General features: G+C 40.8%; 1 protein-coding gene across 1 annotated transcript; it reads left to right on the top strand.

Annotated features, from left to right (window-relative positions):
• The first annotated feature begins 761 nt into the window (after positions 1 to 761).
• LOC147260476 (protein crumbs homolog 2-like) lies at positions 762 to 36,973 on the top strand. Its single transcript, XM_086207081.1, has 13 exons — positions 762 to 974; positions 9,662 to 10,357; positions 12,764 to 12,959; positions 14,770 to 14,909; positions 15,585 to 15,770; positions 15,864 to 15,977; positions 20,352 to 21,305; positions 21,728 to 22,269; positions 23,598 to 23,763; positions 25,285 to 26,146; positions 28,212 to 28,328; positions 30,199 to 30,325; positions 31,360 to 36,973. Exons 1-13 carry the CDS (start codon positions 905 to 907, stop codon positions 31,579 to 31,581), a joined length of 4,392 nt encoding a protein of 1,463 aa, XP_086063207.1. The 5' UTR covers positions 762 to 904; the 3' UTR covers positions 31,582 to 36,973.
• Positions 36,974 to 60,948: the final 23,975 nt, after the last annotated feature.

The raw sequence follows: 60,948 nt of genomic DNA, 5'->3' as shown, positions 1-60,948 counted from the left end.
GGCAGTAAGCCATTGATCCAAGATGCACACTCATTATAGAAGTGGAAGAAGAGGGAGTCTGTATGGTCACTGTGCGTGTATACCCTAAGATATGCTGCTGTGCTTTTGCATCGTACGGAGCAGTCATTCAGATACCATCTCCAGATCTTTCTGCCAGTACCTTGGTCAGGAGCACTGACAGGAGCATTAATCTAAGAGTACAAACCACTAAGCCTCTATTTCCCTTTGGGCAGGACTCAAGGCTCAGGTCCTCAACTGCTGGACCACAACAAAGATCTTGTCCCCATAGTGAAGCAGCAAAATGTCCATATGCTGCATGTGAATAAAACCTACACAATAACACATAAAAAGACAGAAGTTGGAAGAAACAGTACTGCTAATACTCCGCTGAGCATATACATGTATTCAATGAAGCCAATTAGTTGAATGGAAATATAATGTCTTGGAGTTTAGTTTGTCCCATCCACACACACACACAAATACTATATATATATATATATATATATATATATATATATATATATATATATATATTTAGTTAGTTAGTAGTATAGTTAGTTAGTTAGTTATATACAGTTCCCAATAAAAATAGTTCATGTCTAAAGTCCAGTTCAGAAATCCATCTCATGTTTTCTTCCTACCACTCTCTGCTGGGGTGATTACTCTGCTTTACTCTAACCCTGTTTGGTCCCCAGAGAGACTCCTCACACATACACTCACACACATTCACACTCACACTTCAAAACACACGCTAGCACACACTCTGCACCAGAATCCTCGTGGTCAGGCATGGAGGAACTCTGAGCAGCCTGGAGAGCTGCAAGTATGATGGATGGATGGAGAACCTGAGGAGTAACGGTGTGCAAAGTTAAAGTGACTGAAAAGCTCAGCATCCTGAATTGTCATGGAGTTTGGAAGAGTTTGGTCCAGATATCAGAGGACGGTGTTAATCACCATGATGATGTTCAAACTAGGTAAGACTGCACATCACCTTTCAACAAGTGCAACTTTCTACTATAACCCTTATCTGGGTTATCTAGTTAATTATTGTAAATATGACTTCAGGCAGAAATCTCACAACTGCAACTTGCATCCACAGTTTCAACTGCTTGTCTCCACACAAGCTCGTTTAAGAGTGTGTATTCAGTCTCTCTATTGATACGTGTGATTCATGTCACCATAGGATCCTGTTTGTGATCAATGAAATATGATTTCCCTGTTTATGTGTAGGTGATGGTACTTCTCTTTGCTTGATAGAAGAGTTTTACAACTTATTCAACCTAGATAGTGGGCTAATTAAACATCCAAGTTGTTGGGTTTTCCTTCAGCAGACCTGGAGTGAGTGGGGCGTGTGTGGGGGGTGGGGTTCGGAGGGGTTACTTGTTGACCCCAGCACCATTTTAAAATCCTGTTGACCCATTTTTCCCGCGACCTTCATTTGTGCGAAGCTCGTTTAAACAGTAGAAGGCTGACAGCAGAGACTGGCTGGGTGGCATTGTTAAAGATCGCCATGGTAACGAGTTGAGCGTCCGGCTGCACTGCTACACAGCCTTTTTTTTCTTTTTTTGTCCCAGCTTTAAATGGGGGGGGGGGGGGGGGGGTGATGGTTATTAAGGAGCATGGCAAGGGACCTGGAACTCTGTGCACTCAAGGAATTAAAGAAAACACACCCCCGAAAACACAAACTGAACACAAAGATTTTGAGATGCAGGGGAAGCTTGCTGAGTAAAAATGTTCCATGAAACTTTTTTTTACAGAAATGCACATAAAAAACAAACCATAATTGTTCTAATTCACTAAAAGGGAACAACAGAAAGAAATGTTGAGCCGGGTAGGGATTGATTACAAAAAAAAAGATGCATGACAAAACAAGGAGGACAGAGGAAGGATGGATACAAAATACTTTGAAGACTCATCCTCCCTCTCTTCTCTGGATGTCTTTCTGCTGCCTCCTCCAGATGACTCACTGTGGACACAAGTGCATTTCAGCCTTTCAGAGTAAAACTGTGACTAATTTAGGGGGAATGTGCTCTCACACAAAGAGAACAAAACTGATATGTGAGTGATCGAAAGGATAAATATGTAAAAGATGAACTCACCACTTCTGTATTCTTCATTTTCAAAACAAGATTTTTAAAAATCAGACAATTACTCTTCCTATGTTGTATCCCGGAACAAATTAGTCTGAATACAAGAAAAGTTTAACAATAATAGTTTATTTTAAAACTGAAACTTTGCCAAAGGAAAGTTAGAATTAACGCACTTCACGAGTAATAGTACTGAAACCATCATGTTGGTGACATTTAAGGATTACCGAGTGGTGTTGGATTAGTAAGAACATAACATATACAGTATGTTATGGCCTTTGCAGTCAGAAAATCCATCTAATTTAGATGTGCCTCCAAAAACATATGTATTTTGAAATAGAAATCCGGATACAATTTCCTGAGATATTAGTAACAATAAATATGACAACCACAAAGCCCTAAATCATGGGTTTAGTGTGAGAAGGGCCTCCCCATGGGAGCTGTAGACAGTTCTGTCTACAAAACTAAGAACAAAGGCTCAGTGATTGGAGGTGAAAGACAGAATATTAGTTCCCTAAAGTTTAAGAAATACAGTAGTTTAGACAAAAAATTATAGCTTTTTCTTCTTTCCAATTGTCAGAAACAAATAAATAACTTAGGACAGACTATTTCCACCCTTACGTATTCTGACTTTATGTGAAACAGCAGTATTAGCCTAGCCCAGCTAAAATGTTGACAGTCCGTGGACCCAAATAACATAATTATGGTCCTTGGCATCAAAACTGAACTGTATGTAAGGAGGAGTAAGGGGGGGGGTGCTTTATTCCAAACATAGTCTGGGGGAGGCTTAGATTTTGAAAATCCTGGCCCTGTGTCACAGTGTTGAATCCTTGCAAAAAATTCTCAAAATTTAGACACAACTCTTATAGAAACAACATCAAAATCTGATAACTTGCTTTCCAACCCCCTAACATAACATCACTGGTAGAGATTGAAAAAAAATACATGCGTTGTTTCATGTGTTTGTCTCTTAGCTAAACACAAACATTACTTTAGGAACACCCCAGCAGCTTACACAGGAGACGTGTCTCAGCCTTAATTGTGACTGATTCAGAGAGGATTTGTGCATATTTTTGTGTAAAGCAAAGAAACCACCTGCTGTGGAGCCTTTGGAGCACAAAGCTGAACCCAGGCGGAGTTGCCAGCCTCCCCTGGTGATTCAATAAGATTCCTCTGAACACGTCTTGTGCGTTTGCTAGGGGCTTCCCTCATTCTCTGTGATTCATATGATTGTTTCCTGTGCCTCTGCAGCATGACTCTCTGTCAACTCTATTCTTTTGCAATGACTCGGCATCTGCAAAGAATGAAAGGATTACAGGTCTTCATAAAATAAGTGACAATACAAAAAACAAAACAACAAAAACTGTCATTAGTGTCGGTAAAAGTGGCTCACAAAGTTTCAGCTAAAAAATACTCCTTTTTTTCCGGATCACTGGGAAATTTTATGGCACTATTTTAAGTGGCAGATTGATCTACATTTGGTGTTGTGGTGATTTTATTGCCGGTGGGATGGTTGGATTACATCCCTGCTTCCCATCAGTTGGAGTAGTGGCACGTGTATGTAGAGCTGCTCCTCCTCTGAAGGGACAGCGTGGAGTCTCTGGAGAGTGTCAGCCTTTTGTTCTGACATCCTTCAACCTGCTAGTGTTATCAGTGGGCTAAGATGTTGGTACCAGTCAGTGCCAGGGATCAAGCCGTCTAGCCATAACCATGATCTATGGGGTGCTTGGCGATCCTGGGGGGATGGGCTATGTTTAGGAGGAACTGTTATCAGCTCTTTGGAATGTCTGAGGGGTTGATGAGGTTTAGATAGAGGGGTGAAGAGTGAAGAGACCCTCACTGTCTTTGTGAGCTCTCCTCAAAAAGATTACAGGTTTTGCGGGGCACAGATTTGGCCAGTCCTGAGAAAGTTCTGGAGACAAAAGAGATCATTAATGGAGAAAAGGTGTTGCTCACTGTAAAGGAATGAAAAGGGTAATCTTAGTGTAAGTGGTAGCCAGACAGGGGGAGGGCTAGTGAGGGGTAAAGACATGATTGAAGACGCAGGAAATAACACACTGAAGAAAGACATCACACCTCGAAATGAGATAGGGAGGAAGAAGCATGCAAAACCTAACACTTTTACCACAAGGCAGATAACAAACAAGGTGGCATCAGCTCACCTGTGAAACACAGCAGAGTGACACAATCCTTCACAGAAACGTGAGGTGCACACATTCACATTTCTCTACACTAGCATCCTTCTGTCACTTCTCTAAGATGCAACACGTTACACCTGAAGGCTCATACATTTTATTAATGTAAACAAATTCCACGAAAAATTGCTCAAGGTAATAAAAGCTAACATAATAACATAAGTTAATGTTGATTTTTATGTTATTGTTTTCTAAATTAGCTTGAAACATGATCTGACACTATTCTGATACTTCATATAAATCATTTGTCTGCTGAGAACAAATAATTTGTAAACACTCGTTGGATATGTTTCCAAAAGTATTCATTAACTGAATTTATGAAATAATATCTCTACTTTTTGAATTCCAGCTTTAATTCACGATCTACTAATTTACTTTAAAATTGTACATTAATAGTTTAACAAGCCGTTCCAAAGAGCTAAGTACCTCTTAACAAATTATATCTAACAAGCATTCACACGGGAACAGCGACCCAACACTACCTGCATGCACATTCAAACCGAAGAATCATCTATAACATCTCACACACCTCTAACACGTCAGCTCAGGATGTATCAGGTCTAGAAAGCATTGAGACAGTGTGAGGAGTAAGTTAAAGGAAGTAAAACTGTGGAACTGGGGGTGTTGAGGAGACAAGGGCAGGAAATGAGAAGTGAAGGTGTTACAGAGAAAATATGAATACTGTTAGAGGAGAGTTGTTGACGAGTCACTCAGAGAGGAAAACTTCTCCTGCCACAGTGCCTCCCAAAGAAACGCAATGATAAGCATGGTTTGTAGAAGCTTACTGAGAGACGATAGAGAAAAACATGTAAAAGCGCTGTAGTGGACAGACATTTTAAAACATGTAAACAATTTTAAATAGATCCTCTGGGGCACTCTGATATTGCCTACCTCAACTAAGGTTTTATGTTAGCAGATCAAGAACTGGTTCAGACCAGAGTGTCGTATCTTCTGTGTGTATACAATCTGTGATTGCTGAAGCAGAGAGGCATGGGCAGTTTTTCATTGGTTTCTATTTTGTATCATTTGTTCCTGTTTGTTTTTAAACTAAATATACTAAATATGGGTTCAAGATAACAGAACCTTGTGGAGGTCACCCATGGAAGTTTTCATTACCTCCGCATACATTGTTTGCAGTGGAGCTTCCCTGGTTTGTAGGAGGTATGTTGGTGACTGAGGGTGATGAGAGCTGGCAACAAATGAACATGTTTACTGAGGTTTTGCGCTCCTATTATTTCCGATCCGAGCAAAGCCAATAAATACCTATAATACAGTACTGCCATTGCAGGATCATTTGACCCAGGAGGCAATTCCGATTGCCATTGTGAAAAAAACAAGAGACAAGGTTTGCAGGATTTTTGGCCAGTTTTATTGGATGTAACATCAATACCCTAGTCAGTTCTATGCAAAAATTAGAATTCATTCTCTTTACACTATGGATATTCTTCTACTTGCAGCTATAAGAAAATGAATGCATTTTCAAGCTTGAATGTCACTGCTGCCCTTATCCGAACAGCCCCATGGCCCAAACTGTGTAAACTGTATGAAACTTTCATTGACAACACTGACAGCTGCTAGCTTGGCCTCGTAATAAGTTTACTTTTAACACCATCTGCTGTGACCTTAAGTCCAGTGGAAAGAGGGGCTTTTTACTCTTCATTACCAGAGTGGTGTCTAAGCACCTCTAAAGGTCAGTGTTGCAGGTAGCCCACCGCATACTAAGCTACAGCATAATGCAGCTAAAGCTGATGAGGGAGGGATGGTCTGCTTTGTTAACCAGCTGGTGAGCAGTTCACTTACAGTCTGGCATTTTCAAGCTGCTCATTCACAGCACTTCAAAGCCAACACATTATTTTTCCTTTTTCTTGAAAGAAACACCATTATACAGTATATGTGAGTTTAAACCCTAAAAATGTATGATTTTCCTGCTTCTTTAGTTTCCAAGTTATATATTCATATATTACAAGTATATAAATATACAAATTAGCATTCCATTCTACTCCACCATTAGTGTGTGTGTGTGTGTGTGTGTGTGCATGAATGGGTGAGTGAAGCAAAACTGTAAAGTTCCTCATGCCTTCAGGTAGAGAGGCACAATACCAAATAAAGTCCATTTACCATTTTCAATATTTCCTTTATCAATGATACATTTCAAAGATTGGTTACCCCAATTGCTGCCAAATGGCAGTGAATTCTTACATTAATTTATATGCAGAACTGAATTTACAAAATCACTGTTTTTCTTTGCTGCACGGTGGTGCAGTGGTCAGCACTGTCGCCTCACAGCAAGAAGGTTCTGGGTTCGAGTCCTGGCTCAGGCACTGGATCTTTCTGTGTGGAGTCTCCATGTTCTCCCTGTACCTGCGTGGGTTCTCTCTGGGTACTCCAGCTTCCTCCCACAGTCCAAAGACATGCAATTTGGGGACGAGGCTGATTGATACTCTAAATTGACCGTAGGTATGAATGTGAGTGTGAATGGTTGTCTGTCTCTATGTGTTGGCCCTGCGATGGACTGGCGACCTGTCCAGGGTGAACCCCGCCTCTCGCCCGTTGATGCTGGGATAGGCTCCAGCCCCCCCCCCCGCGACCTTTAATGTATAGGAATAAATAGAAGACAATGGATGGATGGATTGTTTTTCTTAAATACATAATACATACATAATTTATTTGCTGGTTGACCATGTATGCTGTGTCTCCCCGGATCCTGCCATCAGCGTCTCCGTGAAGTTAAGATAGATTTCCAAGTATGTTTGAAAGTGTGAAAGTAAGGCATAAGAGTGAGCAGTTAGATACTGCCCAGTACAACTGGTTTCCTGTATTTTTGTTCCACAGGAAGATACTCCAGTTTGTGGTTGTCAGACATTTTGGTGAATGAGTGCTTGTAAAACTCAAGTGGGCCTGCACAGCAGCTAGTTAGCATGCATCACTTGTATATTCGCCCATAGACCATATAAAAATCAGAGAGTAGCATCAGTGTTTCAGGTTGCAGCACCATGTTGGGCGGGCGACGTGTTTACTCCAGAAGTCACAGAAATCTCAGGTTCACATGGCACAAAATGAGTGTGAAATCCATGTCAACACTATATCTTCCATGTAAACACAAAAATTGACACAGGAACATGCATTTTCTAGTTGAGGCTAATGAGGGACCTTGAATTAAAGCGCACTCTTAGTGCGTTTCAGAAACAGAAGAAAGTTTGCGTTTGTTCTGAAGATCACTCTTTCTCTAATGAAAAGTGGTTCCCCCTCCTTCAAGTCAGCGGAGATAAGACGGAGAGAAAAAGGAGTCCACACAGTATCAGCAGTGCTCCATGCAGTCATATTTTGTTACATGTTTTCCCCTCTCAAGCAGCCTCAGTGCGAGGGTGTTTGTGTGTGTGTGTGTGTGTGTGTGTGTGTGTGCGTGTATTTCCTGTCTTACAAAAGCTAATATTTGTGTATCAGTCAGTTATTTAAGAACCCCTCCAGTCTTGGCCATATTTCAAGAAGTAGGCTTAGAAAACATAGCATGTTAACCCTATGATGAAGAAAGCTTTGAGTTTTTAGTTATAAAAAGAGACAAAACTTCAACAATGAAAAAAAAAAAAAAGCAGCAATAGGGTGATTATCTGACGCAAACCTGCTCAGTGTCAGATTTTCTTCCACAATCCCAATTTCTCTATTCTGCCTCCTTCTCACAATAAAAGACATGCAGTCGGTCCTTTAGAAGCGGAGATTATTTTTTTTTGACACATTGGATCAATGAATAAATCTCACTCATTTAAAATAATTTTTACAATAATAGAAACCCTTTGAGTAAAAGCAGGATCATGTTGCAGCTGCAGAATTAAGTTTGACAGCGTCTTTGTATTTTATGAAATAATTTTATAAACTAATTTTATAATTCTTGTTTTCACACATTTCAGTGATAATGTTTAAATTTGCCATTTGCTATGTGTTATTGTTGCTGAAATTAAGTCATTGATTGTAGCTGATTGAAATTCCAAATATAGTGTCCGAACATTTCACCTCTACTCTCCAACCCCGTCCTTTTTTACCATTTGAACTGATCCTTCAATACTCCCAGAATGTTTTGTACAATGAAAAAAACAGAACACAGCAAAAAACAAACAAAAAAAATTGCCTGTATTTTCATAAAACAAACAAACCATTTGATATTTGCATTTATCCATTTTTAGGGATTTATTCAGTCCCTTACAGTTACAGTGCACTGACTATATACTAAAGAAAATAAATAGTGCTTGACGTGGTGGACGTGCTCAACCAGCTTGACAGCCAACTTATCCATCTCCCTCCTCTGCCCAACTAAAGTGGTCCTACACTGGCCTGTTCCAGCACCACAGGCCCACTGAAGAACCACAACATCTATCAGTTTGCTGCATCGTCTGGTTACCATCCTGTGTCTTTCGCTTGTTTTTGGACTCAGATGTGCAGTTTTCTTTCTCCAGGTGCACAATAACATCCTCAAACATGTGGGGAATGAATACAAAAGATCAAATGCATTCAGTGCATACAAATATTGCTGGAAACTCTTGTTGATGGCAGGGAAAGAGTTAAATTCTAGGTGAAAGCCACCAACAACATTATCACCTGATAAGTTTAAGAGCATGAGAGCAAAGCAAACAGAGCATGAGAATATTTCACGTGCCGCTTGTCTCTCAGCAGCTGCTTGCTCCACGTATGTTAAACCAAGTACTCAAACTGCAGTTTGGGGTACAAACTTGTCACCTCTCGTTACAATGTAGTGTCTGTGTGTGTTTGTGGGCATGCCTGGTATACATAGCCTGGACTGCTGTCCCGTCTCATCTTACTCTCGTGATGACATAATATCAGAGCAGCGGGATTCCCAATCAAAACCCAGACTTGTACATCTCAGTGATGATGTAAGTGTGCTCAGGAATGTGAGGCATGTGAGTGAATGCAACCACATGGGATCGGGTAGGAAGCAATGAGAAATGAATGCATCTCCAAAATAATGCCAGGTCTGCACAGGCCTATGTGTCTGGAAGTTGAAAAAAACATCGCTCTCAGTCAAATTTTGATGGCTTCAAAGATTCTGCATGAAATCTTCTTGGTGTAGAAGTTGACTGTCATTCTTAAGATTCAGTTTAGAGATGGCTAATTAAACTTTTTGTGTTTCTAGCTAAATGGGGGTTAGTGATGTCGAAAAAAATCTTACAGTAAGGGCATTAATTCATTTCAAGTGACGGCCACACTCACCGCAGACAATTTCACATTCTAGAATCTGGAGAAGCAATTTAATTATTGACATGGTTTGACTGCAATATTTAAAAGGAAATACAGATGAATACATAGAGATATACATACTAAAGTAATATATATTTAATCTTTAATACCAATATTCCCTTTCATTTTCAGGCCTTCTGTGCACAGCGGCAGCAGACAAGTGTCTCTCATCTCCCTGCAGTAATGGTGCCACATGTCTTGACCACCTGGGTGATTATGTGTGTCTGTGCCCCAAAGGACCAGTTTGGTACATGGGCAAAAACTGCGATGAGCTGTATGATGCTTGTATTCTGGCCCCTTGTCCCAACTGTACTGGTACACTTGGGACTGACAAGTTCACCTGCCACTGCCCAGATGGCTTCACAGGTTTCAACTGCACCCAGGATCTAGATGAGTGTCAGAGCAACCCTTGCAAAGGTATCCGGTCCTACTGTGCTGATGGAGTCAACAGTTATTCTTGCCACTGTCCCCATGGATTAGGAGGAGAAGATTGCCAGGATAATGTGACTATTTGCTCAGAAGACACATGCCAGAATGGTGGCCCCTGTCTGGACATCCCTGACATTGGATATCAGTGCCAATGTGCTGCTGGGTTCCAGGGCACCAACTGTGAGGAGAACATCGATGAATGCCAGTCGGAGCCCTGTCAGAACGGAGCCATCTGTAAAGACGGGGTCAATACTTACCAATGTTTCTGTGTGCCTGGATTTCAAGGCTATCACTGTGACTTGGATATAAATGAATGTGCTTCCCGCCCTTGTCAAAACAACGGTACATGTCAGGATGAGGTCGATCATTATAGGTGTGATTGCTCTCCAGGCTTTGAAGGTAAGACAATAAGGATCACGATTATTATTTTCTTTAATGTGCACAGAACTGGAGATGATACTCTGGAGAAATCATGTGTCAATCAGAGGAGTCTCTGCATATATATTGAGGCCATACTTTATATATAAAGTCAAACATCAAATGTGGAACAGGATCCAAATGCAGAGGCAAAGAAGATTTAAAGATTTAAAAAAAAAAATAGCTGGGAAACTAATCAAAACTACACAAGGAACTTGCTGCATAGAGAAGCTGATAGGGTGGCCAGAAGACATAGACACTTAAATAAATTGCTAATCAAACAGAAGAAACAGGTGGGAGAACACATGGTCAGGGAAGGAGCTGATTGGTCAAGAAAAGACTAGGAGCAGGGCTGTGATTAACAACTACAAGACACAGGTGGTTCATGTAAAAAAGGCGGGAAACTGACAGGAAGTATGAAGCACACAAAGACACAGGAGGTAAAGCTTTCAAAGTAAAACAGTACCTTACCAGAATGAACCAAAACACAAGGACAAACAAAAACTAGAAACACATTAAGAAAAACAACTATGTATAACTAATTGTCAACAACTAAATAATTACATAATTCTGATGGGACTGACATCAAAATAAATGATTCCTATTAAGTGGATAAGCAAACCAAACCAAACCAAAACAAAACAAATCCCCAAAACAAAGTAAAAAAGGGAAATAAAATAAAAATAAAAATTGTTATGATGCAAAAATGGAGCATATTGTGTCCAGTCCAGGCTGGCAGTTAATTCAGACTCTGCTCACATCGTGGCAAAAATCATTAAAAAAAAAGAAAAAGATAAAGACCTGAAGCAATACAGTTGTAAAGTATTACACAAAAGATATCACAATTAAAAAAAACAACAACTAAGTTTAATATTTGAACCTTTGAATTCTTTTTTGAAACATATTTCAAACTCTCGGGCTGCACAGTAGTGCAGTGGTTCGCACTGTCGCCTCACAGCAAGAAGGTTCTGGGTTCGAGTCCTGGCTCAGGCACAGGATCTTTCTGTGTGGAGTTTGCATGTTCTCCCTGTGTCTGCGTGGGTTCTCTCTGGTACTCTGGTTTCCTCCCACCATCCAAAAACATGTAATTGGGGACTAGACTGATTGGATTCTCTAAATTGACCGTAGGTATGAATGTGAGTGTGAATGGTTGTTCGTCTCTGTATGTTGGCCCTGTGATGGACTGGTGACCTGTCCAGGGTGAACCCTGCCTCTCGCCCGTTGACGCTGGGATAGGCTCCAGCCCCCCCCGTGACCCTTAATGTGTAGGAATAAGCGGAAGACAATGGATGGATGGATGGATTTCAAACTCTCATCATGTCCTATCTTGTCTCAGAGTCAACTTGAAATCCATCGGGAGGGTCTGAATGGGATTGTTCACCCAAAATGAAAATTCCCCCATTATCTACTCACCCTCATGCTGGTGGAATGTTGGGCATATTTTTTTTTCCACAAACCACTGCTGGAGTTTCACAGGAAAAGAAAAAGCATTGTAGTCATGTCCCAATCAGTTGATGTGAACCGTGACAAACTTTTGAACATGCAAAGAAATACATAAAACCATAAAATTCCTCCATTCTGCTGGTCCCCAGTATTCCAAGTGGGCTGAAGCTTCAACACACCTAGTTGTTTTGAAAACATCACAGTTTTTTGTCTCCCTCTTCACTTTAGCCTGGAGCTCCCAGCCATGATGCCATGCTTTTAATGAGGCTAAAAACATGGCATCAGCGATGTTTTCCAACAACATGGCGTGTTGGAGCTTAGGCAGACTTGTGTGGACCAGCGGCATGCAGGAATTTGACGGTTTTATTATGTATTGTTTGTACGTCCTAATGTGAGGAGGATTACTGCAGCACTTTTTCCTGTTAAACTCCAGCAGTCTTTTATGGTGTAAAAAACTTCATCCGACATTCCATTGGCACGACTAAGAGTGTATGATGACAGAATTTTCAATATTGGGTAAACTATACCTTTTAACCCCAAAAAAGGGCAAATTTCTGACTTATTCACGTTTTCAGTTTTGCTGTAAGGCCCTCTAGAGGATGAATGCGGTCTCTGATGATGTTTTAGGTTATTTACGATAATGCATGACACCAGTTTTTTACAGTTCGTGTTCTTTTGTGACTTTACACTAGAGCAATTTTGTGAGAATTGAGAAACTGACCAGAAAAAAAATAGTCAAATCTTCTGACCTACAAGTTTAGATAAATACATTTATATCATATTTCATTAATTATATTAAAAGAGTTAGTGAAGCTGTGTGTGGTGATGTTCTGCTGTCTGTCTGCATCTGAGCTCTTGGCAGCTCCTTGTGTTGAACCTGTATGTGTGCTAAACTAATGAGGTATCCTGCCAGTCTCATGCCTTGGTTAACTGCCATCCCTGCAGGGATTAACTGTGAGATGGAGATCGATGAGTGTGAGGGGCATCCCTGCCAGAACGGTGCCACTTGCCAAGATCATGTGGCCATGTACACTTGTGAGTGCATGGATGGTTTCATAGGCCAGGACTGCGAGGTCAACATCGATGAATGTGCCAGCATGCCATGTGTGAATGAGGGCAGATGTATAGACAGGATCAATGGGTAAGATTACACACACACGCACACACACACACAATTTTTCTGTCTTCTCGAAGAGAACAATGACCAACCTTCTCATTTGGTGTATTACCCAATATTTTCCATTTATGTTCATGGAGTCAATTTTCAATTGTCAAAGGAGAATCATGTTAGTTTTGTAAATTATGGTCTCATTTAGACAGTGGCAGGCCACGCATTTCACGTCTAGGCCTTCAGTGACGTCCTACTTAGTCCTACCTAAATTAACACACCTCACAATACCATCAATATGACACCACGCCTCGAGAATCCATACAGAATCACCCTTACACATCACATCACCTTAATATAGGCTAGTCGAGTGACACTCAATTTCCGGATTATTTAAAATCAACAAGTTTGCATTCACAACTCAGAGTAGGAAACTAAGATCACAGAAATACTATCAAAAATAAAAGGCGATTTTAAGAAATTAGTCAACAAAGTTTTAATACGTCAACCAAAAATAGGCTATGTGAGCTTAAACAAGTTTTTCCAATAAATTCCTGTGCATTGTCACCATTTCATACAAGACACCAGTGAGACGATAAAGACACAAACTATTCATTGAAAATAAAAGTAAACAGATTATTTTGTTAACTGTTGAATAATAATGCTGCTAAATGTGTTCGTATTCTAAAGGTGACAACTGGAAACGGATGTATGTGGTGCGCTGATAAAGCAGCCTCTGTTCTGTTCCAGTCAAGACTGAGTGTGTATATTCTCCATTATAAAACTTAATTTCATCCAGTATTCCAATCCTTCATAATGTCAACGCTAACATATTTGCATTTGTTTTTGAGAAAATGCAGCAGCAAAACAATTGAACATCTTGGCGCAAGTGTGACTGAAGCTGCGCCGATGCGCCACATTACTTACATTATAAATTGCAGATGATCTGGATTTTTTTTTTTCTATTTTATTAAGTGCCGTTGATTTCATACTAAAAAAAAAAAAGACAAAACACATGGGGCACTTTGGGGCACTGGTGCTTTATGATTGTGAAGCTGTAATGAATTAAGATTGTTTATAAATGTTTCATGGTAATAGAAGTTATAGTCATAGTTGGATTTGCCTTTCAATTGTAATATGAGTAAAATGAAATCTAAAAATATGGCTTTGAGACAGAGTGGCTGTCATGTAACTGACGTGCGAAATCCTGGCCTCTTCTTAAGAGTGTCCTTGTGAAAGATACTAAACCCCCACTTTCCTCAATTTGGAACCACTGTAGTCTAACATAATGAAGTTGGTTCTACTGAATGTGCCAGCTGGTTAGGGTTTAATATAATTAGCTTTCAGCTGCATTCCTGAGCGTATGACTGATAAGATGTTGATTGTACTGTACAACGCATGTTCATGAGAGTTGGTAAATGGGCATTTTTGGGCAGTTTTACTGTTGTTTTGTTTCTGTAGCTGTTAGTTGCCAGTTGCTGTTCGCTCCAAGCTAAATGTATGTGACTGGTTCTGTCTACATTTTGGAGCAACAAAAAATGATACATGAGAGAAAAAAATTTCAAGAGATCTTTTTTGTGAGCACTTTAAAGGCAAATGTGAAGAACCTGCAAGTGAACTATCACTTTAAATTTTTTTTTATTTCTTAATTTTTTTTTACATGAGCCCTCCAATAATTTAATTAGTGAAAAAAAGCAACTTTAATTCTTCTAATTTTGAGCTGGAGTATCTAAACTTGGACTGAAGTTCTGGGGTTGTGTACTTTGTCCACCACTGCTCCGAGAAGCTCTTTTCTGCTTATCTTTACTTAAGAGATTTTCACACAAATTCTGCTCTTTTCCAGCTTTGAGTGCAACTGTGAGGGGACGGGTTTTGTAGGCGACCACTGTGAAGAAGATATTCCTGAATGTGCTTCTGGCCCCTGTCAACATGGAGCCACATGCTTGGAGGGGATCAACCAGTACATATGTCTCTGCTGGCCAGGTAGACAATAACAATGTGTATCAATTCGAAAAACATCAAATGTTTTCAACTGCAACATGCAAAGATTATCATCATGTTTTGTACATGTTACACTCGGCATCAGGGTATGTACAATTCTTAAAATATAAATTGTAACTGTCATGAGCTCTATTTACTATTTAACTAAACAAATGGGAAACACTGTGTGGTAAAGCATTTAAAGGAAACAAAGTAAACCTTAAAGGTCGTCCAGAACCTGCAGGTTCCCACACATAAATCACGTTAACAAAAGAATTCATTATAAGAGGGCAAGAAAGGGCAAAAGAGCAGGGCTGTGAGCTGCACCATTTGCCATCCAGTGTACAGCTTTGCAGCACTATTTGTGTCTTTAATAAGGACTTTGATGAATTGTAAATAAAAAAAAAAGGATGATTGTCATTGTGATATAAAGAACACATGTAAACATCTATGCCTTTAAATGTTATCAGAATTTAGCCAATGCAAATAGCTTCAACTTTCTTCAATCTGGCTCTGTTTTGTGTGTGTGTGTGTGTGTGTGTGTGTGTGTGTGTGTGTGTGTGTGTGTGTGTGTAAGAAACAATAAATGATGACACAGATTCATTATTTAAAAAAATAAAAAACCAAAAGCATCTGTAAGCTCTATGTAAGCATCTGTGTGCATCTGTGTGGTGGCAGGGTACAAGGGAGAGAACTGCCAGGTGGATGAAGATGAATGTGAGCAGCATCCCTGTGAGAATGGCGGTGAATGTTTCCAGCGCTCTCATCCCCTGAACTATGGGGTTCTGCCTGAACTCAGCACAGCAAATTTCAGCTATGAACAAGCAGCTGGCTTCATCTGCCACTGTCTGCCAGGATTCACAGGTGAATTGTCAAAAACCGTACATCTCCTTGCTACACTGTCTCATCAACTAAGTGATGAGAATATTGAACCTCCCTAACTTTTTTCTCTTGTAGGAGCCAATTGCTCTGTCAATGTGGATGAATGTGAGTCTGCTCCGTGCCAGCATGGAGGAAGTTGCAAGGATTTGGTCAACACTTATCAATGTTGGTGCCCAGATGGCTTCACAGGTAGAAAATGCTTTTATCTTCTCCTTTCTTCTTGTCTTCCAGCAAAACATTTGAACTATGTCGCTCTTTCTCCACCAATACTCCCCAGGACTGTGCCTTATTCATATGACGATAGGGGCTCTATTTTTTTGTCAGTGCCAGAGTGAGAGAAAAGGCTCAGTGGAGGATGTGGTGAGGCCTGTTCAGCAAGACTGTGTATCTTGCCACCTGCCTGTTTGTAAGCAGGGCAAAAGTCAGCCCACTTGTGTATGTGTTATTAGGTGCTATTATACTCTCTCACATTAAAAATAGAGTTAAGGGTGTTGAAGATGCAGTGGTGCAGATTGAACAGTAGTGAATAATATTTGAAACAAGTGATGAATGTGAAGCACATTGTAACAGATGATGCCCATCAGCGCTCAGCCCAACTACGGCAATGGATTCTTGTCCACAGTTGGTCCATAGCTGACACATGGCCTCACTGTTAGTTGGATAGACTCTGCAGTGCAGTTGATGCAAATGGTTTCATTTTTCTAATCGTAACATTGCGCACGATGGAGTGTGACCCTTGAGTATATGCAAACAACGTTGTCAGAAAGTTGATGCCGCCATTTTCCAGGTGCGTAACAAAAATTGATCTTAATGTATGTAAAAGTGAAACAGATCCAAACTCATCCAAACCACTGTACAAAGATAACCTTCATGCGAAGTCTCCAACGACCACTCGCCCAACACAAAGGGGTTAATCTTCCTCCTGTGGCTCATGCCTCATGGCCAGCCAAGGTATTAATACCTCATTAGAGGAGATTTGCTACAGCATCACTCAAATCAGGAGGAGTTGCACCAAAAGCTGACCTTGAAAGACCAAATCTGGACTGCAAGTGCGATTCAAGCCAAAAGCGCTGATCAACCAAAATAAGAAGCTAATTTGCTAACAGCATGGTCAAACATTGTGGAGGACAACAGTGGCTGGGAGGGCATATGGTTTTAGAGGAACACAGCAGAAAAAAAAGCCAATAAAAGGTGCCATATGTCCCCTGACCATCTTAGGTATTAAACAAAGGGTCTGGTCAACTAAGAATTGTCCACGGGGAGGGGAGATTATATTAAAGCTGCTTAGGAGCCTATTTAAAATCTAATAAAACACAAAAGGATGATACAATACATTGTGAACAAAGTAGGGTCCTTTACCCAATTTAACTGCATTGTTACCTCTGGCATGCTGCACTTTAAACACGCCTGTACTGTACTTTGCAACAGGAGATAATTTTGTTGAGCACAGCTCCATATGGCAAACAGCAGTTGCAAGCAGTTGATCTCCCATGTGTGCTAAGTGGTTGCAACTTTGGCTGGCTGTTAACCAGTATGGATGAAGCGCTGCACTCCTTGGCCTTCCCTGTGTCTGTGGTAAATGGTCAGAAAGCAGTTGGTGCAAGATACTTGAGATTACACATATCCTTAGTTAGAGTTATGTAGCTATACATCATTGAAAAATCTATACAAATGACACAAATCACAGCATGTTGGTTCATTACTGATCTCAACAACTGTGTACCTTTAATGTCAAGTGCAGCCAACAAGTCCTCAGACCCGGCCATTGTGGTGTGCCTCCAAAGATGTTAGAAATCAAAATAGTAATGTTCTGTGCCTTTATTAAAGTTTAATTGGTGAAAAGGGCTCTTTTGTTAATGTAAGGGGAAAATCAATCATGATGGCGGTTGAAACCATGCCTTCAGTTTCCAGTGGAAACCATGCTTACAGACTTGTTCCTTATATATTCAGTGGTAGAAAAAGTACACAACCACTGTATTTAGGTCAACGTATTTATACTGCTGGTCACATATTTCCCATGATTAAAAATAAATGAAAAGCAAATAAATAAATGAAATAAATAAATAAATAAATAAATTAAATAAATGAATGAAAGTTGCTTATTTAAAATTTTATATAAATTGATGTATTGAAGTTCTTGCTTTTCAAAATAATACAAAAAAAAGTTTCTCTTTAATATAAATGTATTGTGTATATTTTCTTAATGGGGTGGCACGGTGGTGCAGTGGTTAGCACTGTCGCCTCACAGCAAGAAGGTTCTGGGTTCGAGCCCTGGCTTTCTTTCTGTGTGGAGTCTGCATGTTCTCCCTGTGCCGGCGTGGGTTCTCTCCGGGTTCTCCAGCTTCCTCCCACAGTCCAAAGACATGCAATTGGGGACGAGGCTGATTGATACTCTAAATTGACCGTAGGTATGAATGTGAGTGTGAATGGTTGTCTGTCTCTATGTGTTGGCCCTGCGATGGACTGGCGACCTGTCCAGGGTGAACCCCGCCTCTCGCCTGAATGTTGCTGGGATAGGCTCCAGCCCCCCGTGACCCTTAACAGGATAAGCAGTAGAAAATGGATGGATATTTTCCCAGTGCAATTGCAGAATTGAAGCTCAATGTATTTTCTAATGTTAAAAGGGTAACAATGTCATTTTTTTCATTTCTGCATTTTCCAACAGTGACTTAAAATAAATCTATGGGTGCTGGGTCTTTGTGATTATCTGCCGTTGCCATAACCCTGCCAGTGTGCTTTAAAAATCTTTCTCGCTTGTTTGTTTTTTCCAAATGGATATAACTTGAAAAATACACTTAGTATAGATCTGAAGTAAAATTACTTTACCCACCACTGTGTATGCCATTGTAATCTGACATGTTAAACTGCTGTTTTTACAGTAACAACACCCATGAGAGGGCATCTGTCATTGAAATGTAAATTTAAGTTAATCTTGAATTCCCAGGCCAACACATCCTCTTTCTGGGAAGAGAAATTTTGTTAGTCGTCGGTGGTGATGTTTTGCTGATACATTTGCAATTTCTTCCTGAATTTTTATTCTCTAGAGTTGTTTTTGAATTAATTCAACAAAGTAAGAATGATGAAATATGAATTCTAAGAATATTTGACTTTAAAGTGTGACTTATGATATGTCTGAGATTATTCCCAATAAAGTTGTGATATGGAAAGTCAAGCTGAATTAGAATGTCAAGGTTCAGAGACGTCGAGATTTTGTTTTTGCAAATTCAGAACCCAAAAGATCGTATTCAAAATGTTGTTTTTTGTAACTTTCTAATCAATTTCAGAAATCAGACGAAGTCATTTTCTATTCCTATCCCCAAACATTGCACAGGGTGATGAAATCCAAGACTCATAATTAAATCTGAAAAAAAAATGTTGGTAAGTATCAGCATTTGTCAGTTAAGCCATGGCTCAGGCCAAGTCATCAGAGACTGGGCCTGCCACTTCCCATAGTTTAACACCTGCCACTAGTGGGCGTCCACAGACTAGCACAGAGGATCACCGAGTGGACTGCAGCACTGCATTCCTCTTGTCAAACACTGACAGGAGCCAGCTGGAGGCTTACCACTCTGGTAGGGCTGGGCTGCAGATAGAAGAGGAGCACAGGGTGTGTGTGCGGGAGGGAGGGACGGATGGAGGAGGGAGGAAAAGAAAAGGTGGGCAGGGCTGCCTTGTAATCACTCCTGTCTGACTGCCTGGTACAGAGTGGAGGAGTGTTGAGATTCCTGCATTGCAAGCTAAACCAAGAGAGAGAACGAGAGGACGTGGTTGGTTCACTTGTGTCACCCAGCAGTGTGTGAGGAGTGTGTTGGATGTAGTGGATCATGGGAGGAAGGCATTTGGTGCTGCTACTGTTGCTGCTCTGCAACTGCAGTAGGCCCTGGCGGCAAACAGGTACAGTATGGTACATCACTTGATAAGGCAACAGAAGTTGTGGGCTTCTGCATGAGGAGGGAGTCTTGGCACAGAGTCCAAACAGCTCGGGTTCCTCAGGTGTCTAGTGGGTTAATAGACCTTGTGACTACAAGTTGACTACTGCTGCTCAGGTTTTATTTTGCTTGATGAGAAGACTCTTTACCAAATCCTGGAAGACAACTAATTTTGGTGCAATGTGTGCGTGTGTTTGTGTGTGTGTGCGCGTGTGTTTGTGTGTCACAAGTGAATCAGACCAACATTACTGAAATTTTTAAATGTTTATCTGAAACAATCAGGATGACTGACAGTGCTGGAAATCTAATTCACCTAACTGAGCAATTACTGCTCCTTTCCTCCTATCATTTCCACATCTGTAAATGACAGTTATGGAGAGATTTGTGCCGTACCTCGACTACGTCCTGTAAATCTGTATGCTTGCATGCTGATCTAATTAAGTAATTGAGTTTGACTTCCCAGGCTCCCGGTGCAGCTCCCTGTTGCTTGAAGATTAACCAGATTTATGTGATTAAATCAATATGTTATCAGTGACTTATATCCAGTGGGATATAGTGGGATATCATGAGAGGAGGTGGGGAAATTGGATCAGTGTTGTAAAGCAGAACTAAAATGAAGGGTTTCTCCATGCAGGTGTGCACTGTGAAGTGGATATCAACGAGTGTGAGAGCAATCCCTGCCAGAACGGCGCCACGTGCAAAGATGGTGCCAACTCCTATATATGTCAGTGTCCCAAGCCAGAGCATGGCCAGGAGCCCTGGGGTGGGCCCAACTGTGACATCCTCCTGGTTGGCTGCCAACAGCACCAATGTCAACATGAAGCAGCATGTGTTCCTGTCTTGACTGCAAAAGATGAGCACAGCTACACCTGCCTGTGTCTGCCAGGCTGGACTGGAGAACGCTGCAACACCTCCACCACCTTTTCCTTCAACTCGGAAGGCTATGCCCATGTGCAGCTGCCTGTTTCCAAAAACCGGTCCAGGCGAGAGACTGATGACCCTGACCACAGTCTCCACATGCAGCTGAGATTCAGGAGCACTCTGCCCAACATGTTGCTGTACTTCCGTGGCACAAAGGAGCGATACATCTCCCTGGAGTTGGTCAGAGGTTCACTCCTGGCCCAGTTGAATTTAGGGAAGGTGCTGAAGGCCATATACCGTGGCCCTGTCAATAATGGGGATTGGTACCAGGTCATTCTGATCATGGATGGGAGACTGGTTCTGGTTGTCAAGGGAACAGGCTGTGAAGAAGGGTGTCAGGTGAAGAATGAGGGACAGAATCATTTAATCTTCCTCCAGCCTGACTATTTTCAACACCTGTATGTAGGCGGGGCTCCACAGGAGTATTTGGCCCGTACGACCAGTGGGACTGGGTTCATCGGCTGCATGGAAGACTTTCAAGTAGACCATAAGCTGCTGCTGCCTCAAGACCTCATCAGAGAGGAGAACAAGGGTTTGGAACTTGGATGTAGCAAAAAAGACTGGTGTCAAGATGACCCATGCAAGCAGCGTGGGCTTTGTGTTGACATGTGGGTTAAATCCTCATGTCAGTGTCACCGACCCTACTATGGAGTTACCTGCGACAAAGGTAAGGAAACATGGTGAATGTCAAATAGATTTTCATGAGTTCCTACTTGATTCCTGATCATGACTTTTCAGTATGTCAAACATGGCTGGAATGCAGGCCCGTAGAACTGTAATTAGATTCTGTTTTAACAATAAATACATCCTAATGTTGGTAAATACACCATCAAAATGATGACTTTAAACTGGAAAAGGGACAAAATATGGTGCTTTTATAGGATTGGCAATGGAAAGTTTTAGCACTGAAGAGACCAAAAGAAAAGTTTGACTTTGACTTGATTTTTGTTCTCTAAGATACCTTCTTCTCGTGCTACATTGATAAAGTGGACTTGACGTTAGTAGTCAAGCTCACCCGAGACAAATATTTCCCTCAGGTTATTCTGGGGTAAGATACTGACATAGCTGTGCTTCCCACTTCCCTTGTAGAATACCTGTCTTGGACCTTCAGTCATGAGAACACCACCAGCTACATGGCCTTTAACATCTCAGAAACCCATGGAGACAACTTTACCATCTCCTTTATGATGCGCTCCCTCAAGAAAAATGGTCTGCTCCTCCAGCTCTGTCGAGAAGAAAATCCATATCTGACAATCTACCTGAAGGAAGCTGCAGTTGCTATCTACAGCCCTCACACCACACTCCGGTCTGAGGCCAAATTTGTCACTGATGGCAACAATAATTTGGTGACTATAGAGGTAAACTACGGCCATGTGGTGTTCCCCATAGCAGGGAACCTCCGTGCCCTTGGGAATATGAGTGTAGAGGCAGGAGATGTGGCATATATTGGTGGGCTCCCTGTTGGAAAGAACATGAATGTTTGGGGTGGAAATTTCAAGGGCTGCCTTCAAGACATTCGAGTGGACAACAAGCAACTCTCCATTGTGGATCATACAGAGGGGATGGAGTTTTACCAGGCCAGTGTGGCGGAGAACGTGCTTTTAGGATGCCATAGTGATGACGCATGCAAGGTATTGTAAACAGCTGCTACATCTCCTAAATATTAACACCTTAACCACAGTGTTGACTTTTTCAAGTACAATTTATTAACTGAAAATGTGAATATTTTTCCTCTATACATTGGTATTGAACTATGAGTGTTTAAATGCACTCAACCTAGAAAACTACAACTTGCCATTCAAGGAACCACGATAAAATGATAATTCAGACCAAAAAGAAAAAAAATTCTTTGTTATTTTGGTCGAAGTATGGTCTACAGGGATGGCACCAAAGAACGGATCATGGTTTTACCCAAAGTCAGACATGAAATGATGAGTTTTCATTAGCCAAAGCATTAGTAATGCATTGCTTGGACTGAGGAAGACAATCAATCCAAGAGTGGTTGAGAATTTCATTTTGAACTCAAGTACCAGACAATTGTCTGCAATTCTGAACCCTTTTGGCCTTTTCTGAACTCTGTCCATCATTCACAGCACTCATAGCCCCTCAACAGTTTAAATATAGGCTAACGATTTTGACTGAGTATTCATGTTGAGGAGCTGGACAATACTCATCTCCTGATTAAATACTTGGGTTCAATTTAATTTATATTGAGATTAAAGTATTGCAACTTTACATTCTGATCATTGAATATTCTGAATTTTTGCAATTTCTTTCTCAAATTGAACAGGGTAACAGGAAATAAGAGTCAACCACCAAGGAAAAAGTCAGATCTCAGTCCCCTTGCTCTCATTTGAAAACACTTTTTCACACTGCAATACAGTTCCTGAATCTTTCTGTCCCTAAAGCACTGTTATTGGTGGTTTTCAACATGTAATATTGGTGGTTTCCTACTTTAAGAAGTGCTAAATGAACTGAGGGATGCCCTCTTAAAGAGAAGTGCGCCTGGTGCAGCAGTGCTAGCAATTCCATAGAAAACACTGAAAAGCTGTGTGCAATTGATGAAAGAAAAAAAATGTGAAATTGGGGATTTGAATCTGGAGCTAAACTTTGTGGTCAGTTCTCTGAATGCTCTTCCATGAGAGTGGCTCCCAAAAAAGCTGCATGTCATGGTAACGTTGTTAAAGCTAATTTGTAATCATGAAAACTGAAAATCTCAATGTTTTTCCTAACTGTGAACACTGAACTGATGCTAATTGGCTTAGAATCTTGCTGTGCGGCCTGATGGTCGGCCTGCACCGATTGCCTCAACCTTATTGACATTGATCTGGTTGTGAATCCCTTTGATCTGTAAATTACCTCTTAATCCTCTCTGCAGCTTTTACCTGTGCAGTCGCCTTGGGTTAGAGATTGTACAAGTGATTGTCCAATCCATCCATCTGTGTTTGTCTGTGCACAGGATGAGCCCTGTTTCAATGGTGGACAGTGTCAGGTCACCTGGAATGACTTCAAGTGTGACTGTCCCATTAACTACTCAGGCCGGCTCTGTGAGACTCGTTTGTGGTGTGTCGACAACCCGTGCTTTGATGGTGTGCACTGTGTCGAGCTACAAGATGGCTATGAGTGTGAGTAATCCTCTGGTAATGATATTATTCTCTTTAATTGCAGCAAGTTTGTGTTTACTGTTTAGGTTACGAATAAGACCCATGAAGTTTCAGAGGGTCAAGTTGACACTAAATGAACAGGACAATATGCCAACCTTAGATCCTCGGACATCAAAGCACAAACTCCTTAGTATGAGAGGGAAGGAACTCTATGACCTCAGCAGTCCTACTCCAAGAGGTGCTGAGAGGAACCTATAAAGTATAAGTCACATACAAGAGAAGATAACATAAATGTGGAAAAAAAAATTCTAAAACACCTCAGAAACATTTAGAATCCTCAGGTGTCTTATTGCATTGATGAATTACAATTGAAACTCCAGTTATTTTATGTTAAATCACTAATTTGCTTTAGTGAGATTTGAACTTTGACAAAAAGGGAAACTGGTCAGGAGTAACAAAATAATCACAAGGATCAGTGCAGTCATACTGGAAGTCATGGTGAATTTGTTTATATCCAAAACATTTGGAAAAGCCCATAATTGTATTTTATTTACCTGTTTACGTGTATTCATTGTTCCTTTATTGATGAGAAGACAATAAATTGTCCAGAGACATTTATTTTCTTAAAGAATAGTCCGTTAAAACAATTCTTCCTTCTGAAGTCTGACTGTATCAAGCACAAATGAGGAACAGAGATAATCTTTCAATCCTGATTGATTTTTTTTATTTTTTTTTTTATTTGAAACCTTACCATCTACACCAACTGATGCAGGCAGACTTTGTTTTTCATTTGTGTAGTAGTAATCCCCAACACATGTAAACACACTTTGACATCAGCTCACTGCATGCTTCTTAAGTCAATCAATAGCTTTACATGACTTTGGACAAAGGCAAATTATTGTGTTGGATCATAAGTTATTATCATGAGTTAAAATCCATGTAAATAACATTAGTAAGACTGAAACTCTACTTGTTACAGATGGACTAACATACTTTCTTCCAGCATGTATGATGATTAAATTGGCTCCTAATCAGCCCAATGCTCTTTACGTGTCTGTAGGATCCTCTGGGAGGTTACTCTGGAAGGTGAACGGTGAACAGATAGAGGCATATCTCAGAGGGCAAAATTACAGAAAAAAAAACAATGCATTTCTTGACAGATAATTGTCTCAGCTTAAGGAACTGAAGGTGGCCGACCGAAAGGAAAGCTGCTTGCTGGTGATTAAGTTGTTTTAATATGTGATGAAAAAAGATGTACTAAACGAAATTGTGATCGCAACCAGCTGTAAGGAGGCATACTGCCAGCTACATTTCCATAGACAGACATTCTAAAGTGAATAAATCGATTCTTCCATGTTCATAAATACTGGGACTATTAGAGTAGCAATAACAAATGACCAATCCAGCTATACTTGTAACTGCAGTTGTGTATGAATCAATGCCAGAACATTCACAAATCCCAAATTAAGATTTTCCTCCAGGTGTAACTTTCATCATGTAAACTTAAAAAAAACCCACTCACATGACCTTCTCTACCCATAGGTTTAACTGAAGCCACTTTTCAGGACAATGCCCTCCAGTATGCTGCCAACAGCTCCCTGCTGAGCCCTGTAACCAGCATCACAATGGACATGCGAACAAGGGACGAGAACGGGATCTTGTTGAGTGCTGCCAACAGAGCTGAAGTTTTCTGCCTTGGTCTACTTAACTCTACCCTTTTGGTCAAACTCGATAGTGGGGTGAGTGCAGATCTGCTGGCTTTCACAAGTGACAAGACCATTGCTGACGGGGCTTGGCACCATATCCAGCTGACCATGGTGGATCCTGAAGAGTCAGTGTCCCGGTGGCGTCTCACTGTGGATGGGCAAAGAGTGGGTGGTAGCTTTGGCGTTGGTGGCACCCTGAATTTCCTCAATGATTCCAAAATCACACTGGCTGAGAAATTCACTGGATGTTTAGGGGACGTGAGAGTTGGTGGAGTCTACCTGCCACTTGTGACCGTACCAGATGCACCTCAGACAAGTCGCTTCTCCAGACTGAGAGGACATGAGCCAATCATAGGATGCCAAGGTGCCCCGATTTGTGATTCTCAGCCATGCCTCAACCAGGGTGTATGCCAGGACCAGTTTTATGAGTTTAACTGCAGTTGCAGTCCAGGATGGGAGGGGGAACTGTGTGAGATGGAGATAAATGAATGCTCTTCAACCCCCTGTGTCTATGGCACATGTACAGACCTTCTGGCAGACTACCAGTGTGACTGTGAGCCTGGATACATAGGGAAAGACTGTCAGGATGAGGTGGACAACTGTTTAGAGTTCAGCTGTGTGAATGGAGGAATCTGCGTGGAGTCGATGGGAACTCACACATGTTCATGTCCCCAAGGATATGTTGGAAAACGCTGCCAGTGAGTAAACAATTTAAGCTTTTCTATGTCAAGACAGCAAACGTGACTATAAATTCCTTCTGCAGTTATTGATTGATCATTTAGATACTGTCCAAAATTATTCTAATGCAGGTGACCTTTGCCTCCAAAATTGTATGTCCATTTCTACAGAGATTTGTGTGGCTGTCTGCCAGCATCAGATACTGGCTGGATCATCAACAAATTTTAGTTTGTTTGTTTACATGAAGGACCATGTATGAGATACGTTTGTTTCAGAGGGAAGATGCTTTTTTCCATCTTCATTATCTGGTATATGATACTAATAAGTCAAGTCAAGTCAATTTTATTTGCATTTATAAAATCACAACAAAAGTTATCTCATTACACTTTACAAGTACAGCAGGTCTAGTTCCTCTCTCCTTCAATGAATTTACACCCAACAATTCTCCATGAGCAAGCACATCCTGCAGCAGCGGCGACGAAAACCTTCCTTTTAACAGGCAGGAACGTCGAGCAGATCCAGACTCAATGGGGACGGCCTTCTGCTTTGACCGGTTGGGGCTAAAGAGAGCAGGAGAGCGGGGCAGAGACAAAGACAGATAATGGAGGAAGACAGATATGCAGAAGGAAAGAGAGGGATAGAGATAAAGAGAGAGAGAAAGTGAAGAGAATGATGGACTGATGGGGATGTGAGAAGGTGGTGCTACAGGTGGCTGCTTGAGCCTCTTCAGGTCTGTAGCCTCCTCCAGCAGCACCCAGGATCTGGGATGTGGGGAGACTGAATGCTCCAGAGAAGAAGATGAGTCAGTAACACATACAGTATGAGTATGATTTATATATATGACACAGATAGGACGACAGAGAGGAAAGAGAGAAGCCCAGTGCACCATGGGACATCCCCTGGCAGTCTCAGCCTATAGCAGCATATCTAAGGGCTAGCCGAAGCAGCCCTAACTATAAGCGTTATCAAAAAGGAAGGTCTTAAGTCTGCTCTTAAAAATAGAGAGGGTAATAAACAAGATTAAACTGCTTTCCTCTGCATGTGACAATGCTAGCCTCCAGGTATGCACAGTAAAATAACTACATATGACTGTAAAAAAGAACAAATAAATACAGATGGCATGTTCGTTAAAGTTTTTTTTTTTGCAGAAATTTGTTCTTAAATCCTGTGAGAAGGTTTTTTTTAGCCCTCAATTTAGTCTTTAGGATTAAAAAGTGCTGTAAGCATAAGACATTTGTGGACATTTTATGAATGAGGTCCAGAGTGTATAGAATTAATTGCAATTCATATCTCATTGTATCAGAGGGAACATAGGGCAGAGGGTTAGAGCAAAGAGCTGTGGGTTATTCTTTTCTATAACATGTTAAAAGTGATAAATCCATGTGTATTCATGAACCTGTAGTTCAAATGATGAATGATTGTGATGATATTTTTTGTACTGTATGTGCAGAGTTTGACATTAGAAAGCTCTTTTCACAGTCACTGATGAAAGTGTGCATCTCTGTACGTATTGGTTGGAAATCAGATTTTAAGAGGCTACAAGTATGATTCATGATATCACAAATAGTTTGGAATCTGATCCTGGTCCAGAATTTTACGCATAATTTTGATGTGGAAACTTGAAGCATCAATGTTTGCACTCTGGAGTGCAAACAGATGTTTCGAGTGAAGAAGGAGACGTCTTGTCTCATTCCTAACACGTAAGTAAAACTGAACTAAATGATAGAATGCCAGGGCAGCCTATGATTTATCAGTTGACCTCTGAAGAGGGAGTTCATCATTTGATGACACACAGTGTAATCATAATTTACAAACCCCACTCTCCTGCTTTATTTTACCCCCCAGCCGGTCATAGCAGATTCCCATTAAGCTGCTCAACATTCCTGCCTGTCAAAGGAAGGTTGGGTGTAAATTCATTGAAGGAGTGTGGTACTGGACCTGCTCTACTTGTTAAGTGTCACAAGATCAGTTTTGTTGTGATTTGGCGCTACACAAATAAAATTGACTTGACTTAACTTGACTAACCCCTCAGTGGCAGTGTAGGTCCATACAGTGTAATACAAACTATATTCCTTTGTCCAATAGGTGGCGCTTCCCTCCAGCTGAATGTGATAAAAACACACCTTGTCTTAATGGAGGTGTTTGTATAGGAGATGACACTGGAGGTAACTGCACCTGCAAACCGGGATACACTGGTGCCAGGTGAGAATTTCCTCATTCACAACTGCTTAACAAGAGAATGTGAACCTCTAGTCTACGCTTTTGGTCTCTTATGAATCTTGGGAAATGCATTCAAAATTCTTAAAGCTGGGGATACACTGCACAATCTGTTCCAGTTTGCAGCAATCATCACTGGTTGCGTACAGTTGGTGTGGCAGGTTGGCACAGGATTCTGTATTTGTATGAGAGGTACATACTCAAATCTGCAAGTGTGTGAGGACAACAGACTCCTCTAGATTTGAGACTTGTGCAGTGTTTCCCCAGTGTTAGTGTGTTCTATCTGGGAAGATTGTATGGATTTGGAGAGCTAAGTATCCTCCCAAAAGGCATTTTGCAATAGACTGAGGCATGGGCAGATGTGTCTCTTCACCACTGGGCCGGCGCCAACGTAGCCACCAAATGTGCAGGGGTTGGTCAGACCAAACAACTGTGAGCTGTAAGAAGGGGTAGATGTAAATTTTAAGGTCATTAATACACATTTATGTGACGGCTATCATTTACTTGTTTTCAGTGCATATTGTTACATTATTCAAACTTAAATGCTTATGCAGACATGACTACTTGGGGGACCGCTCTCTGTTCTTCCAGGACTGCGGTGGGGGTATGGACCCCCCCGTCCCCCCTTCAACATCTGCCTATGAACTGAAGCAAACTCATAACTACAAAATATTTGTAATCTTCAAATTCTAATACTGCTGCTGTTGTATCATCAAGCATATTTATGTTGTTAAAACTTCTAAATTGGTACATTACTCTGATAAGATCAGCCTTAGCCTCAGTCTGAATGCATTCATTTTCCCCAAGCTAATCAGTTTTGCTGAACGCAAAGCAAAGGGCTGAAATTTATGTTCTATTTACTTATGTATTGTAATTGTTCTGAATTAAAACTAATACTAAAGCAATATTTCCATCAATACCTTGGCTTTTATGTTACCTTTAGCTCCTTGAACTCTTAGAACATTAAAACTAAACCAGGCAGGTTTATTGTTTACATCATATTTAATTTTATTTCAGATATATTAAAATTATATGCTGTGATGGTGATGTCATCCAGCACAATGACCTTACAGAGTCGTCCTGTCTTCTGGAGTTTGTGCTCCCAGGTACTGATGGGCGAAGCAGTTTTGTTCAGTCTCCAGAGTCACTAGATTCAGTTCATTAAAAAGAGTTGCTCAAAAGATTTGTTTACCAAGGTGCCACACCTAAGCTTTTTGACTGATCTACAGTTCAGCTGATTCTGACAGTTGAAGCTGCTGGCTATCACTCAGGGCTTGCATTGACTGTACAGTACATTTGGTGACTGAATAAGTGTACGTGCACCATTCCCTGACTCTGAAAGGATCTGAAACACAATCTCACTTGGGACTAGTAAAGTGCCTGCACCTCAAGCAGACATTGCTTAGTCCCCTCTCTTATCTCTACATTCACCTCTCATTATGGGGCAGCCAATATTTTAGTGTGGAAAGTTTGTTGAAATAACTGGGAACTTGAAGGTATGAGTTTGTGTTTATATGGCTTTGTAAAGTAAGTATAACAACATAAAGTCCAGGCTACATAGCCTGTTAGCTTGGGGTATACACAGGGATACACTCACTCAGAGAATGATTCAATTCATGCGTTCACTGGCAACGAATCACGTCCAGCTGCAGCAATCTTTGCATGCTGCCACTGAGAGAGCTCAGCTAAAGTGTTTCAGTAACTAATCCATACATTCACCTATCAATAAGAACAACTTTCCAGGAACGGAAACAAACATGCCTGAACGTGTCAGGTCAGGGTCAGGAAAGTGTTTGTTTGTGAGCTATTGCACTGTCAGTTAGTGTTGTGTTAAAGCCTTGCTGATGTCTTTCAGGTGCGAGACAGAAATAGACGAGTGTGAATCGAGCCCTTGTCTCAACGGTGCCACCTGCCTGGATAGACTCAACCACTTCCAGTGTTTGTGTATGCCGGGTTTCAGCGGCCTACTGTGTGAGAGCGATGTAAGTGGGGCCATCTTTATATTAACTTACAGCCTTAACATAAATAAGTTCATAGTCACAGTAAGCAATAATTGAATTGAGACAAAAGTATTTTGATCTCAGTCACATTGCTTAAGTGTGTTTTAGACATGTTTGCTCCTTAATTACACTAAATTTCACCAGATTTTTCAGTTCTTTTGCAACACATAGAGCAGATAAACATCTTCACATACAATGCAGCTCTACATCCAGCTTATTATAAGTACAGTTTCCTGCATTATTAGAAAGAAAACTCTCAAAGGTGAAAGAGAAAGACAATTGAATGTAGAACCTGGGGAAACAATGTGGGTGGGCATCTTCAGTCAATAATCAGACTTTGCTCTGTAGCATGCAAACATGAATGTTATACTCTACAAGAAACTCATGGAAATACCTTAATTGTCTTATTTAGAATGAAGTCAGTGGTCAAATTATTGCTTTACATGTAAACAGCTGCTGTTGGTAAACTTTAATGGCAGTATTGGGTAGATTTTTTCAAATGAAAAATAAACTTGGTTTATGGTGTGTTCAGTCCAAACGGAAAGAACATTGTTATCTTCAGACTGTGTTTTTTATTCATTTTACTGGGGATGAGTACCACAAACACCCAAGTGGTCAACCAACGAATATTCCTCCTTCTTGACAAAGAAGAAGAGCACCAGAGGCGAATTCAATATTATTGAAATGAAACGTTTGCATTACACAGCCTGCTGGATATGTTTTTGTTTTCAAAATTTTCACCCGAGTGTGACACTTTTCAACTCGAGTTACTATGCAATTAACACAAATTCCATGTCAACTGTAGCACCCAGCACTAATTGGCAATTTTTTTTGCCTCTGCATTTGTTCTGAACAAAACAAAACTCCTAGCAAGATATTGAATAAAGAAAGAAAGCATTGTTACAGATACATCAGTATAATTAAAGAACTACAACTTATATAGCTTTTCCAAAGGTTGTCCGATCAGAAGATATGGTCATATATTACACACTTTTCTTCTCTCCTGCCTTTTTCAGAAAAAGGAACAAAAGGAGCGAGTTCCATGGCTGGTAGTGACCATTCCCTTGACCACCCTGTGTGTGTTACTAGCAATCCTGGTGGTGTTTTTCCTCATCATGACAGCCCGAAAAAAGCGTCAGTCGGAGGGCACATACAGCCCCAGCTCACAGGAGGTGGCCGGGGCCAGGCTGGAGATGGGCAGTGTCCTCAAAGTGCCCCCTGAGGAGAGGCTGATCTGAGGTCCACAGCCCTTTCTCGCAGCCATACATACAAAGGATGTGTCTAAATAAAGGGTGGAGAGAACATATGCTCTATGGTGTCATGCTGGGGGGCCTCCTGCCCTACAGGGAAGTGATGGATGGCTAGATGGATAAATCAGTGACTGATCCTCCACCTTGGAACACGACTGATGTTGAAGCCTTGGAGATGAACAGATTGAGATCAGAGGATGGGAGAGGAGAATGTGTTCATGGATGTGGTCATTCTGAGAGGAGTGCAAATGCAGGAGACTAAAATTATGTTTTGGATCATTTATGAATTTGGAAAAAATTCTGGGTAGTGATGGATGAATTCATGCAGGTGATGATGAGGAATTCATCGTTTATGAACATGTATTTATTTGGGAAAGCAAAATCTTGTTTGCAATCAAAACATTTCTCTATGGGTGCTCCTCAACTGTCTCAGATGAGTGTGATGGAGGAAAGAGGAGCGTGTAAAAGGGAATACAATGTATTGGAGATAAATAGTCACATTTCAAATTTTACTTGAAAATGATTTAATATCAAGAGTCCTTTGATCACCACCATAACTCAAATATCATATACTGGAGACAGTACCTTTAAAGGGTCACATTTTATGTACCGCTGATGATGTCTACCTGCTTAAATCAGCTTGTGCTGAAAGGCAACTAATTTACAACCGACAGCATTAGTTAAAATTTGGGTTATGCTTTTTTAAAGACACTGTCAATCTCATGGGACTCCCTAAAAACTGGGTGGGGGTTGGGTGGGAGCCCTCTGTACCCTATGTGCTATTGTTGGCATGTAATGGTTACTTTGGATAAGCAAAACATAGTCTTTGTCTCAACCCCAATGTTAGACCTTACTTCTTCTGTAGTTATCTTTCAACTTGTGATTTTCCTTTTGTGATCAACTGGAGATTCAGCTGCAGCTAGACTTCAAATACATTTGATAAATTGGGAAATATGAATCAATAATGATATATATTGAAACATATTGACATTTATATGGACAAATTTTGTTTGGCTAATTTTTGTTACTCTGATATCAGTGTTTTTATCCAATAATGCCCAGCTAAAACACACTTGCAATTCCCATGTCCATAGTTGCAATACCAAACATATAAATGATGGGAAAACATGAATATTCCTGGCCCTATTTAAGTGATCTATAAGCACAAGCTGGTACTCGGTCAAGCGCGAGCATCATTGCTAGTTTAAGCCAGCCCACATGATGTTTTCATGCCAATTGCCTTCACCTTTTAACTAACAAACACACTTGTGCAGCATCACCGACAGATGCTTAAATATGACAATGAGGCATGATCTAGTGCAACCATCTTAGAGCACAGTAAAACTTTTGCACGATAGACCAAGAAGAATCTGGTATTTGGTCAGTAGCGTTACGTGTGAAGTGCTATTTAAAGGGCGCATCATTTAGATGAGCAGATGCACGCCCATGGAAACATTGGCCACCACCTCCTCCCAGGCCTGATTCACCTCTGATGACGTCAGGGGATGTCTACTGCACCCTTGTAAATAAACTTAAGATGCGTGTGCGCGACTTCATCTAGCGCATGAGGAGGTCCATTTCTTTAAAGAGAAGCGCTCACTTCTCCCCATCTGAAATGTCTGTGCCACTGAAATAGCAACATGCCAAGACCTGGCGCCACCTGGGCTTTAAAGGGAATGACACGAGGCGCTGCGGTTGGTCTGATTGACGTCAAACCCAAAATACTGACTGCCTCTTTGGGCCATGGTTTGAACACTGTTTAAGTTTTGTCTAAATAGCAAAATGAGTCTGAAAACGCCCTGAACACATGGTGATATATAGCACCATCTGCAAACCTCCTGGTACCATAGATCGCTCTGTGTGCCCTCCTGTTTTGCATGAATCAAAACTAATGCATGAAACTGAAATGATTGTATTTTTTGATTAATCCAGGCAGGTAGGGGCAGTTACAGGGGTGTGCACTACGGTTCTGCAAAACCAGTTTTTGGGGTGTCCCCCTTTGTTTGAAGTGTCTGGGAAAGAGTGTGTAATAACTTGCCTTATGGGACTGGTAGGATGATTTTGGGACTAGATTGGACAACTTGCTTCAGTTTCTTAACTTGAATCTTTATCCAGCATGTGTCCCACCTCTATGGTCATTGAACACCGAATCACTTTAGTCATTTACCTCGTTCAGTTTAGCTGATGCGAATGCTGGTCCGTTTGCCCCCTTGGTGCAGTTCAATCGACCAGGTGTAAACAAAGTTATTATACTGGTGTCTCCACCAAACTGATCAAAAAATCAAAATTAAAGTGAGATTGAATTGAAGCAGTGGTGTAGCTACGCTATGGTACAATTGTGATGTCTGACGTCTGTCCTGCCATCTACCAGTCCACTCATTTTTCAAGTTTGAGCCTAAATGGCGCTTTACTCCCAGACACATCTGCCAAATAAATTTTGTTTCTTCCTCTTTTGGGTTTAATGGCAATTGGCAAACGACCTTATAAGTGCATTACCAGCTAATAGTTTGTAGTGACACTAACCATACAAGAGGGGGAAACAATTTATTTCATGAGCTGATTGAGACCAGAGCAAATTAACCCCTTAGGACCTGGGTGGATCTTCTCTGAGGTCCATCAGTGATATTGATGGTGCTTGACTTTAACTACTGCCACAGTGTCTTTTGTTTTTACAACACAAGTCAATGTTCCTCCTTTTTATTGTTGTTGTTTAAAAAAATAATAAGTTGCAACATTATTCAAGGAGGCCGCACGGTGGTGCAGTGGTTCGCACTGTCGCCTCACAGCAAGAAGGTTCCAGGTTCCCGGCTTGGACACTGGATCTTTCTGCGTGGAGTCTCCATGTTCTCCCTGTGCCTGCGTGGGTTCTCTCTGGTACTCCAGCTTCTTCCCACAGTCCAAAGGCATGCAATTGGGGACGAGGCTAATTGATACTCTAAATTGACCACATGTATGACTGCGAGTGTGAATGGTTGTTTGTCTATATGTGTTGGCCCTGTGATGGACTGGCGACCTGTCCAGTGTGAACCCCGCCTCTCGCCTGTAGCTGCTGGGATAGGCTCCAGCCGCCCCCCCCCCCCAACCCTTAAAAAGAACAAGCAGAAGAAAATGGATGGATGAATGGATGAATGGATTATTCAAGGAAGTTTGTGCTCTTATACTACCATGACCATCTGAAGCATTTTTCCATCATGTGTTTTTGCAGTTTTTCATTCAAACACAGAATTCCAGCTTCTTTCACAGAGGTGTTTCTTTCTAACCAAACTGATGCAATGTTTGGTTTTGAAAAAAATGTGCAAATTGGTCATGCAAAGGAGCATAAGTCAAGAACCTCTTAACTTAGTGTGCTGATGGACATCACTTCAGCCACAAACTCTTATGTTGCTATGTCCTGACTCAGCAGGTGCACTGTGTGATTTATCCTTTGTGTTTATAATGTGAAGTCCCTAAAATACTTTGTCACTGAATTCATTTTTTGGAGCATATTCCAGGGAAAAATATGGTGAATCTAAGATGATTGCATCAGTTTTTGTAAATGTTGATAAGTTTATTCCATTGTCAGAGAAACTTAACATCATTTATATCTCAACTAAGAGTGAAAATGTTTGAAAACACAGGACTGTAAAGACACAAATGGATTGTATTACCATTTTAAATTGTAAATACTGTTCAGTTTGGCTTATTCTAATCATAATGCAAGGTCTTCATTCTGTTTCATTTCATAAGTTCAGCTTTTTTTTTAATTACACATGTAAGACTGTAGAAGTCAACCTTTGTGTTTTAAATTATCTCCCAGAGCTCTTCATTTCATCTATTTTCAGTCTGAAAAACTTTAGACTATGGACAGTATATTTGCTAAAGCAAGTCAACAAGCCGTAGCGCGCTATATGGAGTAAAAAGGCTTCTGCATTCTCTACAACCATCTATAAGGTTTCTCAAGCAAATTGTCCACCTATTTGTGAGAGACAAAACCATGCAGGAGCATTCTCTGTATATTATTTGAAATTATGCATAAACAAAGTGGAAAAAAATGCACAAAAGCTTGTAAATTTCCCCTAGTTTCTTGTATCTAGACACAGACATAGACACAGTTACATTATCTCATCTCACTCCCGAGACAGCAAAGGAGCACTTTACCTTAAACATATTTATCTATTTCAAAAAAGCATTTTCCACACCTCATTCATACAGCACTCTAAGAGACATAGTTACGTCAAACTTCAACTTTTCTCTGATAGCAAGCTTTGGGAAAAGGTTTTAAAAAAAAAAAAAATTTTTTTAGATCAGATAGTCCCACATCAAAACTCCAAGGAATTAATTTGAGCTAGGAGACCTTAGCCCGTTATCTTTGATGCTACTGCACTCACACGTGCTCAGGGACTTGTTGCCTTTCATTGCTTACCAGTGACTTTATTAGACCACTAAACCAGGATACACAGCACTGACAGGATTTTTGCAGGTTGTAAGGTGACTACTAACAATGAATGTTGTATCAAATGTCATTGTAGAGGTGACAGTTAGAACTTTGATGGTGATGGTTATACCGATAACTCAGATTTAGAAGATTGCTCATTTCATCTCTCACGTTGGGGATTGTAATGTGGTTGTGCATCTTCAGTATTACTGGTAGTGAGGATTCCATATTCTTTGATATGCCACAGTCTCCCATCATTGGATGCTCTTGTGCATAAGGATTGGTACTCTTGCTGCCTGCCTGAAAGCCAGTATGGTTCCCTTTAAAATGTTAGCAGGCAATTTACAGGTATGTGCATGATGACATGCAAGTATGTGCCTTCATGTTCTCCAGCATCCTTTGGTTGTTTTTGTCTTGTGTCTTACTCAGTAGACCAATTCAAGCCTTTATAGATGACCAGGCAAAGGAAGTTCCCTCATGTTAACAATGTACATGGACACAGCTCTGCTCATTTTCAAATATTCTTGAACTTATGTTTCACAGGCAATCACTTTTATACAATAATATGATTTATATATATATATATATACAGAAAAGGAGCCCAACGATGTATGTACAAAATGGTAGTGATATCACACTGGAGTTGTTTGTACCTAAAAGCTGTACTATGTACAGCACATTGTAGATCAGTTCATGAGGAGTTCTGTTCCCAAGTATTATATGTTTACTATGAGAATATACAGTGTAATATATATTGTACATTTGGGAATATATTGTCATGTGAGAGTTTCATAGTTACATTAACACTGGAAATTTTCCTATTATTTAGACTTACTAGCATTAGGAATGCTATACGATTTGTTATTATTCTGCACTTCTATTTCTTTTCTCCCAATGTGAATATCTCATTTTGAGTAGAACTCTTAAAGATGGACCCTCTGTATCATTGTAATCGTATGTGTGTATATATATATATATATATATATATATACACACACACACACACACACACACACACACACACACACACACACACACATATATATATATATATATATATATATTTTTTTTTTAGGTATGGTATGAAATGTGTCATACAATGCTCAAGGAATAATAAAACATCAGGATGGCATGTCTTTCTATTTTATACACTTACCTATATTTAATTTGGGCCTGAGCCTGAAGGTACTTCAGGCGAAGACCCTATGATGTTTGCTCATTTTTTTCTATTTCCTATAAATTGAGGAATTCAAATAGAAAAATCAGGATGGAATATATTTGTTTGATGAAACCATATTATTTTGAGTTTATGATGGCAGTTTATGCCACCTTAAGCATTTGGATAAAGCTTTAGGATAAAACCTGTACTAATTAGAAATCATAGGAATAACAATTTTTGAAATCGCTCCAGGGCTGCACGGTGGTGCAGTGGTTCGCACTGTGGCCTCACAGCAAGGGGGTTCCGGGTTTCGAGTCCCGGCTCGGGCGCGGGATCTTTCTGTGTGGAGTCTGCATGTTCTCCCTGTTCCTGTGTGGGTTCTCTCCGGTACTCCAGCTTCCTCCCACAGTCCAAAGACATGCAATTTGGGGACTAGGCTGATTGATACTCTAAATTGACCGTAGGTGTGACTGTCAGTGTGAATGGTTGTTCGTCTCTGTATGTTGGCCCTGCGATGGACTGGCGACCTGTCCAGGATGAACCCCGCCTCTCGCCCGTTGATGCTGGGATAGGCTCCAGCCCCCCCACGACCCTTACTAGTAAGGAATAAACGGAAGATGACGATGGATGGAAATCGCTCCAGTATGCAGCAAGGGAAAAGTTGCTTGTAGCCTCAGAACACTCTTTAATGTAATCCTGTAGTAAAAGTGCTATTTTTTCACACTGTCATTCTCAGATGGTTATTATAACTGTCTGACAACTTAATGAATGTCTGCAGCAGATCTCTCCCTTCTTGGAAAAGGCTTGGAAAATTGCTCTCTTCTATGATGAACAGTAGTCATCCTGGTCGAAATGGTCTCCGCAGACCCAAGGGTGAGGTATGAGCATCCATTTCCAGAACAACTAGCCAAAACTTCCATGTGTCCGTATCAAAATAAAGTAGTCTATGAAAGCTGCATTCAGTGTTGCACAACATTTTTGTTGCCACAACTCTGATATGCACACACACACAAACCAGATGTTTTATTTAATTCGAAATGCATTCAGTAACCCAACACAATCATGTGATTTCCTGCAACATCTCATCTTTTGCAAGGAGTGAGACTTCTGCCTGAGTGATAGTTGGACACAGACTACAACAAAAATGGCTAGTACCAGCTAAAGGTAGAGAGACATGTTCATTTCCCTCACAATGCTGTGAGACAATTATAGTATTCTGAGTCTGTCATTGTGAAAAAAATGAAATTTTAGAGGGTCTTATCTGACAGTAGCTAGTTACCCATTATGCAGGGTGGCACAGTGGTGCAGTGGAGAGCACTGTCGCCTCACAGCAAGAAGGTTGGGATCTTTCTGTGTGGAGTCTGCATGTTCTCCCTGTGCCTGCGTGGGTTCTCTCTGGGTAGTCCAAAGACATGAAGAGGGGACGAGGCTGATTGGATACTCTAATTGACAGTAGGGTGAATGGACTGGTGACCCATTTAGTGTGTATGCCACCTCTCGCCCAAAGTCAGCTAGGATAGGCTCCAGCCCCCCCCCCCCCCACACACACACACACACACACACACACAGCCCTTAGCTGATAAGCGGTATAGAAAATGGATGGATGGATGGATGGATGGCTCGTTACCCATTGGATTATGTTAAAGCATTCTCTGGTGATGCAGGCAGTACAGGCATTATTTGTACTTGTGTTTGAAAGGGAGAAGAACATGATCAAATACAAATTGTATCCGTCAGCTGAGAAGAACTTCAAATTTGAAGAATCACCTGCAAACTAAGCAAGGCTCTGCAACGCTGGCGACAAAGTATATGAATAATGCCGCCAGCGTTGCAGCTCCGTAAGAAGCAACTTTTGTAGCTTTAGAGGAATTAAAACACATCATAAGCAAGTTATTTTTCTCAGTAGGTGATGCAAGACATTTTGCAGGTGTCACAAAGGTGTGACTAGACTGCCTCATAAAAATATGTTTTTTCCCTTCTTCTGTGAAAAATATTTGAATTGTAATTTGTAATAAGTGACACATTTTGTAATGAAATTCCCTCAAAATACATTGACTTGGTAGATGTCAAAGAAATCTTAATAGGTCCATCCCAGTCAATCAAGCCCATCTCTGTAGAAGAAAAGAAATTTCCAAATTCGTGAGTAAACATTGTAATCATTAGAAATGTTTACCATGGACATTAGATTATTTCTATACATGCACAATTTGGGTCCAGAAGAATTTTAAGATTTGAGGGTGGCATGGCTCAGAGGTACAGTGGCCATCTAGCAACCTGCAACAGACTGGTGACCCGTCCAAAGTGTGCCCCGCCTCCCACACAATGTCAACTGGGATAGGCTCCAGCCCCCCCCCCCCCCCCAACCCTACACAGATAAGTGGTAAAGAAAATGGATGGATGGATGGATGGATGGATGGAAACCATTACTGTAGAATTACCCATGGAAACGGTTGAACATACAATTATACAAGATACTAAACCCCTAATTGCTCCTGATGGTCCTGCTGTGGACTGGCGACCCATCCAGGCTGTACCCCGCCTCTCACCTAATGTCAACCAGGATAGGCTCCAGCCCCCCCCCCATGACCCTTAATGGATAAGTGGTATAGAAATTAGATGGATGGATGGATGGTCTCTTTGGGAAACACAGGGACCACATTTAGGTATGTGTATTTCCATGCAGAAAAAAAAGACAGTTACGCTTTTGTAGCAGAAATACATTTGTGGACCAAATTATCTTCATGCTGAACGTGCAACATCAATTATGATTTATGAAAACCTCTCTTTTAACACAGAAAAACATTCACAGCCTATTAAAAATGACTCACCAAAGCAAAAGAAGCAATGAAACAGGAAATGCAACATGTGTGAATGATGGCCAATTAAAAATAATAAGAATATGATGGATATGAGGATGGAAGAGGTGAAAGACCGAAAGACGGTTTTGCAGAACAAATCCATTCATGTTGAAATATGTTGCGTCAGAAATCCAAATAGTCATATAGACTGATTAAATCTACTGCTCTATAACACTGATAACATTTATATCTGCAATAAAATAAAGGGGTGGGGGAGGTGGGATGGGTAGGTCCCCCACACCCCCTTCCCTCACCCCCTTCTTTGAAACTAATGGTGCTTTCCTTTGTGTCTCTGAGTAACACCAACCCCTGGTGGATGGTGGGTGGCATGGTCACTGCTTCTCCTCTTAATGATGGAAACTGAAAAAAAGAAAGGCAACCTCCTCCTCCTCCTCCTCCTCCTCCTCCTCCCTGATTCTACAGTGTGGGGGTGGAGGAGCCAGGAATGCTGGCATGCAACCCTGAGATCTTCTTGTCACTCCAAACTGTGTTAGAGGAGGACACAGAAGAAAAATAATCACATTATCATCCGTTCAAATGGTTCTTCTTTCACTTAAATGTATCCGATTTGGATAACACTTTACACGTGGGTACATTAGCAAGTTAATGTGGTGATAAGCGGTAACACGCAGCTCAAACCACGTCCCTGAATGATTGGTGGGAACTGGAGTAGGTTGTTTTAACAAGGGTGTGTGATGACTGACCATTGACAGTCTCGCTGAACATGAATAACAAATATATTGAAGTGAACTTGTTTTTCCGTAATATCTCTATAAGTACTTATTTCTCTGGAGGAGGCTCCACCACCACGTTATTTTACTGTTGCCTCATGATGGGGGAAGAGTTAGGATTTCTGAATCCAATAGCGATGCTCAGTTTTGAGCCCAATTGATGGGATTTGACAAAGTCTAGCTCCATCCCTTTTTGCCCCATTAGTGATATATTACCAGTGTTATAAAGTATGTCTGTATTAGACTTTATATGAATCAGTTTAATATATAAAAATCAGTTCTTTTTTTTAAGACCTGCATGAACCAGGGGGAGGAGGCTCCACCACCACGTAGAAAAGCCCCTCAATCTAATACCTGCCATCAGTCAGGCTTTCCCAAATGGCCAAACCAGTGGAAACCCTAAAATCCAACTGTCTTTTTTAGCAGGAAATTGTGCTCAGGAGAGTTATGATGATGCTTTAGGGCGTTCTATTGTTTCCATTGGAAGTAGAGAGGGTGTGATTTCTGGACCCAATCGAAATATTAGTAAGGTAGCGGAGCCCCCCTCACCTGGATATGTTGTAGTCGGATAAATATATTAGCAATGTGTTAAATATCATGCAGAAATTTCCTCCACATGATTTACAATATGGATGAGACAAGTGCCACAACTGTCCAGTCAGCATGTAATAATTACAGCCGAATAATACGTACATAATTTTTGGTCAAGTTTAAGTTACTGACAAACCTACAATGCACAAGATGAATCTTTACGGAAAATGTTTTGGTCCTGTTGAAAAACACTTTTGTCATTAATGTAGCTCATAAGTAACTGAAGATTTGTGTCATTTTATGTCACCATTGACTGTTGAAATAAAATGACAAATCTTTGCTTCATTAATGACAGAAATCTGGAGTAGTCAACAATCAAAGGTATCAATAATTACAATCATTTATGAAAAAACATCATCTGAAAATTTAATAATCATAAAAAATGTAGCTCATGTTCCTGACACTGGTACTCTTTCAATGGCACTGTTCATTGTCAGCAGCTAGTTTCCAGGTTTTGGCGCTTTTAGTACTTTCACTGTCTTGTGACTAAACTAACTTGCTACATATATTCACCTCCAGTCAAGCAGAGTAATTAGCAGACACACCCATCCATTCTGCCACAGATTTAATGACCTCCTTCCTTCAGTTAGAGACATTTTTAAACCCATTTCAGACCTTGAAAATCAAAATCAAAATCTATGACATTCTAAGACTTCAAGGATCCGCGGGGAACCTAAGTACCAGTAATGATTCATTGTCAGATCAGCTGTCAATAGGCTGTCACCACACCAACATGTCTCGAACACACTCTGTGAGATACAGAATATTGACATTGTGCTCTACAAATAAACGTCATTATATTCTCTCCTTCCCTGGCCCTCAGTGTACTTCAGCGACCCGTGTGCACCTCCTCCTCCCATCTGCCCCTCGCTCTTCCTGACTGGATGGCTGGCTGGCTGGCAAGTGACAGGACTGACAGACGAGGCCTGTTCCTGGGTTAGTATCATGTCGGTGGGGAGCGAAGCCTCCCGGCGGCGTCAGCCATCATGGTGCCAGCTCCAGGTCTAATGAGGGAGAGTGCCGCCTCGGCATTCACTCCCCCGTGTCAGGAATCGGCCGACAAATCAGCAGTGCATCACGGGCCCACCACAAATGATATGTTGACAAATGCAGATATTTCACTTTTAATTGACACTAAGAGACAGAGATGATCCGGCTGCCAGGGCTTCTGAGGAGACAAGGACGAGACAAGATGGGAGAGAGATAAGGAGGGGGGCTGGGTGGTAAAACAGTGTTAGAGAAAAGAAGATGTTGGGGTAGGCCTTGGAAGATGTTTAATATTTGCGCCGAGTGTCATTTTTTCCTGTGGGTTATGGTTGAGGGGAAGAAGAAAGGGGGGCTGAGATTAGAGGTGTGTGTTTCTGAGACTTGTCAGCACTGACAGCCGCTCTATTATACGGAAGCCTTACAGCCGACTGACTCCTCTAAACCTTGACAACACTGCCTATTCATTTAGCCAGGTGGGCTTTCTCTGTAAACTCCCCTATCTCAAGTCTGCCTGACAAAGGCTGGATTTAGGGAGCATTTGATATTCAACTGTGTTTGGCTCTTATTGTTTGCCTTGTAAATCCAATTCGGGCCCTTTAAATACTTAATTCCAAACACTGTCAAATAAAAATTATCTTACTGCAGGATTCTGTCATGATTGTTCTCCAAGATTTTACTCCAATATTTATACCAAGTTGGTATGTTTGCATGTTTTTTTGGGTTGTTCCATCGTGTTCTCATTAACATCACATCTCTTGAACACCTTGAGGTTATTTCTTCAAATCTGGCTAAAACACCTACTGAGACTTAACAATGAACTGAATAGATTTGGTCATCGGCCAAGGTCACTGCAGGCACACATTGGAGAGGCATATTATTGTCATTTATTTAAATGTGCTCCTCTGCCGCATTGTGCACTTTTCAAACCTCTTGTCTTCACATAAATGACCAAACTTCAGCTCGGACCTATGGCTAAATTTACAATCTAACGAATACTAGACCGTTCAAAAATGTTAACACTGACGAAACAGCCAAGCTTGCAAGGCCTTCCCATGTCATCTTTGTTATTTTAATAAGAAAACCTTTAACATTATTAGAGAACTTGCAGTTTACACTTGTTAATTGTACACAACCTCACGTTGTGGAACTTTAGCATCACTGAAACATGCCAATGGAGCCCAAATGAAAGTGGAAGCACAGATGGTGTAAGAGAGTATCCTATAAAACAATGCTGCAGTTGTAATCTCATATGCTACTGTATCAATCAAGTGCTGAATGGGAGTTGATTATATTCTTGAATCTTTTTTCGCAATCCAAACTACTGTACTCTCTTTTTTTGACCAATGATCTCCAATGTGTAACCAATCCTTTTTTGAAATTTATCAATGGTCTCCTATTTTTCTTATTTTTCACAGGCAAGATTTGCAGATATGCCACAAAGTTAGCGAAGGGAACCTGAATTTAATAAACTTTAGAAATGTTTTGTGTGTCACAAAAGGGCAGATTAAGTATTTAGTTGTGTCACTGCTTCAGCTGTCATTGAGGTGGATGAGGTCTGAATTTGAAAGCCAATTAAAGGCTTACAGCAAAAGCTTCTCCTTCTTGCTTGTCCTTCTGAACGACTATGTGGGTAAACACGGAATAGTGGTGAAAAAATATTTTCTTTAACTGATAAAAATGTGAAATGTTCAGGGTAGATTAACAATCGTGATAGCGAACCAAAAGGAAACTATTAAAATGTTAAAACGTCAACAGGGTTCATGTGAGCATTAAAGTTAATCTGAAAGCTTTCGTAGGAGCTAACAAATCTGCCTGCTAGCTAAGGCTCCTGTGAATGCACCATCGTTTGAGAATAATTTCCAAAGAGGTTAACAGATCCCTTAATGTCAGTCAGTTAGACTGTAGCATTTGGGGTAGTTGCTTCTTACATCCGCCAAAGGGGTTGTGTTTTTACTGCTATTAATTAGTTAGTTTGTGTCGTCAACAGGGTTATGAAAACAACTACCAGGCTGATGAGCTGATTTTTATGAAAGTTTCTGGGGGAAGCCAAAAAAGAATTTATTAAATGCTAGGACAGATAGCCACCTTTTTTCTTTGGAAATTTTACAGGGACCTTGGCAGAGCCCCCCCCGAGTGGAGTCACAAAATTAACACACCCCCTCTGCCTTCTGACTGAATCCTTTTAATGTCACGGACAGATGACAGCTTAAAATAAGAGCAGAGAATCAAGAAGATTAAATCTGTAAAGATGGGAGCAGCTGAACTGCAAGGAATTATAAGAAATTCCCTCCAAAACCCCCACAACCACTCGTTGCTGCAGTTGGAAATGATGTCAAACTGAACATTCAGGTGTAGTTTTGGATCAAACCCCATTAAGTTCAATTTCCTCATATTCCATACATTTCTGCTCATTCCATAAATTTTAAATGGCCGTCCCATACTCTAGTTAAAAAAAATAAAAAAGAGTCTCTAATCATGAATCCATCTTTGAGAAGATGAATTTAAATTCTCAGTGGATTGGTACACTTTATCAATAGATCGAGGGTGCTGGAATATACTGTATGTTCCCGTTTACAATCAATACTCATGAACATGCAATTTAGAAAAGCTAGCTTTGTTGTCAAATGAGACTAAACCCCTCACTTGCCTGCTGTCAGTTATTTACTCTCTGCATCAATCCCAACATGCCACTTGTCTGGAAATCCCCTGTGCTGTAACTCTGTGCTCCTTCAAAATATTTTTGACAGCAAACAGCATGGACCTCTTGTTCTTCGTCAATACTGACAATCCCGTCTGACTGGTGGGTTACTCTCACAGCTGCTGGGCTCCTCTTTGATGTCATTTGTTGTTAATATGAATTGAAAGCTCCCTATCTTCAATTGCATTTTCCATGGCATTCTCGCAACGCTCTCATTTCTCAATAAACTAGGACCCTGGATGAACTCCTCACGCATCAGGGTTTGTAAAGAAGTGAGACTGATTATTCGGTAGCTATGCTGTATGGATCATCTGTCCTGGACAAAGAAAACCATGAGCCTAATGCCTGTCATTCCTTCCTTTTCTTGCATCACTTGTGCACATCTTGTATTACTTAGACTTGCAAAGACATTACAGAATAAATGTCAGGAACAAGGAGTTCTAAATAGGCATTCTGATGAAGTATAAGACACGAGTCCAAAAACTACCTGAGTGAGACAAAAGGTAAACAAGTTTATCTATCGAAACGAGCCATCGTCTCACAGCGTGCCACGTATTTACTTTGACAATATTTTCAGACTGTGTCACTCAATTGTGATCACATAAGAAATTAATATGACTCTCACTTAAGTACTCAAACAACCAGTTATTTTGGGTTAATTTCTTTATTATGTGCTTGTTTTTGTAATTCAAAAGCACTCTCATTTGTATTCATTTTTTTGGCCTCCTGAAACATCTCTGCACATGCAACACAGGATATACATTTAAAACATTCCTCTGAAAACACTCTGATTTGACTTTGTCTTTTCATTGCTGATGATGCAAGTAGCTAATGTCAGCGAATGACTTTTGCTTCTGATGTACCAAGTAGGGGATAAAACAATTTCTAAATTTATTCTTTCAAATGAGACACTTGACGCACACAAATTGGTGTGAGCGTGTCACAAGCACATCCTTCACATTTTAACTAGAAATAATTTATCTGCTTATTTGTGTGACAGCAAGGCATTAAGTACCTGCTGCATCTCTGTAATAAATAACTACTCAATTAAATCATCAGGTAAACTTTTGCCCAAACTAACAGGTTGGATTTAATTGAATTTACACAGATATATGAAGTCAAAGGTGAACCACAACATAGCTGAAGCTGCTTTGATTGATAATTCCACCATTTTTACACCTGGGTCGTGTTTTCCAATATTACAACTAAATGTTGTGCATTTTTTTCCTGCTCAGTTTCTCCAGCCAAAACACGAGCCCGTGGTTGAAAATACTGTAATAATCTATCCTTTATTGTGTATTGATAATACTTGTTCCTTTTATAATAAACTGATGTGACCGGGAGAGGAAATGTCCTTTCAATAAACTAATGTGAAAATATTTCATTTCTATCGTCAATAACTCGACTTAGACGGGACAAGGTACAAGTATGGAGGCTAAGGTTTTCAACTCCACTCCGCTCTTCTGTTTTGTTGGCCATCATCATTGTCTCTATTTTATGCCAACTGATTTGCATGACATTCACAACCATGTATATCATCACAAACCAAGGACCTATCAAGATGCTTCTCGTTAGGAATGCTTGATTCATTTTTGGACAAAATATTTCATCCCCTTCCTCTCAGGAAAAAGATAAAAAATAGTGACTTTTTTTTTCTCCATGTCTACTTTTATTTTTTCCATACAAGCCAACATCACAATTGCTTGTGATTACTCAGTTATCACCATGCAGCTCTACTTTTTCAACAGGACAGAATTCAGTTCCAGTGACGTGTTTAGTCGAGTACCAAAGGACAAAATCACTTTCCAATATTAAATGATTGGCATGACATGAACACAAGACCTACGCTGAAAATGAAAGTGTCCTTAAACCCTGTAATGTCATTTTATACACAGGACTAAAATCTAATCCACATTTTTCTGGGAGTAATTACACTTTATGAAGTTCAATTTAACATCAACAAAATCCCTGCATTTTTAAACTTTTTTTTTTATATTGAGGACAGCGAAGCAAGTTTGTGCTGTACATGTTAAGACCTTTATACTATATGACTGTTTTAAATATTTGTTCTCAGATTACTTCAAAAGTCAATTTTCACCTTTGAAAAAACAGCAAATTACAGAAAATATTACAGGCCCAAATGAAAAATGGCTTTTTTTTGTAAAAAATTGAGGATGTTTTCTTTTGCCAACTCTAGTGGAACCATATTGTTAACTTTAAGTCTGAATTTAGGCCCAATGATAACACTGAGTTTTCTCCTTATTTTACTTTAAAATGACAATCTCAACATGATTCTAGGAATTATTTTTGTAAATGCACTTCAGAGCCGCTTGATACATTTGACCATTATCGTGACAGACATTACCACTGGTTTGGTGTCCATTATGGTCCACATTCTACCTTCAAGATAAATAATATTTTGTATGAATTGTTGTTTGAACCATCTCCCAGCGAACAGAGTGCCTCAAGGGCTGATTTTGACACTTTTTGACACATTTTCTATCCCAGCGGCTATGGGCGAGACGCAGGGTTCACCCTGGACAGGTCACCAGTACTGTGCAGGAAAATGTGTGTAATAGAAATGCATTTATCTTGCCTCAGAGTCACAACAGGTCACCTCAGAATGGTATTTGTGTTGCAGTTCCTTGTGTTTACCACTAGAGAGCAGCCACAAGCTGCCTTCAACCGCCAACTAAACGCTGAGAAGCAGGAGCCATCCGAGTTCCAATGTGTTTATTTCAAATCCTTGGGCTTTGCTCATCAGATCAGACTAAATAACTAACCCTCCCAGCTTCCATTTCACTCTCATGAATAAAGCTGTGGCCCTTAGTGGTGTCTGTACTGTCTCTTGGCAACGCTAGACTGCTCTCTGAAGCTTAATACACAGTCACTCACACAAACACGTGGAAAACCACACACACTGCACGGGTAATAGTTGCGGGTCACAACAGGAACATCATTAGATATCCAGCTGTCAGACACTTTCTTGGATTCTAAATTGGACACGTGGGTGACAGTGATTCAGCACAGCCAAATAATGACTCAATTGCATATTGTGTGATCTCTTAAAAAAAACTGGTGTTTTCTCACCTATAAGTGTCAACTAGAAGTGAAGGCAGACAGACTCAAAGTAGCTCTGGAATCAAGTCGAGCCCAGGCTGAATCACTTGCCTCAAGATGGTGCGGATGAGGGGGTTCGCTTTCTCACGGAAGTAAGAGTTTAAAAGGGGAGTAAGTTTCACACGGAGGCAAGGGAGAGTATTTACTCTGCTGATGAATTTGTGGTTAATTGTGAGTGTTGCTGTGTATGACTATGTGGGGGGAATGTTAATGTGTACCCTTGGGTAGGCCTGATAAAGAGGGAGACATCCCTCATTAAAGTAATTAGACCTGCAGGAGAGGATCCCCTGGCCCAGAAATAGATATGCACACCGCATCCACATGCGCACACGTGTGCGTTAACACCCACACACACAGGACCTTTCACACACTACCTGTAACCACAAAGGTACATATGTGTTTCCCACAACACACAACCCAATTTAGCTGTTATTTTAGAAAAGCAATTTTGCCTCACACCTTACTTGACAGAAACATTGATGGATTCTGAATAAACAATAAATAATGGTATGTTTTGAGGCATCACTCACTTCCTAATGTCTTACTGCTTGAGTTTGTCTCTTCATCTAGCAATATTACAGTGAAGCTTTTGTATGCCCAGATCTCACAAATCTGTGAAGTGAAGTAATGAAGTAAGTAGTGTTAGCAACTACTGGTGGAATCATATAATTTCAATCAGTTATGAGTAAAAGTTGTTTAAAAATATTGAAATGAAATGTCACAGTATTCTTCTCACACTGTTCAGTGCCAGTTACTTTTTTGTTGTTAAAAACATTGTCACTGACTGAATTGTAGGAATATGTGTACTTTTAACCATGCATACTTTGGTGAATGACAAAAATGATGAAAAGTCAATTTTAGACAATTTTAAGAAAATATAATTTCTAAAAAATAATACGTGAAAAGAACTTTTGGGATGGCGCAGAATTGAAGTCTCAATTTTTTTCTGGAAATGATGATTTGAAAATTGTTATCAAGTCTCCAATGTTTAGAATATTTCCATTCAAGTGAGTTGGCTGACAGTAAACGACCTCAGAGCAAGTAACACAAACATGTTGATTTCACATGTTATTTATGTTTTGTCAGTGACCACAGGAGCTCAGGAGTTGGATTTAATATTTATTTATTTATTCACTTATTTATTTGCTGGTTTTGTATTACACTGTGGATAATGTTATTCTTTTGTAAGATCTGATTCAGCTGTAAGTTTTCAAATTTTAATTTTTATTTATGGAGATGGCAGAATGGTCGTTCTGCTGTTTTTGTACTGCCTATGATTGAAGTAGTGCTGTTTTACCTCTTCTAGTGTCTGTCACCATGCTGCAGCACAACTTGCCCCTCTCAGGGGCAATAAAGTTAACTTTAAACTTTAAAATGGAGAAATGACTGAGAAATGTCATGGTTCATTTTGTTATTGGTCTCAAATACTGTCAGACCAACAAAAGAGCAAGACAAAGGTCAATATTTGTTCAGCAATTCCACAGATATTTAATTTAAAAGATTAAAAAGGTTATAAAGCCATGTGGTGGTTGCCACTTTTCTGTTTGAGAGGCAAGCTAATGTTTGCTAACTAACAATTGCAACTGCAGAAGTTAGCAACTTTACACTCTGTCAGGTTCATGTTGTTACTGTTGAGTGTGTGACAACATCATGAAATCAATCACAACAAGATAGACCACAGGAATTGTCTGTCTTTTTACTGCTATTCCAACTCTGGCAATATTTGGTTAGTGGTGTCAACCTGGCAACCCGTAAAATCGATAAGTGAGACATGAGTGAGTGAAACATCTACTGAACGGGAGGTATCAACGTTGTCTGTTGTCATGAAATACTGCAAACTAGAGGATAAATAAATTCATCTTGATAATACTTACCTCAGCCAAATTTGCAGCCCCCGTAGAGGCGGGGATTTGCCTTCTTGTCTGTGTGAAATGGAGGCATAATATTCCTCTTTCCAAAAAAACTGCCACCTGTGTGGGCGTAAACATGTGACGTGACATGCAGCACGTAGTAGCGCGTGAACAGTGACGTAAAACATCTACATCGGAAGAATATTCTGCCCCGTGAGAGTCTGGCAAACCTCATAGTGTCCCAGTCCATCCTCCCTCTGCCGCTGCTGCTGTTGTGGTCACAGATCTGGTGGTACTTTTTTCGTAAGTTTTTCAACTTGCTGGTGACGTTCCGTCATCCGGCGATTGGCAAGTCAACCAAGCTCCTCTGCGACCTTTTCATAAAACAAGCCATCCCTCACAGTCCCCATGAGGTGGTTATCCACTGTCCTCTCGCCAGTGATGGTTAGCAGCTCCCTGATCTCAGCAGCTCCCCAGGTGCTCATCTTGCTGAAGTGACGATGCGTCTGAAGAATATTTAGCCCCCAGACAGTCTGTAAGCTTCAAAACAGCAATTCGCCACTCTGGCTGCCAGCAGCATCAGTGTTGACATTCTCAGAGGTGTTTGATGCAGGAGAACCGGCGAGCGTAAAAAAGACGGGCGAATTATCGGCTCGGTGGCCAGTGTGAAAGCGCCAACAGACTGACGAAAGACTGACTCACCCTACCTGAAACAACTGTATAGACTGATTTAGGCATTATCAAAATTTATAGTACTAATGTAGAATCCTAATTAGTTGGTCTTTGATTAGATTCTTTAGAAAGTTATGCAATGCTGCTCTCATGGCTTAGTGGACAGTGCATTGACAGGAAATGAGGGGACAGGGACACAAATACACATCTTAGCAATTAGACTGCAATAGATGTCAGGTTGTGAGAAAAAAGAATGAGACATTTCTGTATTTTTCTTCTTCCATCATATTGTAACATTGTTGAAGGTGAAATGACTGAAAATGAGTCGATTATGGTGTCAAATTTACAGCAAAAGTTCACCACGAACGTGTTTTACACTCCACGCGCGCATTGAACCTCCCATGCGTGCGCAACTCAGTGACCACAAGCACTTCTCTTTACTGCTGGCACAAAAGTCAATAAATGCGCGTGTGAGGTGCAGCTGTCTGTGCTCTCTATCGATCTGCTTGTTCGTTGATCGACTCCGGCGCGCTCGTGTGAAACACTGGAAAAACCAAGTGTAGAAAAAAAAAAGCACAGAAATGATCATTTGTCTATGATTGGCCACTTTCCTGCTGTCCCCGCCCTGTGACCCCGGTTGCTGTGGCCCCCATAACTAAAACAGGGATGTATCAAGCTAACGCGGCCGAGTCGGAGTTTGGTGAGGATGAGTTTTATGATTTCTTCTTTGAAACACACCACGTTAGCTCGATACAACCATGTTTTAGTCATGGAAGCCACCGGGGTCACAGGGCGGGGACAGTGGGAAAGTAGTCAATCATAGACATAAGCTCGTTTCTGTGCTTTTTTTTTTCTACACTTGGTTTTTCACACGAGCATGCCGGAGTCGATCAACCAGCGAGCAGATCCATACAGCGCACAGACAGATGCAACTCAAGCGCACATTTGTTGATTTTTGTGCCGGCAGTAAAGAGAAGCGCTTGTGGTCACTGAGTTGTGCAAGCGTGGAGCATAAAACACGCTCATGGTGGACGTTTGCTGCAAATTTGACGGCACACAAGATGTCGTGCTGCTCCAGGGGTTAAAATAATGCTTTCCAAAATCCTAATTCTATTTCAAAGAATTGGCCTTTTTGAATCTTTGAATCTGCTCAGAATGGATTCAATGCAGCATAGCAGTCTACTGCACAATTTAGGTGAAGATGCTAAAACTGGCAGCATAAACTGGATGTTGACGGTACTTACACATTACACTGTTCAGGACTGTGAGACCTAGCAGAAAAATCCCCTGTTTTCACTATTAAACAGGTCTATAAAGCTGTGGGTGTCAGTGACAGCTGATGGAGACAGTCTCTTCCTAATCATCCCGTTATTCGTCTTTGATGTTCTAACAATGTCGGCTATGAACTCATGAAAAACCACATTAATTGTGAAATGTCTTTCTTATTTGAGGGTCATGTGTTAATGCAGGCTCTGTAAACTCAACATCATCATCTTGAACTGAGGGTAATGGGTTACTGGGTTAAATGGTGGGTAAAAGTCAGTTTAGTCAAAAATAAACATACTGGACAAATGTACAAAAACAAAAGCCAGAGAGAAACACCCAACAGGGTACAAAACAATAGGTACCATAAAATCAAATAATCTGGAAATAATATTCAAAAATATCATAACAAATTTGGATAATGTTATGCTCCTCCAAGGGTGGATGGACAACCCCCTACCGGCCATGTACAACCAGACTGAGGGAGTGGCTGATAGCAAGAAGACCTACCGATGGTACCAACAGGCTGGACTGAAAGACAGCACAGAGGCACTCATCATGGCAGCACAAGAACACAAGAGCCATAGAGGCCAAGGTCTACCAGATGAGATCAGATCCAAGGTGGAAGCTGTGTAAGGATGCTCCTGAGACAGTCCAACTGACAGTAGCAAGGTATAAGATGCTTGGCGCAAAAGCGTACATATCTTCATTAGCTGTCACTGACACCCGCTTGCCTCAGAAACGTCGTGCACGTGCACACCTCTGTTACGGCGCATCTCGTGTTAGTAGTTCGGTTCTGTTAATCAGATGCTGTGTGGACGGATGGTTCTTTCACGCTACTAATAAATGCATCCACCTTTGTTTGACAGTGTGCGTCTGTGATAACCAGGGGTGAAAGTGAGCCGGAACGCAGTTCTGGTAAAATATTCATGGCCAGAACGGAGTTCCGTTAAAAAAAAAAGGAGGAGAAGGGAGCTGTCAAAATCCCATATCAAATACAGAAAACAACTTCTGAAGGCGGTTTCACTCTAAACGCGGCAGACGCGGCGCGCTGCGCGGGGTGGGGCGCAAGCACACGCAGCGCTACCAAGTTGCTGGGCTTGGTTTGCACTCAGGTGACGTCACAGCGTGCCCACATACACAATGAATGGACTTCCCCCACGCAGCCTGCGCCTTGCTCGTTCAGTGTGAAACCGCCTTTACAAGGAGTTGTGCCCATGAGCGAATCTCTGCATGCAGGGCATTTCTGGTTGGCTGACAGACGGACACATGGGTCATGTTACCAGCATTGTTAGTTGTGATTGGTTAAAACCACATGCGTTCTGCTTTCACGGAACGAAAAAAAGAGAAAGAAAACAAAACAGAGGGCAAAATCAAATTAGTGATTGTTCTTGAAATTTTCCACGTTTTGTGTTGTGTCACTCACTGTAAAGTGTAAACTGATGTTTTGCTAAATAAATCACTGAGTGATACTGATGATCTGTTTTTTCATGTATGCATGTCTGCCTGTTCCCTGTTGTTAGCACTGTAGTGGGCAATTACTGTAAAAAGCAGTTTTCAAAGCATTTCCAGGGGTCGCCCGGTAAGGGTGGGGCTATGGGGGCTGCAGTTGTGTGGGGAACAGACACCCGAAAACTGTAATAAAAATCACCCAAAACCGATTAAAAAACGTAAAACTTTGTTGGCGGCGTGCGCCCTTTGGGCGTGCATTTTTTTGGTGTTTTTTTTTCAACAGGCATGCGTACAGTTCAGGCAAGACTTTTAAGCCACTTTCACCCCTGGCGATAACGTAAGTTATTATCGTGCATTTTACCTGACTTTGCTTAAATGATGGTAACTGTTAATCTAGAGAGTAATACTTGCTGTGTCAATTAGCAGGCTACTAGCTTGTACCATGAGGTGGTTCTGTCACTGAACAGTTGTGTGGTTTATCCTACCCTCTCTTGTTAGTTTGGGTTACTACCAGTGAGTGTGACCGTGTTTATTCACATGTGCTAAGCAGTTAATTTAAGTAGTCTTTACATGCCACATTAATGTGGTGTAGAGAGAGTTAAGTTTAGCAGTGCGCCATGCTAGTTGGACTTGGTCACGTGACCACCTCCCTGTGGATGCCAGCGCCATATTACCTTTCATTTGTGGTCATGCTCTAATCCCTTGTGGTCATTCAGGAGTATGACATGTCATTGTTGATTCAAGCTACTTTCTTTAAAGTATGGATTACTGTTTTTTTTATTGTTTGCTTTTCAGATATCATTAACCATACACAAACACACACACACATACTCTCACGTCAACACTGTACTTGGATTGCACGCTGGAAATAAAGTTCACCTAAACATGAGAAGAGGCTGTGTTTTCTCTGACTGAAAAATTAGGCCTGTAGTGCACAGCCAGACCATCACCCACACTGCCCATTACAACCTCCCTTGTGGTGAAATTGTGGCTACTTTACATCGAGTCAAAGTATGAAAAAAAAAAAGAAGTAAAAATGCAAACTAAATTGAACTGTAAGACAACAATCTCCCAAGTGAATATTACACATTGCATAGTGAGTCACACAAGAAAACTTGTTAACTTAAGGTGAAGTTAGAGGATCGCTGTAGACCAGCCTGGCCCCAAAATTCTTCAGCTACAAATGTCTCAGACTCTCTCGTGTGTTTCACACCGCAGTTACACAGCAATAACTGAAACATTAGCAATATTGAATGACTAGAGAATGGCTTCCCTCATAGTGATGAGACATCCTTGTCTTCATTATCCAACCATGCTGAACAAGTTTGATCCTACAAAAAAAACAAAAAGCAAGGTTAACTCTTTGTCCATTTAAAATAGGACAGGATCACTTTACTTGTGTATATGAGTGCGTGCAGAGGGTACAAAAGTGTGTTATCAATGAATCACACGTTTCACTCCTAGCACCTGCCACTTCTGGTCCCTTTTCATTTTCCTCTCAGCATTATTTCAGCTTTGAAGAACAAAAACCATCACTATTTTCAGTAATTCAAAAGCTCTAATAAGAGAATTAAAAAACTGTATGTGAAAGAAAATAGATCAACAGAAGATGCAAGTAGTTCATAAAGCAAGAAAAAAAAAATATCGAGCAGCTAATGAGTTTTATATCTTGCAGCTGCAGAGCCAAGATGGAGTTTGGACCACCATGTGTCAGGCTACAGAAATCTGACCCCACATGAATCTCGTCTGCTGGATGAGTCAACTATGTAGTAATGAATGAATTCAGCTCTAACTAATTTGACATTTTACTGTTCCTTGTTAAGACTCGAGAAAAAAACCTGCAAATTATCCTATGTACAGTAAGATTAAGGCTGTGTGGAATAATCTATCAACACCCTGTGTACTGAGTGATGAAAAAAATTAAGAAAGACACCGTATTAGTTTGTTCCGAGAGGCTCCAGGCTCCGCTGAGATGAGAGATAACACTTAAGCAAACTGTTGTTGAGTCTGAGCAACTCTTTAATCTTGCAAGAGCACACAACAAGTCAGATACAGAAGAAGTCAACTGAGGACAGAGTCACTTGAATTTTTATACAATCTTTGTTGCCGGGCAGATTAACACCCACCTACCTTTTAAGGTAATAAGAACAGAAAGTGTGCTGTCATATGATAAGTGGTAAAAGAAGTTGAACTCTAGGCAGTTTTTACACCTGCCAGACATGAGCATTTGGAGAAAGAAAAAAAAACTCATAGAAACTTATCGCCTTATGCAGATACAGGAAGTCCAACAGAGGAAGTTTATCAGACATATGGCTGTCTCTTACTTAAGGTCACTTAATCACAGAGTTCAAACAGAGAGTAAACTTGAAAAAAACAATGTTATATTACAATTTTCTATTACAACTGCCTATGACAAATAGTGTACCATTACCAGCAGACTGTTCTCAACTGTACAGCTTAGCTTCCCGTACGAAAGATAACTATGTGGCAGAGTTTTCCACTTAGGCCAACTGAGAGGGTGGATGCTGGTGGGAAAGCGATGTCATTGCTCTCTAAAGGGCATCTGTTTCTAAAACATCAATATAGGTAGTTTTCTGTGTTTGCAAAGCCCACAGTTCAAACGTATATACAGATGGTTTTTTTTCCCCCTGCTCTCTTAAAAAGATATTTTTTTTTAAATTAAAGGATGAGAACAAAAAACCTTCATCCTTCACAGTAAGTACTCAAGCAGGTAAGTAATTTATTTGACCTTGTATTTGTATTTTTACCTGAGCACCCGGCCTTTAAAAAAATGAGCAAGTAATTTCAGTGTTTTACATATTTAAATCCTGCCTGCTTGTCTAAGAATTAAAGAGCTGACCTCCCAGTACACTGATAAATTTGATTATATATTGTTTTCATCAAATCTGAAACAATTCCTCACTGTCAACACTGCATGCAGGCAAGGTGGAAACAGGAATCTTTTCCCTCTGGAATGCACGAGGTCACCAGTCAATTGTGCTTTGCCAGTAGGGTGTAAGATGTGCAGAGTTTCATGCTGTGTCCATAAGCCCCATGGGTGGGTGGCTTTCTCTCCAGGAGGCCTGACCAACCACAGGAGTTGCAATGGCAAAGACATGTTACCTCAAGGGCAGGAAGGTTGTATACTAGAGGCCCCAAATATAAGAATTAATCCTGGCTTCCTTTGCTGTGCCATCTATTGAATTTTTCGAAGCATGAACCTTTTTTTAGTTCACTAGAAGCTAATAGAACCTGATACCCTCAACGAGGTATATCGTAAATAATTAATACGATGTCTGATTAACTTGTGCTTTCTAAAAATGAAGAAAAAATTATTTCCTAAATAAGTAACAGTATTGAGTTTTTTTCCTCATTCAACACAGGACGAATCATAAGCTGTATGCATAGCTGCTTTTCACCAGTGTCAAAAGTGTCCTCACCTGCTGAGGCGGATAAAGGCGACGGCTCAGTGCATATGAAAAGATTCATACATATTGAAACCACAGCAGGTCTGATCCCGCCCTCATTCATAATCCATATTCCTTAAGAGCTTCAAGAACAAAATACCTCTTAGTGCTCAGCTTTGGCATTCATTACAATACATTCTCCCACTGTTGCTTAGTTTGGACCACAGGGCCGGAGGGGGGAAAAAGCTGTGTGGCCAAGATTGTATGATTAATCATGCAGGTCATAATGCAGTTGGTGCCAGGGAGGCTTTTTTTTTCAGTGGGTAGAAAGATAAGGTCATATGACAGGAGTGACGGGATTGGCAGAATGTGAATAGAGGCTCTGCAGTAAGCTTTTACACTCATATATATATATATATATATATATATATACATATATATACATACACATATGTGTGTGTGTGTTTGTCTATAATCTCTAATTCATGTTTTATATCCTCAATATATGATCTAAAGAAGTCAAGTTAATTTTATTTGTATAGCACCAAATCACAGCAAAAGTTATCTCATGACACTTTACAAGTAGAGCAGGTCCAGTACCACACTCCCTCAATGAATTCAAACTCAACAATTTTGAGACAACAATACATTTTATAATAATAATAATAATAATAATTCCTTGGAGGAAAGGCATCATCCGATAATCTCATTTTAAATGCAATATTGTCAATTATTGTTACCCAACAATGACATATCTTCTTTACTTATTTGACTGCTGGTTGTGCAATTAAAATAAATTTTTGAGCAAGATTTTTTTTTACAACTGCTACTTTAAGATCCTGAGGCATTTGCTACAAGGACAGTGACAAAATGTATTTTAGAGTAGCGTGATTTTAACATTGTTTTTACTGTCTTACTGACACTCACCGGAGTAATTATCATGTTGGGTCTGCTTGGTTTAATCCATACAGGAGATTCCTGAGCAGCGCTCTCATATCCTTCAAGAGAATATTGAAGGACTGAATTAAAGTTCACAGACTGGTAAGAATCAGCATTCTCTTGCATGTCTCAGTATGGATTTATGAAGGATAGTGCGAAGATTGACACATGGGAGTACGGCTGAAAAAAGAAAAAGAGAATACATTTTGGACCATCAGCTGACTCAGTCATTTTACCCTAAAGTCTTATATAAATTTGATTCTAGCATGAACAGTGTGTTTCCCTTGAGATGAAATCTACAGCTTCTAATTTTGAATTTGACTCGATATGGTTGTCAAACTCTTTGCAGGGACAGCCATATTTGATAGACTATTACAAACCAATTCTGTTGCTGAGCACAGGATGAGGGTGTTGATACAGTATTGTGATTGCGATCAACAAATTGCCAACAGTGTGCACAGAGGGATCTGAGCAGGGGAAAGTTGGAGGGGAGGGCCCCACACCACTTTGTGGAAGTGTTTTTGTCTGAGATAGAAAGTTCTGTACTCATCACAAATGAGAACCTGACCCCCTGAAAAATAGCGGGCAGGAAAATATCGGCATGGTGATGAGGTTGCGTCTGTGAGAATTTTAGATCTCTTGAGAACTGCTCATACTCAGCAGTGGTTGTGAGGTGGCTGCACAGGCATATGTGCTGGTATTATTGGTACTACTGAGAAACACTGAGTATCTGTTTGAATATCTTTGCTGGTCTCCAAATGATGATCCAGGTCTCTTAGGGCATGAGAAGACTATTTACCTTGAGTGCCATTGTTCATCTTTTGATTGATACAGAAACACAGAGGAACATCATCCTCATCTGTACTGGGATGAAGAGCGTGAACCTCCAAGAGACAACAATAAGATGATAAGATTGAATAAGATTCTGAACATAACTCAGAGATTCTGGAATACGGCCTTAAAAAGGATGACGCCACTCTGTGCTGGCTTTGCTAATACAGAATAAAACCGGTGCCAGCGCACTGTTGGTGCTCATACACAAGTCAAACTGGATCTAAACTGGAAGATTCCATCTCCCATTTTGTTTCAGTGCAGTTCATACAAAACAGTGAGGGGTAATAATGGTACGAAATTAAAGCCATGAACAAACAGGTTTGATGAAACAAAGCTTTACTCCTGCTAAAACAAGGGCAGAATGAGCTTTATCAAGTCTCCCCCAACAACTTCTTTTTTTTCTTCTCCTTATTGTACAGTCCGGATAAAGAGATAGAGAGTAACAACTCTTCACAACAGCTTATTATGCAGTTGCATGTACAGTATGAGAGTGTGTGTGTGTGTGTGTGTGTGTGTGTGTGTGTGTGTGTGTGTGTGTGTGTGTGTGTGTGTGTGTGTGCGCGTATATGTGTTGGGGGGGTGAGGGGGGGTGGGGTAAAATTCTTCATGTGAGTGATGGAGAGCTTATTAACAGAGTGGTGAGGAGCCGGAAAAAAAACACATGCTGAAAAACACAGCACATGCAAATGTGTTTGTCACTCTGACAGTATGTCTCAATTAAGGCCTGAAAAGACGGTCTTAGCTGCCAGCCACACTGACCCCCCTCCCCCCTACCACCACCACCACTGAACACACACACACACACACACACACACACACACACACACACACACACACACACACACACACACACACACACACACAGACACACACACACACACACTCCCTTAAAGTGTAGCACAGAACTGGAAAGAACAAAGAGGAAAAACTGAAAGGACGGGGAAAGAGAAAGCCTTCAGCGAAGTGACAGAGGGGGAAATTCTTGAGAGGAGTCTGTACACTAAATTGACAAGCGGAGAATTGTGGTGAGGTGGGATGGTAATGATAATACTGGCTGGAGCACACACACGTAACTGATGCCGGAGTTAGCCGTAATGACAACAATAATGGCAAACAATAAATGCTCAGATCCGACATCCCACTGCAACCCCATCTCCACCACCATGTAAGCGCCCCACAATCATCACTGCTGCCATGTTTGATGGCTTCTTTGGCACAACTCTTTTCTCTACTGGAGCGTGCTTCATCCCGCAAACACACACACACACACACGCACACAAACACTCCCACACACACACACACACACACACACCATTGTACTTATATCTTTGTGAGGACTGTCACTGTATTCCTTAGCCCCTAACCATCTAAACTGACTGCATGACTCTAACCTTGACCCTAAACCTAACCAGAACCTAATTCTAACCTAAACCCGAAAACCAAGTCTTGACCTTCACATGGCCCTTTGAATATTTGAGGACTGACTGAAATGTCTTACTTTCCAAAAATGTCCTCACTCTGTTGGGTAATATACATGTTGTAGTCCTAAACATGTAGCAAGTACAAGAAAGCACACGCACACACACACACACACGCACACAAATGTAGAAAATACATTTCAAACACACCAACTGAAAACTGAAACACAAACACAATACCCACTTAAAGTAAATAAACTGTATATAAGCAAACTGTGACTGACGCACACACAAGAGCATATAATGGAACAAATATAACAAATATAATTGGACACACATTCAGTGCAGTTGCTAACAACTAAACATATCCACACATACTGGACAACTCAACGTACGCACACACACACACACACACACACACACACACACACACTGGTACAATAAAATGAATTTCTTGTGAAACTACTGTGCACACACAGATGTTTTTTTGTGTGCAGCTGAATACAACTTTCACACTGAAATACTGCATTGAAGGACACACAAAACAAAAACAAACCGATCATTTTAAGTGTGTGTAGCCGCCCGCACACAAACAGACACACACTCTCTCCTGCACCACTGTAGCAGGGAGCTGCTGGTGAGGAGAGGCTGATGATGGCTGATGTGGCGGTGGCTGGCTGGGTAGCCGTTTAATTAATCTCTAGGCAGACAGTGGCATCAGAAAGAGTGAGAGGGGGGAAAATGGGAAGGGGAAGGCAGAAGAGAGTGAGTGCGCATAAGGAAAATAGATTGAGATTGAGACCGCAGCAGCGACAACCTCACAGAGGCTGCGTCTGTCTTTCTGTCAGCCCTTAGGACACATCAGATGACATATTGCAAGAGTCTCTAAATATCATGCTGAATCTCAGTGGCATATCTCTGGCTCAATGAAACATTCCAGTCTCAGTTTTAGAGAAAATGAA

Source organism: Aulostomus chinensis, chromosome 6, assembly GCF_037954235.1.
Source record: "Aulostomus chinensis isolate RoL2024-O1b breed Wild chromosome 6, RoL_Achi_v1.0, whole genome shotgun sequence".
Classification (NCBI taxonomy): Eukaryota; Metazoa; Chordata; class Actinopteri; order Syngnathiformes; family Aulostomidae; genus Aulostomus; species Aulostomus chinensis.
Note: the sequence above shows the minus strand (reverse complement) of the source record. Positions and strands in the feature narration are given on the sequence as shown.

Excerpts from the sequence above, each read along its gene's own strand:
- LOC147260476 (XM_086207081.1), top strand. The coding sequence starts at position 905 with ATGGAGTTTGGAAGAGTTTGGTCCAGATATCAGAGGACGGTGTTAATC. Across the intron at positions 15,771-15,863 it reads CTGTCTGCCAGGATTCACAG|GAGCCAATTGCTCTGTCAAT; the intron begins GTGAATTGTCAA and ends TTTCTCTTGTAG. Across the intron at positions 26,147-28,211 it reads TATGTTGGAAAACGCTGCCA|GTGGCGCTTCCCTCCAGCTG; the intron begins GTGAGTAAACAA and ends TTTGTCCAATAG.